Source organism: Chenopodium album, chromosome 9, assembly GCF_948465745.1.
Source record: "Chenopodium album chromosome 9, dcCheAlbu1.1, whole genome shotgun sequence".
NCBI lineage: Eukaryota > Viridiplantae > Streptophyta > Magnoliopsida > Caryophyllales > Amaranthaceae > Chenopodium > Chenopodium album.
Window position 1 is genome coordinate 15,331,518 of NC_137842.1, and position 72,089 is coordinate 15,403,606.

Consider the following 72,089-nt stretch of genomic DNA (forward strand, 5'->3'; position numbering starts at 1 on the left):
TATTTTATTTTAAAAATATTCCAAGATAAATATGATTTATTTTGGATGAGATAAAATATTTTGAAAATATGATCTTTTATTTTGAAAGATAAAATCGATTTTATTTGGATAAAATCTTTTATTTTAGGATAAAATCAAATATTCAAAAGTTGTTATATTTGATATTATTCATATTTAAAGTTGTTATTTTGGTAATTATCCATAATTAAAGTGGTTAATTTTGGATAAGATTGATTAGGATATTCTGAGCATATTCCAAAAGGATAATAATTGATTTAAATAATGTGATTATCCCATAATTAATTTTGGATATAATTGATTTAAAATTTTGTGATTGGCTAGTAATTAGGATAGAATTTCCTAACATTGTTAGGATAATCTTTGAGGATAAATATGATTTATTTTTAAAGATTTCAAGATTTGGTTCTATCTCATGACTAATTTAAAATATATGATATTTTATTGATGGTCATGAATAATATATGATATTATCTAATTGCATTAATTAAAATATGAGATATTTAGATGTCATGTTTCCTTAATTGTGAACATTCGATGTTGTAGTTTAGGAAAGCATGATGAGTGATTTATTATGTGGCAATTTTATAATATATGATGTTGTTTATTGCTATATAATGACTAGTATGGCCCAGTAGATTACTAAATACGATCTGCGCATCGTGATGTATGTTTGTAATCTTAGTACGGTTTACGTACCAATAAAGTATTTTTGTAATTTTATTTCATTTTATTTAAGTAGTAGATAGAATAAAGTAAAATTACAGGTTGTAGTTAATCCAAGAAGCACATGAAATGAAGGCCCAAAGGAGCAAGGTAGATGAGATCCATGATGATTCAAGTGGGAGCATTTACTTTATTAGTTTTCTTAGAATTAGGGGCCATGCTATGTCTTGTTTATGCATTTAGTTTATTATGCATGTTAGATTTTATTGATGTTTTGTGATGATGCGTTAGAGTTCACTAAATAATCACAACATAATAAATCTAGGTCCCAGTAATATTGAGGTTGATTTTCCAATTAAAAACCCGATGAAACCTTTGATATTTATGATGGGTCATGCCAAAGCTGGGTGTCATATTATATCTTTGGGGAGTGGGGGTAAATCAAAATTTTCAATTTTAATTGGTTATACTCAACAAGGTTACCTGAAGAGTTTAGAACCTTGAAGCAAAGGGTAATAATTAAACATGTGATGGATAATTATTCATCCAAGAATTACAAAGAGTTGTAATCAGTAAAGAGTTTACTCACCTTGAAAATATAATGGTTGATGGTAGGGCCAAAGTCCGGTCAATCATTGCACAAATAAAAGATCTTGGAATCACTTAATTCAAGTTGGGATCATTTAAATTGAATAAAGTGTTTTAAATTTACCAATTTAATTCGCTTATGGTACTTTAAATGTTATTAAACATAATTGAATTTTGCGTTTACTTATAAGTAACATGTCGTTCTAATTTTATTTTATATATAATCTCCTCGATTGAAAATAAAGTTGAGAAATGTTCTCAAAAGGTTAAAAGATAATCCATAAACCTATATTCCAATTTTTCTAAGATGATTCTAAAAGGCAAGTTTTAGAAATCCATGTCACATGTCTAAGGTTGGTTTGATTCATAATGTTTGAGTAAAATGCCAACACATCTTCATTTTGAAATGTGTTTCAAGGGATATAATGAGGTGGGAGGTACAAACCCTCTAAAAGACAAGTATAGAAGTCCAATAAAATCTCTTATCTTCAATATGATTGAATATAAGAAAGTGATTGGAAATCTCTATGATCAAAAGTTGATCAAAATGACGCTATTCTTCATCCACTTTATATATATAAGAGTTAAATAGTTGATTAAACTCTAATATGAATAAAGATAGAATAGACTTAGCAAAATCATGAAATGTGCTTAAAGTAATTAAGCAAAGCATCATTTTGAACCTAAGAGAAATGTTCTAAGTGGCTCAAATGGGAAAGGTTTAGGAATATATATGAGGATTGCATTAAAAAGTTATAGGCCAAGAAATGCAAACAAGGTTCTACTTCTGATAGGCCGTCGTCGAGCCTACCAAAGATAAAGTCCTAACTTGGTCTCTCTAATGGGTAGAAAGGGCAAGTAAGGGTCGAACCCAAGAGAGGCGTTGAATCAACCACCGAAATACTACCACATAAATAAGCTAAATGAAGTCGAAATTGGTTTGGTTTTATGTAACAAGTGCTAGTTCAAGTCAACTAGAGCTAGGGGGAGATTAACTATATTTAGAGAGTTCTAGGGCTTAGGATATACCACTCAATTTCGTCACAAATCACAATTAGCAAGTAGCAAACAATGGTAATTAGGGGATGATATAGGGGAAGTCATCTAAAGCACCCAACTACTCTCTCAAGCTAGAGGGATTACTCGAATTATGAATACAAACTACTCTCGTGGTTACAAAGCATAAAACAAGTATTAAAGCATAATCACGATGACAAAAACATTCCCTTGACTGGAAATTCCTATTCTCATGGTATTTCAAGTCAATTAAGCATAAGGGAGCTAACTCAAGTTCATCTCTCGATCCTTCGTTGAGAAAGCTTAGATAATAGTTCTAGCAATGGCCATATACAAGAACTAATAAGCAATTAAACCACTTAAGCTCAACTAATTAACACCTAACAATTACAAAATTAACACATGCAACAAGTAATTAGTGACTACATTGAGGGTTTTACCCAAACCCTAGAAAATTAGACTACTCACAATCCATGGAGATTAAAGCAATTAAGGATTTCAAGTAACTCGTGAACAAGAATTAACCAAGGATTAAGCTAAATAACAATCTAAGCATACAAGAATTAAGCAAGATGATTAACAATCAAAGCAATTAAAATGGAAGAGAAGAGTGAGAAAATGTTACTAGAAGCTTTAACTTGAATATCAATGGTGGAACTTGTCTTCTACAATGATTGAGAATCAAATTTCCAAGCTAATAATTATAATCTAGCTAATGATTTGAGAATATTTGTGTTTCTACAATTGCAAACTAAGAGGAGGCACTAAAAACTTAGATGCCGTACAAATGAGCTTCCAAAGTTATTTATAAAGACCCCCAAATAAAAAGGACGGAGAAAACAAGAGTCGGGTACGGCTACAGGTCAGCACAGACGTGCTGAGGTTGGCACGGACGTGCAGCTATACCTGCACGGACGTGCTGAGATTGGCACGGGCGTGCACCTGGGAGGCAGAAAGTACTGTTTTAGTCAAGGCATCCTGCACGGACATGCCGATATTGGCACGGGCGTGCACCTGGGTGGCAGAAGGTACTGTTTTGTCTGAGCAACCTGCACGGACGTGCAGGATCATGCACGGACGTGCTGAATAACCTGCACGGACGTGCTGAGTTCTGCACGGACGTGCAGGCCTTGAAAGCAGTAGGCAGTAGCTTTTGGTCGTGCTGGAACACTTCTGCACGGACGTGCCATACTTTGCACGTCCGTGCAGACTCTCTAAGGCCTTTATCTTCACTTTTCTTCGGTTTTGCTCCATTGTTTCGGCTTCTAACCTCGGTTTATCATCCAAATGCCTCAAATGGTCGCCTTTGAACCTAAAAACCCAACAAAAACACTAACAACCTGTGAAGCAAGGGATACACAAAAGTTGAACAAGAATAGAGTAAAAGTGAACCAAAATGCCAATATACCAAGTAAACAAGGTTTGAAATCACTCTAAAATCGTATCAAATAACAAGTTATCAAATCTTCTCAAACCTAGAACTACTTACATGCTAAACGTTGTTATGAACAACAAATGTTTCAAAATTAAATGGACCAATTCCAATTGATTAGAAACTGCCTCGTATAGTTGGAAGGTAAAAGAATGGAAATGTTCCAAATTAAGAAGTATACTATAGAAAATGATTTAGCTAAAGGAGGAATTAATCTACAAGTTTAGAAGCAAATGTTGCTACTTCACAAGTAGAATCTACAAGTCTGTAAGCAAAAGTTGCAACTTTACAAGTAGAACCTATATTTCACCTTACCTTGTTATTGGCTAGAATTAAGTAAATGTTATTCATTCTTGCCATTATCAAAACACCATTCAATGTTAGTAATGACTAAGCATCGGAGATTTAAAAACGTGGAATAAATATTATTCTATGCTTCATTGAGTCATAATGTGTTTTGAGATTGCTAAATAGGTTCAAAGTTCTATATGATAGAATTAATTAAACCATTTCTATATATGAATTGTCTCTAAAATGTCAATTAATTCGAATAAAAATGAACATTGCATGCGGAAGATCCAAAGGGATGGACTTTCAATATCATTGGATTATGAATCCATTGATATATGTAAATACCATTCTAATTTGAAAGTATTGACAAAGTCACCATTTAGAGAAATGATGATGCGAACTCGAGGTCAAATACATATCAATGTAAGAAAACCATAAGGTTCAAAGGCTAGAGACGGACAATGAAACTTCATTTGTGATATGATCACTATTTATGCTTAGATGAAGCATGGAAGTGAAAATTTTGAAAAGTTCAAAATGTTCAGTATGAAGTTCAGTATCAACTTGATAAGATAATGTTTACATTACAATATGATTGTAATTGTGAAAATTTAAGTCAGGACATGTACTTGGCAACACATTCAAAGTATTGCGATATGATCGTAATAATGAGAATTTAACCAAGACTTTGATAAACATCCAAGAGTTGTGAAATCGTTTTACAACAAACTCCATTACAAAACCTTGTGAAGTGTCTATGAAGAGAGCTATCAATCTATATAAGATATATTTTGATAATGGATGTAAATTACCTATCTTCCAACCATTGTTCAAGGGATATACTTTTAAGATAAGCTACAAAACTAAACAAACTATATATGTCAAATCAAATGTACAAAGACTTCATATATGATATGGATAAGAAGAGTTCTTATAAAGTCTTTCTGCAAAGCAAGGAATAAAAGTTGTATTAAATCGTTTAATGCATGATCAATTCCTATACGGAGCACAGGGTACTACTACAAATAATCATACTTAGCACAAAATTTTTGTTGCTCAAGTAGGTGCCCTTATGGAAAATTGTTCCAAAAGGTCAAGTGGGAGTAGTATAAATCTCGAAAGAGTTCGAGAAAAGCAACAAACAAACATGGCTCAAACCATGGTTGGTTCACCCTATGAAAAATATGCCTCCTCAAAAACACAAGTGGGAGTATAAGAATCTTGAAAAGTTTGAGAGCCTTGAAAGAGTTCAAGAAAAATGATTTCAAAAATCTTGAAGAAATTTGAGAAGTAATCGAGTCAAAGCAACAATATGAGCATGATTCACCTCATGTTACAAATGACAACGTGTGGTCTCATTTAGTGTAATGGGAATAATAACCATGTGTTGAAGGTAGTACATTCCAAGTGCACATCCTCAAATTGTCGTTTCTCATTGAAAGCTAAACAAAGTTGTTGTATGAGTTTCAATAGTTGCATAAAAAAAAACCCACAATGATGACTAGCATATGTAAAACTTAGTCAAAGAAATATGATTTCATATTGATTAAGAGTTCTAAAACATTTGTTTTGGAACATGATGATTATTCAAGTAATAAAGATGATTTGACAAGTTCCTAACTCCAAGTGGTTTTAAAACCAGGAAATCTGAAATAGATTCTAAGTCTGTAAGCAAGTGTATGACACTTGAATAAATTGCCTAATTGAGTGAGACTCATTGTAAGCAAAGCAGACAATAAAGAAAAGTTTTTTCTAACTAAAGAAAAGACTTGTTAATGGATTCAACAAATTCATAGTATGACTGTGATTACAATGAAACCTTTACATTAGTCACGTTGCAAAGATCTATTAGAGATATTTGAGTGATTTCTACCTTATGAGATTTGGTAGATGGATTTCAAAACACTTTCTTGAAATTGTTCATGAAATAAGATTTGTATATGATACAATCAAAAGTTTGAAAAACAATAATCCTAGGGATGCATAAAAGATCCTTAATGGATTGAAGTTAGCATCAGGGAGTTAATGTCTTATTTTTGTGAGTTAATCAAATCATCCGATGTTCTCGTAAAATGAAGAAAAGGTCTTGTGTGTACAAGATGTTTAGTGGGAGCTATGAAGTCTTCTTGGTCTAGTATAAAGAGCAAATTATTCATTGCTTGAAGAGTCAAGTTGTGGGTAGTGCATTTTGTATGAAAAACCTTAAAGAGGATGATGAGTACATTTGGGATTCAAGATCTATAGAGATAGGTCTCGAAGGATGTTTGAGTTTGGTTAAGAAGCTTATATTGATAAGATTCTTATAAGGTTCAACATTATATTGAAAGGAGTTTCAATCTCATGTAACATGACACGTTGCTTAATGATTCAATGCTTTGAGATTGGTTAATGAAATTAAGGTGTTGAGTGATGATCCTCATGCAATATTCAAAGGATGCATCATGCATGTCATGGACTATACTCGTCTATTTGATTCACGCGTTTTAAGAACAAGCGATGATAGATTTCAATCGAAATCCAATGTGATGGTGGAATACAAATTAGAAATTCCTAAGTTCCTTGTATAAGGACGAAGGAAAATCCTTAGTGAATGGAGATGAATATGATTATAAAATTTAGAAATTGCAAAAATTTATGTTTATGAGAATGTCTCATGAACTCTACTTACTAAACCCCTTCCATGACCAAGGTATGAGAGTCATACTAAGATTCTTGGATTGTAGCAAGTTATGTAATTTGAGTTGTGTATGTTTTGAGAAAACATGTCACAAAAGTAATACATTAAATGCAGAATTATGTTTATCAATTGAAACAAAGTTTCAATCTTGTTTAATTATGGTTTTTTGATATTAAATAAAATGTCCAAAATAGTTATGGATTGATGGGCTCATCAGGTTGATGACCTGGTGAATAAACCCCACAGGTGAACAAAACCCATATATTATTTAAGTTCCTAGTTCGAAATCATTAAAATGGACATAAATGATTTCAATAAATGGACTAGCATGTTAAGATTGATTGGATAGCGCAGTTTCATGGGCTATAGGAGCGTAGCGAAGCTCGGTCAATCACATGGGTATGCATGAATGATGCATGACCGAACTATAGACCCACTTTGAAGTTCAAGTATAGAGCTCTCGGATATATTAGTGGATTCCTTTGACATGAGTGGAACACTGTTCCATTCAATGATTGATTTAGCTGTGGTACACTCAAACGTCTAGCCGTAACTGGAGATTATAAAGGGTGTTTCCCGACTGCTTCATGAGTTGAGTGGGAGCTTTGGTTGCCACAAGATTGGATAGAGTCTACCTATTAATTAGGAATGTGTCTTGACCCCTTGAAGAGGGAGAATTCAGAAAATGCATGACCGTGCTCAAATGCATTACATAGTAATCATTTGTTATGTGAATCTAACTCAGTTTTTTCAAGAAAAGATTTGTAGACTAATATGATCACGACATGAGATGCAATCATATTATCAAATCGACACACATTGACTTAAGGAATTTGAATATTATGCACTTGTCTCAGACATGTGGGAGATTGAAGGAGTTATGTCTTCGATAAGTGCAATTACTAGATATATCAAGGATCACTATTATGGAGAAAATAAGTTCATTCTTTTGGGTCGTCATTGTTTGTTGCTAGATATGACAAATGATCTTTGTGCTAGTTAAATAGTCCAAAGCCCAATAGAATGGATCCTATGAGGTCACACAACAAGGGTATTGGGTTAAACAAGTAAGAGGCCCATTAATGGGCCTCATGAGATTATGATATACCATGTAGAGTGTTGGGCTAGAGTAGTGTGTTTAGGATAATGTGTTTGGGCTCGACATGGACTCTTATTTAGAGATATGATCTATAAATAAGATCCATGCCTAGGGTTGTAGTAAGTCATAATTAACTTACAGTAAATTTGACATCAAGGCAACCATGTTCCAAAACCCTAAACACTCTCCTCACCTCATGGCCCTCCCCTCTCCCCACACATCCGTACGGCCGGCGCCCATGGGTGGTGGTTTGTGGTGGTTCTTGGTTAGTTTGTCTCTTTTCTCCGTTGAAGGTTGATTGAAGCGTTCAATCACGACTAACAAGCATTAGTGGAGGTTTAATTTGTGCTCGTGGAGGTTTAATTCTTGCTCGATCTCACGTGGAATCACGCTTCAAAGGTACAATTATATGTTCTTTATGTGTTATGCATTAGATCTTGGGATTAGGTACTCTATGAATATGATTCATGTTTTTCCGCAATTAGTACCTATAAACTCCTACACTTAGAGAGGGACAAGCAATAAGGCGGTGAGTTTGGATGGAAAGGACTTGACCATGAGCGAATGCTTTAAATATCTTTGGTCAATCATCCAGAAAAATTGTGACATTAATCAAGACGTGGCCCACATTTATGATTAAGTCGGGGTGACTTAAGTGAAGAGAGACCACGGGAGTGTTATGTGACCGAAGAATTCCCTTATAGTTGAAGGCAAAATTCTACACGACTGCCATAAGACCAGTGTTGCTTTATGGCAGAATGTTGGGTTTCTAAGAATGAGCACATTAAAAAGATGGAGGTACGAAAATGTGGATGTACGGGAACCTTCTTAAGAGATGGAATCAGAAACGAGGTTATTCGCAAGAAGGTAGGTGTGGAAAGTAAGAGAAAAATTTGTATGCGTTGGTTTGGGCATGTAAGACGGAGACTCGAGTGTGCACCGGTATGAAGAGTGGAAGGGGGGGGGGGGGGGACCATGGAGGGGTTAAATGAGAGAGAAGGAGACCGAAAATGACTTGGTTGGAAGGGGTTAGGAAGGATATGAAATATTTGGATTTGTATGAGGATGAGGAATTAGATAGTAAGGGATGGAGAAGGAGGATCTTTGTCGATGTTACACGGAATAATCAAATTTGGTTTGTGTAGCCGACCTCACTTATGGGCCGGGATTAAGGCTTTGATTGATTGTGCATCGCACGAGACTAGTAAATGTCCCATAAATCGATTCACTTGCTATTAAAACACATGAAATATATTAAACACAATAAAAACATGTAAGAGAAAATATTTAAATAAGTACTTTTTTTTAAAAAATAAATATTTAAATAAGTAATCCGTGATAGTTATAATATGCAAGTAATTTTTTTTTAAAATAATGTGCAAGTTAATTGTTGATAAAAAAAAATGTGCAAATTGGTATTTTAGGAAGTATGAAGTATAAGTTAGATTTTATTTATATATTAATTTAAATTTATAATGTAAATAAAATATGGACCTTATTTTTATATAACAATGAATTTCTCTTAAGAAAGTAATTTTGAATGAAAAATATTTAATGATATGTTGTCAAATCTCCTCTTAGTTTCGCTTTTAGTAGTATGTAATAGATAGATGAAAAAAAATAGCTTATACAAATGTATTGCGTAATATCTACAATGAATGTATTTAGGTAAGAGAAGATGACTATATTACATAATTACTCGTTTGTTATTTTTATTATTTATCACCTTTTAGTCTCTCTTTTTTGTTTTGAGTGCTTATTTTTTATTTTAGGCCCTTCTTTTTTGTTCTACTCACTTTGCTTTATAATTTATCTTAGTGTATCCCTTATCATTTTACCCCTTCAGCCCCTTTAGGTTACAGTTGAGCACTTGAGCGCACTTCCAACTTGTGTTGGATCACATTGAATTTAGAGGAAAAAAATGTCCAACTCTAACTCACAAGGAAGGGCAGGATTTAAATGCTAATGTATTATCCAATGTCCATGCTCATCTTGTACCCATTTCTAAACAACTTATACATGTATAGATAAATAGAGAAAAACTAGTTATTGACCCGGGCGATGCCCCGGATCATCATAAATTATAAGTTTGATTAAATTAATTTAGAAGAGTTAATGTTCAACAATATTAATAACTAAATGAAAATGTAATAAGAGGTCAATATGAAAAGTTTTTCAATTAAATTAAACACTATTGTATTATACGAAGTATATCATCACAGTTAGACCAATGAAGATTTTTTCTAAAGAAACTAAAGATTAATACAATTCAATATGGTGAGAGAAGAGAGATGACACATAGGATAATATGTAGTGCATATGAGTAACACATGTCGTTAGCATATTATCCCCATGAGTTTTAATTTTAATAATATTATACTCCCTCCGTCCCAAAAAGAACGACCCATTTGGGTTGATTACGCGGGTATTAAGGAAGTTAAGTAAAAAGAAGTAAAAGTATATTGGAAAGATAAATTTACATGGGGTTTGTAAAAAAATAGAGAGATAAAGTAATAAAATAACATGGAAAATGAAATTTTTATATAGGGAAACTAATTTTGCACAAATATTGTTGCAAATTGGTGGTGTTTTAATGCAAATGGGTCATTCTTTTTGGGACAAAGTTTTGGCCAAATGGGTCGTTCTTTTTGGAACGGAGGGAGTTGATATTTACTTTGTAATACTTGCAACCTCTTTGGCATGCTATCTCATGGACTGATTAGAGAAGATTAACAGACAAATTAATCTAATAATAATTTAAACCACAGTAAACGAAGCCTTTCCTCTTATTGTTGATAAAACTTAATTTTCCCGTTTATTTTTTCTAATCACTGTCTCGAATAGCATGCCAAAGAGGTACGAGTAGTAGTTTATGGTAATTTTGATAGGGTAATCCGTCAAGTAGCTATCATATATTTACAGTTTACTTGTCAAGCTGTTATTTCTACTGCTCTACACATAGTATACCATGCCAACTTCAAGCAGAGAAGTATGAGGAACGTTTAAGGCAACATCTGGTCCCCTGCAGTTCTTGCTTAGAAAAGCATACAGGATATTGATAGCAAATTTCTTGAAGATCGAAGATGATTTCTTCGCTTTTGCATAAGAATGACTGAAAATGTACGCAACACCTGATTCCCTTGCTCTCAAGATTTTGATCGACTCATCTCTGTGGATAAAAGTATCCAAGTTACCAAGGTTGAGATCCATTAACTTCGAATCCAGTGCACCAGCTTCATGATTTTGGTATTCTATCATATGTGTAGATGTATCAGCTTCTTGCATAATACCTTTTCCAGGGTCATGTTCTTCTGTTTCTACGAACCTAATGAGCTCGGAAACCACTCTGTTTTCAAAATCATAGTTCTCCTGCAGTAAATCCTTGTAACCATACTGAACAACACAACGGAACATGCCATATTCTTTGGGGCCAATTCTCCCAACAATAAATCTCTCATCTTCCGTAACATAGGGGGCATGCACAGACTTTACACAAACGATAACCAGGATTTGGTGAAATGCTGGTAGATTTGTCACAAAATGTCCAAAGACAGCTGGTACTCCTGTGCCAAGGTTAGTGTATAGAAAACCAATACCTGGTACCCGAACCATGCCCAAACTAGGGCCTAAAGCAACTATCCGGTCTACAGAAACCTTGTTCTCCATGTCGAATTGGTGTTTCTTTGATGTACCATAGTTCCAAACGTACATTACCACCATCAGGATTGAAGATAAAGCTAGAGGAATCCAACCACTCTCGGGAACCTTGAAAAGGCAAGCTGAGAAATAAAGGAGCTCTATGGATCCAAAAAACAATAAAAATGATACTGCAATCACTATCCTCTTTCTCCACACTACAACTATAACCAATGCCATCAAGCATGTAGTCACGAACATCACTGTGGTGACAGCTAGACCTGTACTTCAGCACACCAGGCACTAGTATTTAGTCATAATCAAGCAAATGTCAATTTTCATAGAAGCTGTATCATAGTTTAGAAAGAATCCGACTCTTACCATAAGCATGACCTATCATATTTGTATCTCTCAACCCAATTGTTACAGCCAGACATAGGCACATTAGCATCCAATTCACTTCTGGAATGTAGATCTGCCCATATATTTCACTTGAAGTATGAATGATTTTGACTCGAGGAAAACAGTTTAAAGCACAACACTGGCTTATGATAGAGAACGTTGCTGTTATTACAGCTTGGCTTCCTACTACTGCTGCAAATGTGGCCACTATGAAAACTGGCCAGAAAACGGGTTCTTGGCAAAACAAGGAGGAAAAAAAAAGTAAGATAACAAAATTCAATAATGTGAGGTATTAAGAGAAGGATTTTTATATTTACCTGGAATGGCTTTGTAGAAGCTCCTCTGGATATCTTCATGGTGGCGAGAGAGGAAGGCAGCCTCACCCATATAAGCCAAAACCAAACAAGGGTACACCAAAAAAGTAAAAGCTATCTAGAAAAAGTGAATTACCAAAGTATTAATAAGCATGCCCAAGATATGGAGGAAAAGAAGAGGAAAATGCAAGAGATACCTTAATTGAACAAGCAGAAAAGTGACCCAAATCAGCAAACATAGTCTCCACACCTGTTATAAAACTACCAGAATATCATGTTTTCAGTGATTCTTATATAAGCAAAAACGAAACCATGAGTGAAAATACCTGTAATAGAGAGAACAACTCCGCCTAGGGACATCCATCCTGCCATGCCTGTGTTTCTAAGTAGCTTAAACATATAAACAGGAGATAGTGCATTAACAACACTTGGATTCCATCTTACTATATTATAAACCCCGATGCTGCTGATACAAAGAAGCCATGCTGTGACAATTGGTGCAAACATGAAAGAAACTCTGTGTGTTCCATGGTGTTGGAGAGAAAATAGGACTATCAAAATGATGCATGAAATCACAACAACATAATCTGCGAAAAGAAGAATTTTGTAAGAAATGAAAGCATTTCAAACCACAATGGAGTTGAATTGCATATTTCTAAAACACTTTTTGGTACTGCTTTTTTTCTCCCTATCTTTTCCTTTGCCTTCTGAAAGAAGTTGAACTTACTTTCATGAAGTCCAGTGAATTTCAGACGAACTCCTGACACTGCTGAAAGAACTGAAAGAATATATGATATTCTTAGATGACTAGTAAACGAGTTTACATAAAGTAAAATAATCACAGAGAAGGAACAAGTAAACAGGTCAAACAATTGTAAGGCCTTCTAATGTGTAAGCTCCAAAAGATACGTCGGTAAAACGTCGGATTAGAAGATAGTAAATTACTGTGGCACTTTAAATTTTGCTCTGCTGATGATTAGTGGTTGGCTGGTTGCCTCCATTGAATATGTTGTCAGATAAAAATGAGAAGTTTTTTGTTTCGCATACATAATCACTCGTCAATATGCATTGTAAAAATATAATATAAGAAACTTAACCAAATAGCATGATAAACTGCCAATACCAGGTAGGCTACACAGTTACACAGGTTTCAGCAAAAAGAAAGTGACTGTTACCTGAGATTGCAGGTGTGAGTACACCATCCCCGATAGCCATACATGTCCCCAGAAGAACAAAGATCAGCAAAGCTTTATGAAATCGTTCGTGCTTCTCAATTGGTAGCTTGAAACTCCTTGCTGTGTGCTCTGAATTCTCAATGGCATATGCAGATAACTTCTCATCGTTTGGTTGAATACCAAGGTTTGCATGCCGACATAACAATGAGTACAATGCAAAAGTGCCGCCTAGGTACAAGTAAAAAACTGGCATTAATAATCATTTTATGGTCCACTTAATATCAATTTTGCAAAGGTCCATTTTCAGACAGTGATTCATAAACTCATAAAAAGAAATACCGAAATAAATTAAAAATTGATATAGGATCATAAAAGATGTTGATCATTGACAATGATAATCCGATGAATGCTCACCTTCACCATTATCATTAGCTGACATAACAACAAAAATATATTTGAAAAGGGCAACCAGCGTAAATGTCCAGAATATGAAGGAAAGCACCCCATAAATGTCTTCATCATCTTCACGAAGGCTTAATTTCTCCGAGAATGTGGTTTTGTACACATACAAAGGTGAGGTACTAAGATCACCATAAACTACTCCAAGACTCTGATATGCCAAAGTAAGCACAGCTGAACACGAAACACGCTTAAAGTTCTGAATCAAAACACCATCATATCAGGAAAGTTAAGGCAACAATCATGCTAATTTAGTGCCATAATTCAAAGATTTCCAATGAAAGTATACTATGAAATACAGAGTATAATATACAAACAATTCAATTAAAACAACACCAAACAATAAAATTGCTTTAACATAAAATTCCATTTCAAAAAATTAACTTTAACATCAAATTCAATTTCAATCACCTTAAATTAACTTAAAATCAACTAAAAGTCAGGTGAATAAAAATAAGTCATTATGACATAAATTATTTTCTAAGCTAGTATGGAAAAGTTGGTATGAATGTATGATCATCGTGTACATGTGTCCATAATCTAATTTGCGAGTCTATAACTACATCTAACTTCTTAATTTTCACCATATTTTGACCAAAACAAAACATTTTTCTTCATTATCTATAATCTATTCCACTGTATGAACAGTAGCATGTTAGTTCATTCCTTAACCATGAATCAAAATTTTCAGACTATACCCACGTACTAAAAACAGAAAAAAAAAAAAAAAAAAAAAACAAAACAAAAAAACAAAAAAAAAACACTTAATTTGGAAAAATTTATACGAAGTATATCTATTTAAGAACTTCATATCACCAAACACCCATTTACAATTGATCCCACAACAAAGAAATCCAAATACTCTCATCATAGTTACCAAACACTAATAAACTATCGCCCCGTTCAAATTTAATTGTCACGTTACTAGTTCAAAGTATGCCCGCTTATAGTTATAACTTATAATGCTGTTACGACTATTAATTCCGGACAAAGGGAGCAAATAAACTACATTGTAGAATGACCCAAAAGGCAAAAACGCAAAAACCAAAGAAAACAATCAAAAAAGGCTATTAAAAATTTCTAAAAAAAGAAAATTATACAATGTAGATTGGCAAGAAAAGAAAAGGAAACAAACCTGATGTGATACTCCCTCTTCAACTGATTCTACAGAAGACCTCTGATTCATTGTAAATGAGGCAGAATTTTTATTAATTAATTATAAATAATAAATACTTATAATTTTGATAGGAAAATATATAGAGAAGAAAAAAAAAAAGGGAAAAGAGGAGAGAGAAAAAGGGGAATAAAGGAGGGAATGTGGAGTGTATGAAGGAATAAGGCAGTGGGTAATAAACAATACAAGGGCTGCAAAATGATGTGTCTTTAAGGGAGTTGGGCAACGCATTCAATGCTCTTTCTTTCACTCTTTGTCATATCTTTCTTTGTCATTTCTTTAACAAATTTATATTTTGCCTTATGAATGAAGTGGGGTAGCAGTGTAGTTCTCGACTCAACCCGACCCGATTCGATCCAACTCGAATTAATCAGATCGATTGTAGTTCTAATCAAATGATATACTTCCTCCGTTTTCTTTTAGATGCAACATACACTTTTTCACGGTATTTAAGAAATGTGGGGTTCACATGATATAATACGCTTTAAAATGGGATGAGTGGTTGTTAGGAGTGTAATTTAGTTTGGGCCATGTGCTTTAAATAAGGGAAATAGTATAATTTGTGGTTGGTGCACCCGGACGCATGGTGCACCCAAAAGAACATTTAGTATATTTAAAAGAACATGGGTAAAAAATGAACATGTTTTTATTTTCTTGCAACTGCAAATCCATCACTCTCTTCTCCTGCAATTTCTCACTCCTCTTTCCCTTCCTATCACTCTCTTTCTTGCTGCCAATTTTTACTCTCCTTTACACCATCGTTTTCATTTAAGAATTTCAATGAATTTGGGTAAAAATCATTTCCAAAGTACTCATTTTCTCTCTCCATAACTTTTCTCTCTATCTTTTTCTATTTTTCAAAAAAAATTCAAAATAGCAAAATTGTTCATCTTCAAAGTGAAACCCAAGAAAAAAATTGAACTTATTTCAACAATTCAACCTTCAAACTTAAACAAATGGTGGATTCAAGTAAAATGTAAGTATAAATTTTGTACATGCAAATTGTTTTTCTTCAATAATTTTATAGTTAAAGTGTTTAATTTTGTGAATTTGGGGTTTTTTTTAAAAAAAATAAAATAATTAAAGCTATAAAGTACAAGTTGTTCAAAAAAGAACAATTAGAGGAGAAAGAAGAATAGTAATGAATTGAAGCCAACTGGAAGATAACCAAGCAAGGTTAATTTTTCAAACACTAGCTTGTTCTTTTTCAAACACTAACATGTTCTTTTTATTCCATGATCTTTAAAAAATGCCTAATGTTCTTTTCGGAGGTCATGTTCTTTGTCAAACACAAACATGATATTTTGTTGAACACTATTATGCATGTTCTTTTTCAAATACTAGCATGTTCTTTTTCAAACATTGGCTTGTTCTTTTTCAAACACTAACATGTTCTTTTTATTCCATGTTCTTTAAAATATGTCTAATGTTCTTTTCGGAGGTCATGTTCTTTGTCAAACACAAATATATTCTTGTGTTGAACACTATTATGCATGTTCTTTTTCAAATACTAGCATGTTCTTTTTCAAACACTCGTATGTTCTTTTTTTTTTTTTTTTCTCATGTTCTTTAAAATAAGCCTAATGTTCTTTCTGGGTGCACCATGCGCATGGTGCACCCGGGTGCACTATACTATTTTCAGAAATAGTATAGTTTTTCCCTAAAGTAACTTTCCTTTTATAGTGTGTTGCAAGTATTGTGACATTTCCTTTTTAGGGAAGTGTTGCAAGTAAAAGAAAACGGAGGAAGTATCATTTAAATGATCTTTTTATTATTTATTTCATACTACGTATATATTTTTTATGTTTCATAATATAGAGCTAACGTTCTTAAATTATAATTTATAATCACAATTTTTTAATTTTTTAAGAATTTTCTTGATAACTTTGATATTAAATTATCCACTTAAAAAATTAAATTAAATTTTTTTTCAAGAATTAATCATTTTTTTTTAACCATAAGAAACGGAGGGATTCCCCTAGCTCCTATCACAGGATGTCACACGTGGGGGAGATGGAGCCTGGAGAGACTAATCACCCCTCCTTTCCTCACTTCTATAAAGTTGATTTAGGTTTGATGCTATATCTTTATGGAACCAATGGAGTACATACATAATTGTTTATTAATTTGTCTAGTCATATAGTAATATATTATAGTTTTTTTTAAGGTAAAAAGACATCGGTTAAAACCTCTCACAAATCAATTAGACCTAGAAAATAAAAAAGAAATTCCCAAAATACCCTTAGCGAGTTGTGATCCTACATTTCCACGATGTTGAGGCTCTGAGGTGCAAACTGTATCACTAGATCAATTTTTACTTGACGACTTGTATAGCATAATGGCCAAATTCCGTCCCCCCCCCCCCCCCCCCCCCCCCCCAACACACACCCAAAAAAAAAAAAGGTCTAATAAAATACTTCGACTATGGAGTACATCACTTCACACTGTTGACAGTATTAGTTAAGTACGGATAATCATCATAATTACTTACGAATTATGTAGTAATCAGTACTTGACATTCAACGCAGTAATTGACATAGGAAGTTCAAAGCTGTCAATTCACCACCAGTTGTTCGTGTGCACGCACCTTTTTTACTAGTCCAAGTACACACAGCTGTGATGTTTTAAAGTACAACCAATCAAGTTCATCCCCTTTTTTTCTTACTTGTTACTGTGCTGTGGCGGCTGTGCAAATATCTCACTTATCAAATCCAGTCACATAATTAACCAACCTTATATTATTAAGTATACCCAATGGTTAACCACAATCATTGTGGTTATTTTGTATTTTATTCATTTCTCTATCTTCCACCTTATTTGTAACCAATTTGACAACCATTTTATAACCAATGCATGTCAATGGTTACCCATAAATTTTATTCGATAAGTAGAGAATCTTACAAAAGTAGGTAAATATTTTACTCATTAACCGTGTTACAATAACTTGGTTAAAGGTTTAACCAGGTTATTGTTTTATCTCTCCTTTTTTTTCTCTCTCTACGATTATTTATAATATTTTTACACTCTCTCACCTAATAACCACCCTAAATGGTTAATGACTGGCTATGCTCATAGCGTAGAGGTAGCCTACGTTACTCGGACTAGGCTATTCATGTCCAACACGGGTATGTATATAAGTGTCTGATTTAGCTATTTTGTGAAAAAATTCTGTAATTTTGAACTAAAATGAAGTGTCTAAGTGTCATATCTATGCCTGAGTGTTGAGGATCCGACACGGGTACTTGAGGTAAAATAAAGAGCCTGAATAACATAGGAGGTAGCAAATGAGTCATTTATATAATCATATTGATTTTTATTTTTATCAAATCATTTTGGTTCAAGTTGGATTAATTATTAGATTATGGTCAACTTTAGTAGTATAATTTCAAATCGAATTAGTTTTGAATTATTAAGGGTTCGTTTGGCATCGCTGTGGTTTTCTGTTTTTTGGTTTTTTGTTTTTTAAAAGTGTATTATATATGTCACATAATGACTCAAAAAATATATGGACTTATTAAAATCATGAAAATTTTGAAAACTGACAACAGAAAAGTGGAAACACCTTTTTCTTGTTTCCTGTTTTTGGTTTTTGGTTTTCAAAAAAACAGAAAACTGAAAACAAAAAATGATGCCAAACAAGCTAATTACAATTTGGTTTTAAGTGTGTTGGATTCTATCAAATCAGGTCAATTTTGCATTGGACCATGTAATTTTAAGCTGCTCAAATCACATCAAACACAGTGATCAAATTGTCTGGCATTGCATGTATTCCATCACAGTAATGAACAAGGGGCCATATGTTGGGCTAACTAACATTGGAGTAGGTTGGACCATCACCCTCACATATAAGTATATAACCAAATAGTCCAAATATCAAGGATGATAGTAATGAAATCCTGGATATGTTAATCTCAACTAGAAAGAAATATCTAATGCAAACGCCAAACTAATCAGAAGAGACTCGTCTAATTACGAAAAATAACTCTTGATATAATTAGGAATGATAATAGAACGGACTAAGCTTGCATACCTCTGGGATCAGGTAGCTAATTACCTAAGTCAAGCTCAAGTAATGAGCTATGACCGATCAAGCACAGATCAATGTACGAGATGGTGTTGATATCGATATGATTTCCTGATTGCATCCACTCAGCTTATTAGTTTTGCGTTAAGATTCAAAGCATTATCCTTTTTTTCCCTTTTTTTTTTTTTTTTTTTTTTTTTTTTTTTTGTCTGTCGCGGGTGGGTGGTGAAGAGGGGGAAAGGCCATCGAGCAGATAATAGAAGGTCTCGCCACCATGAAGTTCCTGCATCAATGTATCAGATAGAAGCTGCATATATAATTTCATCACCATTCTCCATTGTAATTTGTAAATATGTAATTGTTACTATAATCAAACCTAGTGATATCTGACCAACGAAGCAGAGAAAAGCCAGCAGTAAACCTCGAAACTTCTGTTCTGAAAACATACTACACTGAAGTAAACCTCGAAACTCATGATCTGACAACATACTACACTATATATTCAGATCAAATTGAAGTATAACTGAAGCTCTAATACAAATTTACTCACTGTTGTATATAGCTCTAATACAAAATTACTCACTGTTGTATTTGTATATAGGTATAATGTATGTACCAAGATTTCACAACTAATTCTGCAAAGAAAACCTAAGACTTTTCATTTTATTAACAAAGCAGACAATATTTTCAGCACATGAACTTTGAAATGATGATATACAGGCTTGGTTCACAATTTGATCCGAGAGTTCCACTGTCTCAGGAAAGATAAGTGCAGAGTGCAAACAATAAGCCTTAGACCAAAATTGTAGTAGTATGGCAAGATGTAAACCGGGGATTACATCCACAGTGATGCTGTCAACTTTTATCAGTCCAGTTCCCACCTTCCTTACTGCAAAATGGAAATCGGATTGCAAAACATAATCATCCACCTTCTGCTGCTTATGCCATATTTCTAGTAATAGTTAGGATTTAAACAAGCACTGCTTTATTCCTAAATAATTACTAACACTAGTGTTTCCTTGTAGTCCTAAGAGAGCTAGTGGAAAATGAAATCAGCACAATTTTATGGAAGACATTGGTTAACTTCAAGCCTGCAAGTACAAATTCAAATGTTCGAGATCTATGAAGCCATTGAGGCTATTTACCATTTAAGTTATTCTAACATAGTAACATACAGAGCAGATCACAGATATGGGAAATGTAGGAGTGGAATAAAAATCCTCAAACTATACGGATGTGGTACTAAATGTGAAGGTACTTGGATAACAACACGCACAGAATTTCTTGTAATATCTTAGCATGCATGCTACGAAGTATGAAAGAATAGGTTATATTACTGTAATAGACAACATTACACTTTTTTTTATCTATCTAAACATGTAAAAGTTACAGAGTTCCAAAGAGAAGGTCCATATCAGATTATTATCACATATTCACAATTCGAATATATCATTGAATCTCTCCATCCACGGGAGGAAAAAATGCATGTACTTTGTAGTGTTTACTGAAGACAATATTGTACAAGACTAACAGTAAAATCACAAGGAAAAAGAGGTAATTTATAATGGGTGGTTTAAAAGTCTAAAGCATCAACGGGTAGTGAAGTTGTTCTTTGAAGAGAATGTGGAAGCATGGCTGCTCCCGTATAATAGTTGTTAGCAGCCCCCATATTATCTGGGCTGCAACACTCACTTTGAAGCATTCGAGTGCGCAAATTGGGGATCTTCCTCTTACCATAGGCTGAAGGAAATTGAGGCGTAAAATGCTGTTCCAATGCTTTCTTCAGATCTTTCACATCTAATCCTCTTTCCAATGGATGAAAGGATATCTTCATGCTCCTTTTCAAATTGTAGTCCTTTTCTGCAGCTAAGTAACGTGTCTTCATATCTGCACCGGAGTTTTCATCATTCAGTTCTCTTAGCTGTATCTCATACTTGGTTTTCAGCCATCTAAGCTCCTTCATTGCCTCATTCTCATACTCCCTCTCGTCTAAAATGGAGCTTGTGGGGGAGTTATAAGGCGTTTGAGTTTGAATATAAGTAATTGTGGCCCTCTTATCTTTCTCTAAACTTGATTGATCTTGTGATTCAAAGGTTTCACCAAAATGGAAGTTTAAGCTGGGCCGTCGATGATGATGACCCACTGTCTCTGTTTTCAGTTTCACACCAGAATCTGTTGGATCAGCTTCGGATGGATAAGTTATCTCCTCAAAACGTCCACGCATAGATGTTGACCCATGACTAGCACAACGAAGGAGTTGGAGATTGCGGGGCCTGGGGCTGCCAAAGGAAAGATAATCTGCTAAAGAAAAATGCTCAGTCACACGATCATTGTCCTCATTTACGCTTTCACACTCGGCGGCCTCGTCTATGCTTTTACATTCAACAGCCTCGTTTACACTTTCACACTCGGCAGCTTCTTCTACATATGAACTCTTCCTCCAGTCAGGGACTAAGGAAGCAATCTCGCAATCAATCATATCTGCTATTCTCTTCATGTCATCTTCCTTTATACTCAGCTCAGAAACCATTTCCGTCATAACACTCATAGCAGTATCCGTCTCAACATCGAAAGGGAAGTAGATATTTCGCACTCGCCCTGTAAGAAAATAAGTAATCATATAAGCTTCCTAAAGCAGCTATTTGACAAAACAGAAAATAAAAGTCAAAACCCTTACCTTCTTTATCAGTGATTCTGAGTCTTAAGAATATATCACCATTTGCTCTTTTCTTCCCCTTGATGCTGATGTCCATATCTTTCAGATCATCATCTTCAAGAAAAGTAAATAGCTCAATTTCATTGGCTGCCAACTCTAGTGTTTGGTACTCATGTTCATGGTCAGGTTCGTAGCCAGCATAGTCACAGCCACTACTACTATTCCTGTCATTTTGGTAAGGTATTTGAACAATTGGACTTATTTTGTCAAAATCAATTGGCCTAAAATCATATCCGTCATCATCACATCGCAAAAATGGGTCTTCTAGTAGCTCCTTTGCAGATAATCTAGTTGAAACAGTTGCTAAACATTTATCAACAAAGAGCCGCACTTCCAGGTTCTTCACTTTGTAAAGAGCATCTGGCTTTTTACCCTATAACAAAAAAATACACTAATTAATTAAATTAATTCAAAATACAAACTAGTCCGGAAGTAAACATAAGAGGGTGTTCCTGGGTTCTTACAGAAACTACTTTCTTGTAGATTTGAGCAGGGTGTGTGCATTCACTATAAGGATAATCAAAGGTAACCATTTCGAGTACACACATCCCAAAGGAGTAGATGTCAACTAGTTCATTGTATTCCTCGGCATAAACCTCTGGGGCCATGAATTCAGGCGTACCTGAAATAATAGATGTAGCATTTGCATAATTTGGTAGCATTAGTAAAGAGACAACTAATCGCCTTCCATCAATCATCATGTGAATTATTAATTGAGACTCCGGAATCACCCAATAGCAAGAACAATGATCAGCACTATTTGAATAAGGTAGTATGTGAAATCTGCTATAAACAAATGTATGAATAATAGCAGTCGCTATTATTTTTGAGAAATAATGAAGCCATTATTAGACAAAAAGGGCAATCATTGCATTGACAATACTATATACCATAATTAAAAAATTATAATTACCATCCAAGACAATTTCAATAATTAAGAGTACAGCTCAAACTTACCAACACAACGGGCCGCATGGGATTTCCTGAGTATGGCAGCTAGGCCAAGATCTCCAATCTTGACTTCACCTTGATTCCCATTAATGAAAATGTTATCGCATTTGAGATCTCTATGTATCACCGGCGGGTTATGACTATGAAGATACAATAACCCTTCTAGGATCTGCCTACACCAATGTTTTACTGCTCTAATATTAACCTTCTTATGCTTCACCCTATACCTATCATCAAACATATCCACCAACAACAATTAAAAATTTACCACATAGGTAAAAACAGCACATATGAAGCAAAAAATCGAAAGACTAGAATTAATAGTCCCGCCGATAGTGTAATTTGAATTCATGACGACATCCATCCAAATGAAAAGACTAGTAGATAAGCATTGGAATATGATATGATTTGATATAATTGACTAAATAAAATTGAATCCGTAGAAGTAAGAAACTTACTGTCTGAGAGTACCAGAGGTGAACATTTCAGTGACAAAATTGATGTTCCTGTTGTTAATGTCAACCCAAGAAGTATAAAACTTCATAATATTTTTATGTTTTAAGGTTTTGAGTAAATGGATTTCACTGTAAAGCCTTTCAAGATCTTCAGGTCTTTGCAGAAAATCTGTAAGCTTAACTTGATTCCATGCCACTTCAGTTCCATTATATTCATCAAACCCTTTGTACCTGCAAAAAATCAACGCAAAAGGAAACATTCTTTTTAGGAAAATGCAGAGAATAATTATTAAATATCTTGAATTGGATTTATTTTAAATGTTTTTGCAAATTAAATACAAAATCTTGACCAAAACAACTTACCCAATTAAATAAAATTGTAGATAAGCTCAAGTTAATGCAAGAAACCCCAATTTCCAGAATGATTTTTATTTATTTTTTTTTTTTTGGCTGATTAAGCTCAATTATTAACAAATGAGAAATACCCAATGAAATAAAATGCAAATTAAGCTCAATATCTGGACAATTAAAATTACCCAAATTCCAAAATTGAGTTTTTTTTACAAAAATTGGCAAATTAAAGCTACAATTCTTGACAATCGAAAAAGACCCAGATTAGAACATATGCAAATCAAGCTCAAATTCTTGAAAAAAAAATTGTTTTTTTTTGCATAACTAAGATTAAAATAAAACAATCCCAGAAAAAAGAAAAAAAAAAAAAAAAAAGTTGATTGCTTACACTATCTTTGAAGACCCTTTGCCCAGAATTTCATTATACTGCAGGAAAAAAAAATACAGAAAAATCAATTAATTAATTAATTAAAATGGCATTAATTAATCAAAAAAATGAAAAAAAATCATCAAATTAGGGGGACATACTCTTCCATATCTTCCAGTGGGATCACGCTCAACATAATCAGAGGAATCTTCAGAATCATCATCATGATCAATTACAGCATTCATTCCCTCTAATTTTTCAACCATAAACATTCATCAGCTTTAATTGACAGACATGAGGCTGTAAGTAATCAAATAATTTATTTTTTTTTTTAAAAAAAAACACTTTTTTTTAATTGAAAAATAATTGATTAATATAGTAGTATAATTATAGAAGGACAATAAAAAGGATGGTGGGATGAGAGGAGAGAGATGATAGAAAGAAAGGAGGGAATGTGGAATGTGGAGTGTATGAAGGGAAGGGAGTACAAAACCAAGGGTTGCAAATGATGTGTCCCCTATGGACTTGGGCATCGTATTCATTGTTTGTTCTTTCTTTCTTTGTCATTTCCTTCCTTTTTTTATTTTTTTAATTTTGATTTGGATTATTTTTATCGGGGTGGATAGGGACATTCGGACATAAGGTAATATCAACCTGACTCAAGTTAGCCTGACTTAGTCATCAGTCATAACTGAAGTTAGATGATGATACTGTACATCTCTTCGAAATGAATTGTTTTCCACGAAGTCTTGCAAAAATGATAATGAAAGATCTTGACTTTCAAATATAAGAGTGAATGATCTTAGAATGGATAAGGTTACTTATCTAGTTAACAAGTATTCATTTAAGGTACTTAAGGCATTACCACGATTGAAAAAATGCATTTAAAGTAACTTTTGGCATCTCTGTCTCATTACCATTTTTTTTAGCTCATACGGTAAAATAAAGGTTATTTTGACGAGATTCCATTCGTACCCTTATATCTTCCACTAAACTTACCAAAGAAAAAAAAAAGTTATAGAAGTTGATGAGCAATAATTTGAAAAATAGAAGAACAAAATTTTGTCTTTGCAAAAGTATGGTCCAAATTACTTTTTATTTGTTCCCAATTCCACTCTTTTATTGGTATCTTCACTATCTATTATGGCTTGTTTGGAAACGAACATTTCATTTGAAATGCTAGAATTGGGGCAAATATAATATTTGGCTAGCCCAAGAATTTGGATTTAGAATCTGTCCAATTTCATGCATTTTTAAAAAATTAGTCAATCTTTCAAAATTTTAAATCCAACCCAAAATTTTGTCATTTCAAATTCGCTCTCCTCTCTCACATACTGTCTTCTCCTTCTCTCTCCTCAACCCAACAAATTCTCCTCTCTTATGTACTCTCTTCTCCTGCTCTCCTCCTCTCTCTTGAACCACCGATAGACTGAACCAACCATCAAAACTCTACCTTTGTTACCATCGTCGCTTTGCCACTGCGATAATCCTTATCCATAATCATTGATCGTAATTGTTAAGGTAGTGTTTCGTCACTTAATTTCCGCAAAAACCCATAATTTTGATGATTATTAAAAACAAGCCTTGATGTTTATAAGGTATTAGTTCGATCTGATGTACATTTCAAGTTTAAGCTTTTGATTTCATCTGAATTATTATTTTCTATCCAAGTATTAATTTTGGGGCAAAATTTAGGGTTTGTAATTTTAATTAGAATTTTAAATATTATCCACTTTATATAAACAGGGAGATTCATTTCAAAAATCATTTTTTATTAGAAAATATCACATTATCTCCCGAAAATTTAATTCGAACAATTTGAATGCTCGAAGAACATGGTGATATTGTGCTACACATACAAACATCACTCCCAAAGTCTCCATCATTGAAAGACTAAATTTAGGGGACTTTATCTATTTTAAAATTTTTTGGTAATTTTTTGGTTTGGGGCTTTATTTCCTTCTAAATCAAATATAATCAGAGGATATTACTAGTTTAATTTGATTTTTTTTCCCTTTATTAATTTGCTTTAATAAATTATCCATTACAAGTCTAATAAGTGATACTATGGACATTAAAATTTTTTATTCCATCCTTACAAATTCTACTTACCTCCAAACATCATTTCTAATTTCAAATTGAATTATGAAATTTCAAATTTTGAATTTGAAACCAGTTATTTGAAATGAATTATGTGTATCCAAATGCAACCTTACGGATTTTCAAGGGAACATACATCTCGAATACTTTTGTCACCACGTAAGCGAGTATATATTTTAATTGTGATAATTTTTCCTAAAACTCTGATAAGGAAATTATGCAAAGAGTTCTTAAGTGTTTCAGTAAATCTATCTCAACAATCAAGGGCTAATGAAAGAAATTTCTACTACATTTAGTGCTTTAGTTTAGCTTAATGTGTGATTATTGTAATTGGTTAACCTTGTTTTTATTTACAGTATTTCTATGAAACGCCATTGAATTTTTCATTAATTATGAAATACCCTCAATAATTTTGAAATTCATCAAAGGTTCCTTAGTTATGCATAAATTCACGAACGCCCTTACTGACTAATGGCTGTGTAGGGAATATTTCAAGCGTTAATCCCCTAGCTTGAACCCCACTGTGTGAAGGAATTATGTCTTCGATAAGTGCAATTACTAGATATATCAAGGATCACTATTATGGAGATAATAAGTTCATTCTATAGGGTCGTCAATGTTTGGTGCTAGATATGACAATTGATCTTTGGGCTAGCTTAATGGCCCAAAGCCTTATAGAATGGATCCTACAAGGTCACACATAAGAGTATTGGGTTAAACAAGTTAGAGGACCATTATTGGGCCTCATAAGTTCATGACATACCACATTGATATTTGGGCTTGGAGAATTAGAAGAGTCTAATGGGTTTTGGACAGGACATGGTTTTATTTCTAGATATGATCTATAAATATAAACCATGCCTAGGGTTGCAAGATAGAACAATTGACATACAGTAAATTGTCACACAAGAAACCAAGCATCCCAAAACCCTAATTCTCTCTCTCCCTATTCGACCCTCACTCTCTCTCCTCCCTGTCCGTACGGCTCTCCCTTGTGGGCGGCGCGTGTGGTGGCGCGTGGGTGGTGGTGTGGTGTGTTCGTGACTCGGATCTCCGTTGAAGGTTGATTGAAGCGTTCAGTCACAACTAACTAGCATTAGTGGAGGTTTAATCCGTGCTCGTGGACTAAGTAGAGGAATCACACGTGGGGTTCTTGTTCTCCTTATTGTTCTTGCTCGATCACTTGTGGAATCACGCTTCAAAGGTATTATTCAATTCTTACTCTTTATGTGTTATGCATGAGATCCTTGGTTAGGTGCTATATGAATATGATTCATGTTTATTTCCGCTGCGTAGTACCTATAATCCCCTATAGTGGTATCAGTTAGCCTCTTGCAATTACATATATTGAGTATTAAACCTTTGTTGATCCACAATTTTAATTCAATTAGGAGGGAGAATAATTTAATTATGGGTCAATTATTATATTAAATGTGATTTAACAATATAGAATCATTAAAGGTGTTTAATTTGATCCATATTAGCCCTAAAAAGATCCGAAAATTGCCCTATCAAGTTCAAAAAAATTCGAACCCCCCCCCCCTCTTTAATATTTCGAAAATTTCGAAATCAAGAATCCTAATTTATGAAATTTGTGTTTTGATTTTGATTTAATTCGAAAATTTTATGTTTAAAGAATTTAATCTAATTGATTTCATGATAAATTATGAATTTTTCATGATCAACCTATTTAATTTAAAAGTTAAATTGAATTGGGATTAAATTCATGAAGAACCCTAATTTTAAAATTGAATATGATTTAATTTTAAAATTGGATGGACCACACTAATTTTAATTTTAATAAATTTGTTTTGTTTTAAATTAAAAAAAAATCAAAAAAAAAAAAAGAATTGAGGTATGGCAGCCGCGGCTGGGTGGCGCAGCCACGGCGACTGCCGCACCGGTGGTGGTCCAGGAGGGAGGGCGGGCTGGGCACGGGTCAGTCAAGGGGGCAGCGCAGCAGTGCACCACCCCGATGTGTGTGTTGCTGCTGCTGTCCGGGCGTCGCTGCAGGGGCAGCGTACACCGCAAGGTGTGCGGCCACCGTGGTCGGCTTCGGCTGGCCACACCACGGTGGCTGACGCGGGTTTTCAAAATAAAAAAAAAAATTATTTTATTTTATTTTATTTTATTTTGAATAAAATCAGTTTTCAAAATTAAAAATTAAAAGATAAGTTTTGATTTTGAAAAGATAATTAACAAAATTAAAGTTGTTAATTTTGTTAAGATAGGATAATTATGGAGCAAAAGATTCTATTTGGATAGTAATTGATTAAATAATATGATTATCCCATAATTATTTTAGGATATTAATTGATTTAAAATATGTGATTGGCAAGTAATTAGGATAGAATCTCCTAAAAGTTAGGATAATCATGGAAGATAAATATGATTTATCTTCCATAATTAAAAATAAGATTTGATTCTATCTCATACCTAACTTGAAATATATGATATTTTATAATTGGTCATGAATAATATATGATATTATCTAATTACAGTAATTAGTTAAAATATGAGATATTTTAGGAGCCATGTTTCCTTTACTGTGAACATTCGATGTTGTAGTTTAGGAAAGCATGATGAGTGATTTATTATATGGCATTTTATAATATATGATGTTATATATTGCTATATAGACTAGTATGGCCCATAGATTCTAAATACGATCTGCGCATCGTTTCGTATTTTTGTAATCTAAATACGGTCTGCGTACCGTTAAGTATTTTTGTAATTTATTTCATTTTATTTAAGTAGTAGATAGAATAGAATAGAATTACAGGTTGCAGTTAATCCAAGAATCAATGGAGTGGAGGCCCAAAGGAGCAAGATGGATGAGATCCATGAAGGTTCAAGTGGGAGCTTTTGCTTTATTAGTTTTCTTAGGATTAAGGGGCCATACTATGTCATGTTTTATTTATGCATTAGTAGATTATGCATGTTAGATTTTATTTATGTTGTTTGATGATGCGCTAGAGTTCACTAAATAATCACAACATAATGAATCTAGGTCCCAGCAATATTGAGGTAATTTTTCCAATCAAAAACCCGATGAAACCTTTGATATTTATGATGGGTCATGCCAAAGCAGGGTGTCATATTATATCTTAGGGGAGTGGGGGTAAAACAAATTTTACACTTTTGATTGGTTACACTCAACAAGGTTACCTAAAGAGTTTAGAACCTTGAAGCTAAGGGTAATAATTAAACATGTGATGGTTAATTATTTAACCAAGAATTACAAAGAGTTGTAATCAGTAAAGAGTTTACTCACCTTGAAAATGTAATAGTTGATGGTAGGGCCAAAGTTCGGTCAATTATTGCACAAATAAAGGATCTTGGAATCATTTTATTCAATAGGGATCAATTAAATTGAATGAATGTTTTAAAGTTACCAGTATTATAATCGCTTATGGTACTTTAAAAGTTTATTAAACATAATTATTGAATTTTGCCTCGTTTTGTTTTTGTTTGTAGATGAATAACTTATACGACAACACAATTTTACCAATGAAACTTAACTTAAGGCTGAATCTCAGAAACTTCAGGGAATGGGAAAAGGAGTTGAGAAATGTTCTCACAAGCCATGGGCTTGAATCTCGTTTATGCATTCCTGTTGAGAGCAAATACACAGAAAAGTATGGAGCTGAAAGGCATGCTGAAATTGTTTCAGCTGCAGAGAAAATCAGAGAGCTCATTTGATGAATCACATTTATATAGGATTTATAGGCACGTTTATGCTAAGTTTATAGTTGCTTTTTACGTCTTTTAGTCGCTTTTTAGGTCGTAAATACATAAATTGTTTGTTTTGTACTCTATTACGCTCCGTTTGTGTTTTTCTTAATGTTTCAGGTAATTTGATAGACATTTGGACGCTTTCATAGTGTTTGGAGTTGATTCGGATGATATTTGGATGGAAGCCGATGAATTGAGTTTATTAATTGGAGATCCCATGTTCATGGATGTTGATTTTGAGATTTATATGCATGAGGAATGGATATATCATTCACAAGGGTTGATATGTACTTTACTGAAATGAATTTGAGTTAGAAACGAAGTTAAACGATGTTTTACAAAGTGGCAAAACTGACCTTTGTCCACTCTTTTGATCATAACTCGAGTTCTACTGATCGGATTGAAGTGATTCAAGTTTTATTAGAAACTAGACTTGAAGAGCTTTCTAATGATAGGTCACACGCCCCGAGAAGCTTCCTAGAAGAGAAGTTATGAGCATTTGAATCCAGACGTTGCAGTCAGCCACCCGCGGGATCTTGCCGCGGGTCTGTCCCGCGCCCACTCGAAGGCTGCTGCCGCCACTGCCAGGGCGCGGGAACCACCCTGCGGCCGCGGGTTCTGACGAGCAGCCAAAGCAGCCACGTGTAGCTCGTGTTCTCGACTTCTCTTGCGGTTTTATACCACGTCATCTTCTATCATCCAATAATAATTCAACTTATATATTTATTATTTTCTTATTTCTTTTCTTTATTTATTTTTAGATTAGTTTTAGGATAATATAAATACTCAAGGGATATTATTTTTCCCTTATGCCTTTTATTACTTTTTATTTTACGTTCTTTTGAGTTTTCTCTTGAACCCTAGTTTCTCATGGCATCTCCATGGATTCTTCCATGGATGATTCTTGGGTTTACTATTTTAATTCATTGAGGTATTTTATTTCTATTTTCTTGCTTTTAATTATGTTTTATTCCTTAGATCTAGTTTTTATTATTTCTTCCATGTTTGAGTAGTTTTATTTCTAGGGTTTGGGAATCCATGTTTATACTATGAATCTTGATTGATATTATTAATATTTTGATTATTGATTTCTCTAATTGATAGTGTTTTATTGTTAATCTTGCAACCTGATCAATTGTATGATTAATTCATGTTAATAAGAGTTTAAATCGAAAGATCTTACTTTTAGAGGCTTACCTACAATTAGCAATTCTGATTATGTTAGCGACCGAACTACATATGTTGAATTGAGAGCATTAAGACCCGACCGTAGGCTTAACAATTGCTCTAGATAATTGATTGATTGAATTGTTATTGATGCTTGATAGATTTAGAAATATAAACATGGTGAACCATAACCCTAGGTCTTTTTATTAATTGTTTTATTTCTTTTTTTTTAATTTAGACTACTTTTCTATCTGAATTTCGTGACATAGGTTAGTTTCTCCAATTTCTTAGAGGTTAGATTAATATCATCTCCCTGTGGATTCGACCCTACTTACCCTACTACATTGTTAGTTGGTTTTGTTAGGAATTTATTTTTGACAGGTGTACGACAACCTATCATCATTTTAGAATCTATTCCAACTTGTTGGAAAAGAAGATTCAGGCACTATGAGCTAACCATATTGTACAAATGTCTTCGTGCTATCTGTCGAGGTGGCATAGGAGCACTAGGCAGTGGAGGCATAAATGATCAAAATGTAAGAGAGGTCGTTAACTCGATCCCTCATATTTACTCATTTACTATTCCTGGACTGACAGTGTAAGGTATGAGGCTTACAATGTCCATTGTAAAATAATGGCTAAAAGACTCATGCCTGGTCAGTCAGTAAGGGCCCATGTAAGGGAATTTATTGAAATGTTCAATCAAATGGATGTCCTTGGGAAACCGATCGATGATGACTCTGCTCATGATATTATTTTGTTCTCACTCCATGATGGTTTTGACATTGTCAAGCTCACTCATAATGATGAGGGATCTTCGGTGACATTGATCAATCTGTTGCTTAACCATGCTGAGGAGTTTCTGAAGAGGAGAGGAAGCGAATGCTTCTTTTGCGGTAGTTGGCCATGCCATACACCAGGGTGTCCCCACTATACACCAGTGAAAACTGAAGGTAAAGAGTTACTTGATGTTTTCGTTGTAGAAATTAATCTTACTTCATCTTTCACTTGGGTATTTGATACCGGATGTGGTGCTCATATCATTCATAACGTGCAGGGCTTGAAAGAAAGTAAGAAGTTGGCAAAAGGGGAAGTAACGCTTCGAGTAGGAAATGGAGCAAAAGTTGCTGCACTTGCTATTGGAAGCTATCATTTAAGACTTCCCTCTGGACTTATTTTGGTGCTTAATAATTGTTATTATGTACCAACAATAACTAAAAACATTATTTCAGTTCCTGTTTTAGATTCTGAAGGATTTTCATTTGAAATAAGAGACAAGTGTTGTTTTATTTCGAAAGAAAATATGTTATATGCCAACGCCAAATTAATTAATGGTTTGTATGTATTAGAATATACAACCCATGTCTACAATATTGATCATAAAAGGCAGAAAACAGATGGTTCAAACCCAACTTACCTATGGCATTGTAGGCTTGGTCACATCAACCAAAAGCGCATCCAGAAATTACACAAGGATGGACTTCTTTCTTCATTTGATTATGAATCATTTGAAAATTGTGAGTCATGCTTGCTTGGGAAAATGACTAAGTCACCCTTCATGGGTATAGGTGAAAGAGCTAGTGATCTTTTGGGACTCATACATACGGATGTGTGTGGACCGACGAGTTCAAAAGCAAGGGGTGGGTTTAACTACTTCATCACTTTTACTGATGATTTAAGTAGATATGGTTATGTCTACTTAATGAAGAACAAATCGGAATCCTTTGAAAAGTTCAAAGAATTCCAGAATGAGGTACAAAACCAACTTGGGAAAACAATTAAAGCGTTACGATCAGATCGTGGTGGTGAATATTTAACCCAAGAATTTGATGAACATCTGATTAATTGTGGAATAATTTCACAATTAACTCCTCCAGGAACGCCACAGTTGAATGGTGTGTCAGAAAGGAGGAACAGGACTTTACTTGATATGGTGAGGTCCATGATGAGCTTTACTGATCTTCACATATCATTTTGGGGATATGCATTAGAAACAGCTGCCACAGTACTAAACAGAAGCCCGTCCAAAGCAGTTGAGAAGACACCATATGAGATATGGACCGGAAAAGTTCCAAAGTTGTCTTATCTCAAGATTTGGGGTTGTGAAGCCTATGTAAAACGTTTACAAGGTGATAAACTACAACCTAAATCAGACAAGTGTTTCTTTGTGGGCTATCCAAAAGAAACAAAAGGGTATTACTTCTACAATCGCGAAGATAACAAAGTGTTTGTTGCTCGCGATGGTGTCTTTCTAGAAAAGGAATTCCTATCTAGAAAGCCAAGTGGGATTAAAGTGGTTCTCGAAGAAATTCGAGACGAGCAACAAATGGATGTGGATAACACCACATCAGAGGCGAGGGCGCATGAGTCGATTAATCATGCGTCGGAGCAAGCTAAATCGACTAGCGAGACTCCTATCGTCCCACTTGAACCTAGTTCTTGCGAAAATCTTCAAAGAGTTGGAGAGAATATTTCTATTGTTGCTCCTACCCCACGTAGGTCTGCCAGGATCAGAAACAAACAGTTTGTTGAGGTTCTGATAACTGAGGATTCTAAAATCTTCTTATTGGAGAATGAAGAACCCACAACCTACAAGCAAGCTTTGGCGAGCCCCAACTCAGATAAATGGCTTGAGGCCATGAAATCCGAAATGGAATCAATGTCTGAAAATGAAGTGTGGACCCTAGTTGACTTGCCTGATGGGGTAAAACCTATTGGTTGCAAATGGGTTTACAAAATTAAAACAGACAAGGATGGAAATGCCTACATCCATAAAGCAAGACTGGTTGCGAAAGGATACAGACAGGTTCATGGTATTGACTATGATGAGAACTTTTCCCAAGTAGCCATGCTTAAGTCCGTTCGGATACTTCTAGCGATTGCTGCATTTTTCGATTACGAAATTTGGCAGATGGATGTCAAAACCGCCTTCTTGAATGGGTTCTTGACGGAGGAAGTGTATATGATACAACCTGAGGGTTTTGAAGATCCAGAAAATCCTAGAAAGGTATGAAAACTTCAGAAATCAATTTATGGATTGAAGCAAGCATCCAGGAGTTGGAATCTTCGTTTTGATAAAGCAATCAAATAGTTTGATTTTATCAAAAGTGAAGAGGAACCTTGTGTATACAAGAAGTCTAGTGGGAGCAGCATTGTCTTCCTAGTCTTGTATGTAGATGACATACTACTCATGGGAAATGACATACCAATGCTTGAGTTAGTCAAGGAATGGTTGAAGAGTTGTTTTTCCATGAAGGACTTAGGAGAGGCTGAATACATATTGGGGATCAAGATACATTGAGATAGATCTCGAAGGATGATTGGATTAAGTCAAGAAACTTATATTGATAAGGTTCTTGATAGGTATTCCATGAAAGACTCTAAGAGAGGATTTCTCCCCATGTCTCATGGCATTACGCTCAGTAAATCTCAATGCCCTAACACGCTAGAAGAGATGAGACGTATTGTTGATAAACCTTATGCTTCGGCAATAGGGTCAATCATGTATGCCATGATATGTACGAGGCCGGATCTTGCATATGCTCTGAGTATGTGTAGCAGGTTTCAGGCAAATCTAGGAGAAGCACACTGGAAAGCTGCCAAGAACATCCTTAAGTACTTGAGAAGGGCTAAAGGAATGTTTCTAGTATATGGTGGCGAAAATGAGTTGGTTGTCAAAGGTTATACTGATGCGAATTTCCAAACAGATAGAGATGATTTCAGATCACAATCTGGATACATTTTCTGTCTGAATGGAGGAGCAGTGAGCTGGAAGAGTTCGAAGCAAAGCACTGTCGCAGACTCTACAACAGAATCAGAATATTTAGCTGCTGTTGAAGCAGCTAAGGAAGCAGTTTGGATTAAGAAGTTCCTAACTGAGCTGGATATTATACCAAGTGCTCAAAAGGGAATCGAGTTGTATTGTGATAATAATGGCGCCATTGCTCAGTCAAAGGAGCCTAGGTCACACTTCAAATCAAAACATGTAGAGAGGAAATATTACCTCATTCGAGAGATCGTTGACAGAGGAGATGTCAAGATGTGCAAAATTCATACGGATGAGAACATTGCTGATCCACTTACTAAACCCCTTCCACTTCCAAAGCATGAGAAACATGCTAGTGAATCTGGATTGAGGCAAATGATGTAATTAGAAGTTGTATTTATTTTTGGAGAAAAATAAGTTACATATGTAATACATTCATTTGCAGAATTATGTTTAATTAGAAATTTTATTATTTCTCTTATTTAATGATGGTTTTCAATATTAAATAAAATGTCCAAAATGATTATGGATTGATGGGCTCATCAGGTTGATGACCTGGTGAATGAAACCCCACAGGTGAACAAAATCCATATATTATTTAAAGTTCCTAGTTTAGAATCATTAAATTGGACATAAATGATTTCTAATAATGGACTAGCATGTAAGATTGATTGGATATCGCAGTTTCATGGGCTATAGGAGCATAGTGAGGCTCGGTCAATCACATGGATATGCATGAATGATGCATGATCGAACTATAGACCTACTTTGAAGTTCAAGTATAGAACTTCCGGATATATTAGTGGATTCCTTTGACATGAGTGGAACATTGAATTCATTCAATGGATGTTATAGCTGTGGTACACTCAAACGTCTGCCCGTAACTGGAGATTATAAAGGGTGTTTCCCGGTTATTTCAGAAATTGAGTGGGAGCCTTGGTTGCCACAAGATTGAATTGAGTCTACCTATTTAATTAGGAATGTGTCTTGGCCTCTTGAAGAGGGAGAATTCAGAAAAATGCATGGCCGTGCTCAAATGGATTACATAGTAATCATTTGTTTTGTAATTCTCACTCAGTTTTCAAGAAAATATTTGTGGACTGATATGATCACGGCATGAGATGTAATCATATTATCAAATCGACACACATTGACTTAAGGAATTTGAATATTGCACACTTGTCTCAGACAAGTGGGAGATTGAAGGAATTATGTCTTCGATATATAAGTGCAATTACTAGATATATCAAGGATCACTATTATGGAGATAATAAGTTCATTCTATAGGGTCGTCAATGTTTGGTGCTAGATATGACAATTGATCTTTGGGCTAGCTTAATGGCCCAAAGCCTTATAGAATGGATCCTACAAGGTCACACATAAGAGTATTGGGTTAAACAAGTTAGAGGCCCATTATTGGGCCTCATGAGTTCATGACATACCACATTGATATTTGGGCTTGGAGAATTAGAAGAGTCTAATGGGTTTTGGACAGGACATGGTTTTATTTCTAGATATGATCTATAAATATAAACCATGCCTAGAGTTGCAAGATAGAACAATTGACATACAGTAAATTGTCACACAAGCAACCAAGCATCCCAAAACCCTAATTCTCTCTCTCCCTATTCGGCCCTCACTCTCTCTCCTCCCTGTCCGTACGGCTCTCCCTTGTGGGCGGCGCGTGTGGTGGCGTGTGGGTGGTGGTGTGGTGTGTTCGTGACTCGGATCTCCGTTGAAGGTTGATTGAAGCGTTCAGTCACAACTAACTAGCATTAGTGGAGGTTTAATCCGTGCTCGTGGACTAAGTAGAGGAATCACACGTGGGGTTCTTGTTCTCCTTATTGTTCTTGCTCGATCACTTGTGGAATCACGCTTCAAAGGTATTATTCTTACTCTTTATGTGTTATGCATGAGATCCTTGGTTAGGTGCTATATGAATATGATTCATGTTTATTTCCGCTGCGTAGTACCTATAATCCCCTACACTGTGATCATACACTAAAGTACGGTGGCGTCCAAAGGGAAAGAAGATAGAGCAAAAGAGTCGCCAACAAGTTTTTTAGGAACTTGTAAACCGTTCACGAGGTGAAGGTTACACCCCTTAACGATCCAAGAGATCGTCAACTCCATAAGGTCTTGAACCAAATAGGGTTCGGGGATGAAGGTACAAATCCAACCTAAAAGAGATTGAACTAGCCATAATAATAGGCCTCTACTTTATTCTGATCGTATTCATGTGCGCTTTCTGACTAACATGCAATCAATAGGATTACCCTAAACCTGTTTATCTATGGTGGTTGAATATTAATGCACAAATAAATCTATTATTGACGATCACTTGAATTATAATCAAATTAACCCTAAACAAGATTATTAATTATCTTATATAAGCGTGATTACAAGTACCAAATTCCCTTTAAGCATGCATAAAAGGTGTGATCAAGCAATAAGAATAAATATCAAGCAACATAATAAATAATCATCATAATAATAATTATAACAATCATAAAATTATAATCATAATCAAAACAATTATAAAAATAATCATGAATCATGTTAAAGCACAATAATAGCAAGATCCTAGGCATGATACTAACAAGATTAATAACAAATCCTAGAATGTCACTAAACATCAAAGATCAAAACTTTAACCCTAACATGATACTAATATCATAAATATTAGGAAGAACATAAAAGGCATCATAACAATCGTACTTGGTATTAAAGTTACCCTAGTCATGATACTAGGAATATCATAATAACAACCTAAACATGAACTCTATATCATAATATCAATTAAAACCATTAAAATACTTACTTTGATGCCTCGTACCTCTTTCTAATAACAAAATACACACGTTAGTAACTTCAAGGAAAATAAACAAAACAATTAAATTAAATAATAATTGAAATAGAGATTTGGGACCAAACCCTCAGAAATTAAACCTTTCACGTCTAGGGCAAAGGCAACTTCAAATATGGCTAGGTGTGTCTAGTGCTAATGAATGCGGAATGTTTATATTTGAGAAAAAACTAGTTTCGAAAAGAGAAAGAGAGAGTAATCAAGAGAATCTTGATGAGAGTTGGTGATTGTAGATGAAAATTGATTGTAGATGAATGAAAACGGAGTTTTTACGAGACTATTTATAAAGAAAATCAGCCCAAAGATAAAATATCAAAAACAGAGTTCTGACGCAAATAAAATTGGATTAGCGCCAACGCTGGCTAGCTATTGGCGCCAGACGCCAATATTAGCGCCAGGCGTCAATGCTAGCGCCAGGCGCTACAGCTGGCGTTTGGCGCTGATTCAGAAATTCACGCGTTTTCTCAAAATCAGATAGAAATTTCCGTACAGGAGGATAAAATCGTATTTTTCCTCAAAAATGTTCTTTGATTCTAATTAAAACTCTAAAAAGTCAACAAAAGTCAATTTATCAATGCTAATTGAATTAGGAATGAAAAGAACCTTCTAGAAGACTAAAACCATTCCTAATTGCATTAGGAATGATAAATCCATATTAGGCCCTCCTCTAGATCATTGGGCCGCACATAAGGCTCAAACCGGGCCCAGTTCAGTAATTTGGCCATAACTTCCTCAATATTCATCGGAATTGGGCTTATAATATATTGTTGGAAAGGTCTTTTCAAACCCCATCCAACTACACTACTATTGGAACCATATCATGGACCAAACAAACTGGATTGGATGTTTTATTAAAATAAGTTTTCAAAAATAGAGAGAAGAGAAAAGAAATTAAAACTTTCTACAACAATAAACTTTCCAAACTTTCACTTCATTCGATTATGATTCGACGTGAAAGGTACTCATCACTGGGTTTGGTTTTAGGGAGACACAAATGGGTGTCTACAGAAGCCCCCACTTTGACTGAGTTTGGAGAAACGCAAGTTTCGAAAACAAAAGTCAAAGTATCAATAGGGACGGAGAATGATTCAGAACGTTCTACGATCCTAAATCACTCTTGTAACGCCGATACCTGCAAAACTAGATTTAGTTAAACAGATAAAAGAGTTGAGAAACGCGTATCTTGCACCGTCGAGCACACGTCTCTGAAAGTAACCGATTTGCTGCTGCTTCCTTGTTGTTTTGATGACCTCCTGCCAAGAGAGTGTCATCACGCTTGAAAACCGCTACGCTTGTAACTGCTTCCAATATAGAAGATTGCTTCGCTTGAAACGATCCTCTTCCGCTTTGATAATATTCCACGTCTAAGGGAACACTATCGAAGATTGCTTCACTTGAAACAATCCTCTTCCGCTTTATGACCATCCTCCATGTCTAAGGGAACATGATTGAAGACAACTTCGCTTGAAATTACCTTCAGTTGTTTGTGACAACTCTCCACAATCTAGGGAACGCCATCTTGTTGTTTCGATGTTCACTCGTCTCTGAACAAAGAGCTTTTTTTCTGATATGTTCACGCGCCTCTGAACAAAGAGCTTCTTTTTCTGGATATGTTCACGCGCCTCTGAACAAAGAGCTTCTTCTTTTTTAATATAAAATTCTGAATGATGTGTCCACGCGTCTCTGAACAAAAAAGCTTGATAATAGGATGATATGTCCACGCGTCTCTGAACAATAGAGCTTTGATGATATGTCCACGCGTCTCTGAACAAAGAGCTTGAATGATATGTCCACGCGTCTCTGAACAAAAGAGCTTGATGAATGTCCACGCGTCTCTGAACAAAGAGCTTGAATGATATGTCCACGCGTCTCTAAACAAAAGAGCTTGATGAAATGTCCACGAGTCTCTGAACAAAGAGGTTGAAATAATATGCCCACGCGTCTCTGAGCAAAAGAGCTTGATAAAATGTCCACGCGTCTCTGAACAAAAGAGCTTGAAAGAAATGTCCACGCGTCTCTGAAAAAAAGAGCTTTGAAAGGATTGCCCACGCGTCTCTGAACAATAGAGCTTTTGAATGATATGTCCACGCGTCTCTGAACAAAGAGCTTGAATGTTTATTGCGATAATATTCCGAAGAAAAATTTCCGAAGACCAACGCTTGTCGATCTCTAAAACTCGCTTAAACTTTGCTTCCGCTAAAACCAGTATGTCGGTGTCTCCGTGATGAGCCAAATCTTAGGCGCTTTAAGCTAAGTGAAACGATCTTTCATTAGGTTGACCACTTATTGCGATTGTAATCAAACTGACTACTTAATCATGTCAAATTGCTTATAGGGGCTAACTAGCGTACCAAGGAACCCGAAATTGATGTATGAGGTCGAAATCACCTTTCTGAGAGGCTTCGAGCTCTGTCGCTGTTGTAATATCTCTGGCGCCAAGAATTGACTCTACCGCCAGACGCTGTGATCTAGCGCCAGGCGCTAAAAACTATTGCCAGACGCTAGATGTTTTCGTCTGGCGCTGGAGTAGGGTCTTCCCTATTCTGCTGCACCTGTATTTATTTTTTACTATAGAACTTTTCTTATCTATTAAATTATATTAGGGTTGACCTTAGGCTTAGCGTCGCTTGACTCATTGACTTGACACGGCTCAAGGTACAAACTTGACTCGCTGTGATTGACTTGAGGTTGACTCGACTCGAAGAGTTTGACATAATGTGTTAGACTCAAATCAAGGTGACATGACTCAATGTGTACATGACTCGTGTGTGCATTGTAATGTGATCGTGCGACTCGAAAATGCAAAAAAGCAAAAATTTTCCGTTATTTTGGGAGGGTACCGACTTTCTCCTAAAAAAGAAAGACGCGAAAAAAGAAAGAAGCAAAGTTTTTGAAGGTGCATGTTGAACGAGCTTAGTCAAATGTTGTTTGGTACTATCTCTCAAGGTGCACGGGTTAATCCATCCTAGGCTATCTCAATTGACTCAATGATGAAAGTATTTGGGTAACTTAGGCACGGAGGCTAAGCACTTCATACTTTGTGATGCAATGACAATTATGATTGATGAGTGATGTTGATATGACAAGGTATGCTTCAAATTTGCGTTAAAATTCCATGACAAAGGGTTCCTAAAGGGAAAGTATATTTGGTCATGTATCTGTGCGGTGTGTGAAAGTGATACTAAAGTTAGGCCGCAAGGGCTAAGTGTGTAGAAAGATATTATTTTTAGAAGAGTCAAATGATGGTGACTCTTAGGCTAGGCAAGCTAATGATGTAAGGATCAAGCCCCCAAGTCTAGCTCTAAGTGAATAGGGATGAGCACAGAAAATTCCTAGATATGATCACAGGAAATTTTTTTTACGGCCGCACCTCGATGTGAGGTTGCCTACGTATCCGTTAGGAATCAGGCCGAACGTAGCTCTAGCCAAACCTCGCACAAGTATGTGTATACCTCAAAAAGGTATTTTAAGGGTTGTAACGTGGTTAGGCTAAAGGTTGAAGAAGAAAGTGATAAAGGCTCAAGACCCTAGATAAGCCCCCAAGGTGTGCAACCTTGCTTTTGAATCTTTATATTTTTATGCTTGAGGTTTAGCTCTCTTTGCTCTTTTTTGCTTTAGCATTTATCTTATTTTTATAAGTGTGGGCAATCTCGATCATGCGGTCTATCACTCACTTGGCATTCATGTTTCTCAGGCACGGTACCGAGCACTCGATAAGAGACGCAATCTGAGACGTGTTCTTATCGAAGATATTTCATATCAAAGACATTGGAACACTTACCCTTTTGTACACTTTATCTATTTATTGCTTTTGCTTATTTTTGCTATTTTAATCTTTTGAATCACTCAAGCTTTTTATGAAATTGAAAATTGCATAAGTTACACACCATCCCATCCCAAGGTTAGGTAGATGTGGGTTGAAGAATGAAAGGTCTATCATTAGACGAGGCTCAAAGTGGTTTATGAAGAAAAGATTGTAAATTAGAAAGATGAAAGGTAATATGATGTGGCTACAAGGGGTGCCTCAAATCATTGGTATACCTTGTGCTTAGTTTGACAAGGTTTTTTTTTTTTTTTTGAATGCAATATAATGACATGATCATATGTAAGAGAATGAATGCCCATTTTATTAAAAAGGGGAAAAGAAAGAATCTACAAAATTAATCTAAGGGAAAAGAAAGGTGCCTATGCTAGACTTATTGGGGAAAGGGTGAATAAAGAAAAAGAAAAAAGATGTCATGAAATCTCGTCGTTGAAGCTCGCCTTTGTTGTTTGCTTTATCCTCACTCGCTCTTCTTGTTAACTGGAGGTATAGGAATCTTGTTATTATCAATCAAATGTTGGATAGCCTCCTTTAGCTTCCAACAGCTCTCCGTGGCATGACCCCTACCTTGATGGTACTTGTAGCGCACATTTGGATTCCAACTAGGCAATCTCTTCTCAAGCGGGGGATCTTGAAGAGGTCCAATAGGAGTAATGATTCCCTTGGCATGGAGTCGATTGAAAGCATCATCGTAGCTAATTCGAATAGGGGTAAAATCCTTTTTTTGTTGCTTTCTAAATCCTCGATTATCCATGGCTAGGATCTCACTAAGGTCGAAAGTACCAACACTGTTGCTAGAGTAGGTGTTTTCGGAAGAAGAAGGATAATCGTTCTTCTTCCCTTTACAGCCACTGTTTTTATTGTTACCGATGGCCTTCTTGTCGCGCGGAGGAACATGAAGGAGATTTGAATCAATGAAGTCTAGAACACGATCCTTGAGGGCTAGATACTTTTCAGTAGTGTGACCGCAATCTTTATGGTATCGACAATAGGAATTTAGATCCCAATTGGGAAGACGTTTTCCAGGTGGAGAGTCTTGACTGGAACCAATGGAGTGAATAAGACCTTGATCGTGAAGACAATCAAAAGCTTCATTATAAGTCATTCCTATTGGTGTGTATTCTTCAATGGTCTGTTTTGCCCGTGGCTTAGGAGCATTGAGTTCTTCATTAAACCCTTGGCGAGAATTTTGTTCGATGACCATCACCCGATGTAGGCGTCGCTCAAAGTGCGCCTACGTTAAAAGCATGTTGTGAATACGCTTGGCACTCATAGAAAGTGGGAATTGACATATACGATTAGGGACAAGGAAAGTAGGGAGCTGCCAACAAGTTTTTAAGGAACTTGTAAACCGTTCACGGATCATAAAAGGCAACCACGATAAAGGGACAACGATAGGCAACAACGATTGACCCGTGAAGGTTACACCCCATTCATAATCCATGAGATTACTAACTCCATATGGTTTGGAACCACGAAAGGAGAATCCGGGATGATGGTACGAAGTGAGTCATGGAGTCATATTTTCCCGTATTGGCCTCTACTCGATTCTTATAGTTAAAAGTGATTCCTGCGATCTCAAAGGCATGCAAATAAAAATTCAATTTGCTCCAAACTATTATTATGCTAAATTGGTTTAATATTAATGCAACATATAATTCTAAAATATCTTGATCACTTGATTAAACAACAAGATTAAAAAGGAACCTAAACCGGTCGTCCAAATTATCTTATTAGGCGTGATTTTCAATTACATATTCCCTTTAACATGCAATATAATGATCAATAAATAATAATAATAGAATTAACATTAATATTGGAAGCAATTTAACAATAATAGTGTGAGTCAAGTCAAATATAAAATAACCTAATCATGATACTAGCAATATAAAAATAAAATAAGAGTAATTAAATTAATTAATTACTCACATTCCGCGCGTTCCTTTAAATTGCTACATCATGAATAAATTGTTAGTAACTTCAATAAAAATATAAAGTAAATGGAAATTAAATTAAATTAAAAGTAGACTTGATTTGGTCCAAACCCTCAGTTATTTATACCTTTCACGCCTTGGTTTAAGTATAGAAATTTGGGTATTGTATGGACTCCTTGGAGTGTTTAAGGAAGAATGAAAGAATTAGGAATATAGGTTTAAGGCTTAGAATATGTGAGAGAGAGAATAGAATGATTTTTGGTGTAAAAGAGAGGAAGAGAGAATGATTTGATGATCAAGCTTTTTTGATCCTTGAAAAAGGGGAGATATGACCTCTATTTATAGAGAAAAAAGAAGGTCGAAGAATCAAGAAAAGATAAGAATTCGAATCGGATAAAACTCTTGCGATAGACAGCAGTTTTTGCGGTTTTTATTTTTATCATATCTTTTGATATAGAAATCGGAATAAGATGAATAAGATATAGTTAGAAAGATATTGAAGTCTACTTTCTAAACCAATTAGAATCAGATTAAAATATTTTGTATAACAAAAGATATAGCCGAAATAGTGAGACAGTGTCAATTTTGGATAAAGTTTGACATTTTATTCATATCTTTTCCGTTATAGCTCCGAATCGATATTATAATATATCATTGGAAAGATAATTTCAAGGGCTATCCAACCATATAAAATTTGGATAAAAACTATGAGGCACGAAAATAATATCTGTCTATATTTGAACGTCTTTCAATTCGGATAGAAATAGGATTTTCAAAAAGAAAAGTTTTATTCAATTTCAAACTCTTTAATCTTATCTTTTCAAAAAGGATAATTAAGATCTTTTAAAAACTTTTAGAAGCTTCCAATTAATCCTTATTGGTTTAGGAATGGGATTAAATAATTTGGACCCTCCACATGATCATTGGGTCGTAGGTAAGGTGGGCTTAGGTTCGGTTTGGGCTCAATTTAATATTTTGGCCATAACTTATTCGTTATAACTCGGATTTGGGCTTATAATATATCGTTGGAAAGATCTTTTCAAACCCCATCCAACTAATCAATCATTTGACCCAGAGTATGGACCTAAATAAACTAGATTAAACATTTTTATAAAAAGGACACGAAATGAATGATTTTAAAGGACACGAAATGAATTATTTTGGGTTTAAAGGCACGAAAAGAGGAAAATAAGTTATGGATTGGGAAAATGGGCTAGGAATTGGGTTGGTTTATGAAATGGAAATATGGATTTAAGCACTCTAAAAATTAAATACTCAACCCGACCAATAATGGCGGTGAAAGGTTGTTCATCATCGGGCTTGGTTTTGGGGAGACTTTTTTAGGTGTCTACAGAAGCCCCCACTTTGACTGAGTTTGTAAAAACGTCGGTTTCGAAAACGATAGTCAAAGTAGTCGATAGGAACGGAGAATGATTTAAGACGTTCTGCGATCCTAAATCACTCTATATACGTCGATACATGCAAAAAATGTTAATTCCACAGATAAAAGAGTAAAAGGATAGAATACGTATCTGGCACCAGTGTATCGGTGACAAATGAATTTGGCAGCTTCCTATGCTTGAAGGAATCCACCGGATGACGTTTGTTGAAATGCTTTCCATGCTTGAGGAAAGCCGACAGATGAGTTTGGTAGCTTTCTAAGCCTGAAGAAACCTACCGGATGACACTTTCCATGCTTGAAGAAAGTCGACGTATGAATTTGGTGTCATTCTATGCTTAAAGAATTCCACCGATAATGCCTTCCATGCTTGAGGAAAGCCGACTACTTGGCAGTTTTCTATACTTGAAGAAAAATTCACCGATAACGCTTTCCATGCTTGAGGAAAGCCAACTTGGCGGTTTTCTATACTTGAAGAAAAATCCACCGATAACGCTTTCCATGCTTGAGGAAAGCCGACTTGGCGGTTTTCTATGCTTGAAGAAATCCACCGGATAATACTTTCCATGCTTGAGGAAAGTCGACAGATGATGAGATTGCAAGTCTCTATGTATCGAGAACCTTGCGTCATGAAATGATGGTGGTTCGATTGTCCCCGAACGTGGGCTGTAGATGGTTCGCTTGTCCCCGGACATGGGCTGTAGATGAGACCTGTAAAAATAAATTTGCCAATGGACTTGTATATATTGTGATTGACTTAACCACTGACTTGACTAAGTTTGGCTTGATGTGACATTACATGTGTATGACTTTTGAGTGTGTGTGTGTATATGTGTGTGTGCAGACACAAGAAAATGAAGATGCAAAAGCAAAAATTTTCCGTCATGAGTGGAGGGTACCGACTTTCTAAACCAATTGGAATCAGATTAAAATATTTTGTAGAACATATACACACACATTTTTAGGTGTCTACACCCGATTTGCTAATCCTTCTACCACATTCAAGAGCATGGCAACGACATCTTGCAGTTTTCGAACGTCCTCTTTTAGACCTGACGAGTCTTCCCTGGTATTATCTAAGAAGAGAGTTTCATCCTCCTCAATTATGGCCACTTCATCGAGAGAGGTTATATAAGTTGTCTCGATCATGGGCTCTCCTACAGGTGTGATAAGAAGTGATGGATCGAAGGATGCTTGATCTTCTTTGATGGCTAGAACCTCGGAAGTTTCGTTGCTATCGATCAGATCTTGAATAGCTTCTTTGAGTTTCCAACACTCCTCAGTGTCGTGACCCTTTCCTTGGTGATATTTGTAGTGCTTATTAGGGTCCCACTTGGGTGGCCTGGCTTCTGGAACTGAATCTTTGATAGGCCCTCTGGGCACGACTAGTCCTTTGTTGTGTAGCTTCTCGAAAGCTTTTTCATAACTCATACCAAGTGGAGTGAACACCCTTTTTGACCTTTGAATTCGTGATTTAGAAGCGTTCGTGGCATGTACCTCATTAATGGGAGAGGAAGAAGAAGGATGGTCGTTCTTCTTTCCTCTCGCACTATTATCTTTCAAAAGGTCATCTTCAATGTCAATGCCTATGTTATACACAACCTTGAAAGTATTCAAATTGTGTTGTTACTTTAAGTTCCTTGAATACTTCCCTTGGATATTCTTGATAAACATCCTCACAGATTCTTTTTCGGTAGGATCCTTGACCATATTTGCGGAAGTTTCCCTCCATTTGTTGAAGAAAGAAGTGAACCCTTCGTTTTCTTTTTGTTTTAACATCTCGAGTTGTCTATGGTCTGTTTCGTCTTGGATGTTACACTTATATCTATCTATGAAAGCGTTTGCTAAGGACTCCTAGGTGGAGGTTTTTTCTTTCTCGAGAGAAAAGAACCATTGCTGGCAAACGGTCTCAAGAGATAGTGAGAACAGAGAGGGGAAAACCTTCTTATCGATACCCTTAATGTTCATTATAGTTTCAAAAGCTCTTAGATGAAAGTAAGGGTTATCTGTCGCCTTGAATTTAGGGATGTCAGTGGCGTTGAACTTATGCGGAAGAAGTTCCTTGTCCATTGAGACCCCTTGTGAACTAATGGCCTGAATTTTATAGTCACTAGATAGCTTGCTCAAACTTTCTTGCATGAGGTTCATTTGTTGTTGCTTCACAGGGTCATCAATTTTGAGGAGTAAAGCCTTTAACACCTCGGTCACGTCATTCAATTGATTCCTAAGTTCATTGACCTCTTCTTGACTTGCCATTATCTTTTTAGCCTTCCTCTTTTAACGAATTGGTTTATCAAAAAGTGAGACTTGAATAAAGAGGTTGTCCTTGATTAATCACCCTTCTATCCTCGACCAAGTACAGTGGAAAAGGAATTTGGGGATATTTATTGTTAATTATTTGACTCAAACTTTATTCAACATGCAATGGATGGAGGAAGTGAAGAAAGATTGGAATAGAATGTGAAGAAAAATAATGTAGATGGAGGGATAAGAAGAATTAGGAATAGAATGTACCCCCAACGCAAATGACGGAAAAAACTGACTCGTGCATGAACCTAAGACATGGTCATGGTGGTGTGTATTCAAAGTGTGTGCTAAGACTAGTGAGTGTAGGTGACATACTTGGACTCGTGTCACGACCATGTGGCTAGACTATGTGACTAGACTCAGTTAATGACTTAACAAGGTATTATTGACAATAATATTTAACCGAATTAATTAGCAAACTGGTTAATTAGACACTAGGTGATGACTCGATCAATAATCCGAATGGCGCCTCTCTTTGTAGTGTAGCCCTAGACGACAGAGCTGTCGCCAGGCGCCACACTCCATAGAGTGGCGCTACAGTTCAGATTTTGGCGCTAATGCTGGAGCTTCAAACTGAGACTGTTTTCGGTGTTATTAATCAACAGGAGTATGCCTAAAGTCGTACTAGGTCAATTCTGATTAAAATATTACTTTATTTATTCAAATTAATTAATTAATTAATTAATTAGGAAAAGTTCTTTAAGTCATTAATTTATTTTAGTCTTAACACAAGTCAAACAAACGGTTAAGAAAACATATATCATATGCACAACAAATATTGCACAATTAGTCAAGTAGGCACAATATGATGTAATGAGTTTGCAACCTAACCATGTCTCTAGTTTTCTAAAGTTCGGGATATGGTTTAGTCAATAGAGGGTCCATGGTTAATTGTCCGGATGCACCGCGCGGAAGCCTAACCGTGAAGGGTTGGCGCGAGTGGATGGGACACAGCGAGTTTTAGAAAAAACGCGCTTCCATGGTTTGGTGAATTCAACATTCTCGGATGAACCCTTTGTTGCTTAGAGCGTTCAATCAGGTAGATGAAGCATGAATTCCCAGAGGGTTATGTCCATATGTAGAACACATATGGGTTTCAAAAAAGTGAGAAAAACTCAATCAGGAAGTAGGATCGAACAAACAATGTGAAAAACTGGTCGACATTAGAACGCATATTTCTAGCTCGCTATTGGAAGAATTTGGCGTCAGCAAACAGAGTTTGGCGCCAGGATTTAGCTGTAGCGCCTGGCAACAAAGCTGTCGTCTGGAGTTACAGTTAAATGTCTGGCGCCAGCTTCTGTTCGCTGACGCTAATTCCTACATGCCTCAACAGCTTTCTGTGCTCGATAAAATTTTCCAGTTTCGCGCAGTGTTATTTCGGTCCTAGTTGTGAAAGATATTTCTTAAATTTCCTACGTGTAATATCCTATGTTTTAACTCATTACGGATGGTCTTTCCAATGAGATCTTTTTATGCATATGACAATAATGTTAATTAAAATTACGCACATGAAATACTTAGAACGTTTCGAGTCTCATCCACTCATTCTAAATCATTGCCGAAAAAAATTCAGGAATTAAAATAGAAATCCTCCCCAGTGGAGTTGCCAAAAACTGTAGGGAATATTTTAAGTGTTAATCCCCTAGCTTGAACCCCACTTTGATCATGCACTAAAGTACGGTGGCATCCAAAGGGAAAGAAGATAGAGCAAAAGAGTCGCCAACAAGTTTTTTAGGAACTTGTAAACCGTTCACGAGGTGAAGGTTACACCCCTTAATGATCCAAGAGATCGTCAACTCCATAAGGTCTTGAACCAAATAGGGTTCGGGGATGAAGGTACAAATCCAACCTAAAAGAGATTGAACCTGCCCTAATAATAGGCCTCTACTTTATTCTGATTGTATTCATGTGCGCTTTCTGACTAACATGCAATCAATAGGATTACCCTAAACCTGTTTATCTATGGTGGTTGAATATTAATGCACAAATAAATCTATTATTGGCGATCACTTGAATTATAATCAAATTAACCCTAAACAAGATTATTAATTATCTTATATTAGCGTGATTACAAGTACCAAATTCCCTTTAAGCATGCATAAAAGGTGTGATCAAGCAATAAGAATAAATATCAAGCAACATAATAAATAATCATCATAATAATAATTATAACAATCATAAAATTATAATCATAATCAAAACAATTATAAAAATAATCATGAATCATGTTAAAGCACAATAATAGCAAGATCCTAGGCATGATACTAACAAGTTTAATAACAAACCCTAGCATGTCACTAAACATTAAAGATCAAAACTTTAACCCTAACATGATACTAACTGTAGACACCCATTTGTGTCTCCCCAAAACCAAACCCAGTGATGAGTACCTTTCATGTCGAATCATAATCGAATGAAGCGAAAGTGTGCAAAGTTTAGTGTTGCGGATAGTTTTAATTCTTTTCCCTTCTCTCTGTTTTTGAAAACTTATTTTAAGAAAACAGCCAATCCAGTTTTGATGGTCCATGATATGGGTCCAATAATAGTGTATTTGGATGGGGCTTGAAAAGACCTTTCTAACGATATATTATAAGCCCAATTCCGATGAATATCGAGGAAGTTATGGCCAAAATTTTAAACTGGGCCCGATTTGGTTTTTATATGCGGCCCAATGATCTAGAGGAGGGCCTATTATTAATTATCATTCCTAAAGCTATTAGGATTGATTATAGTCTTTTAGAATACTCTAGAAGGTTATTTTAAATCCTAATGGAGTTAGGATTGATAATTATGTTTTAAAGAGTTTTAAATTGAATAAAACTACTCCTTTTAAGAATCCTTGTTTTGTACGAAGTGGAATATATTCATATTTTATTTTCGTGCCTCATAATATTTATCCAAATTTTATATGGTTGGATAGATACTGAAATTAACTTTCCAATGATATATTATAATATTAAATCCGAGTTATAACGAAAAAGATATGAATGAGACATGAAACTCTATCCAAAACTAACACCCTTCCACTATTTTGGCCATATATATTTATCTACAAAATATTTTAATCTGATTCTAATTGGGTTGGAAATTAGACTTTAAGAGCTTTACAACGACATATTATATGTCTTATTTGGACTTCCGGATCAAAAGATATGATAAAAACAAAAATACGTGAATTTCTGAAATCAGCGCCTGGAACCAGGCCTGGCGCCTGGCGCCAGCCATTGGCGCCTGGTGCTAGCCATTGGTGCCTGGCGCCAATAAGCTGGTGCTGGCCCCAGCTCTGTTTTAGGTGCGCCAAGCTCGTTTTGCGTGCGCCAAGTGCTCTGTTTTGATATTTTATCTTTTTGGCTGATTTCTCTATAAATAACGTATAAAAAACCCCGTTTTTCATTCACCTACAATCAGTTTTCATTCATCATCAATTCTCTCTGATTCTCTCTTAATTCTTTCTTTCTTTTTCTCAAATACAAAAGTCCGCATTGGCAAGACTTAGATACACCTAGCCATATTCGAAGTTGCCTTCGCCCTAGACGTGAAAGGTTTAATTTATGAGGGTTTGGTCCCAAATCTCTCTTTCAATTATTTAATTTAATTGTTTTTTAATATTTTCCTTAAAGTTACTAACGTGTGTATTTTGTTATTAGAAAGAGGTACGAAGCATCAAAGTAAGTGCTTTAATGGTTTTAATTGATGTTATGATGTAGAAATCATGTTTACATTGTTATTATGATATTCCTAGTATCATGTCTAGGGTAATTTTAATATTAAATATGATTGTTATGATGCTTCCTATGTTTTTCCTAATATTTATGATTGTTAGTATCATGTTAGGGATAAAGATTTGATTTTTATTGCTTAGTGACATGCTAGGGTTTGTTATTAATCTTGTTAGTATCATGCCTAGGATCTCGCTATTTTTATTATGCTTTAATATTAACATGAACATGATTATGATTATAATTGTTATAATTTATGATTATTATTATTTTGATGATGATTATTTTATTATGATTATAATTTTGTTATCGCTATAATAATTATTATTATGATTAATATGGGTGTTATCATGATGATTATTCTTAATTATATTTGTGATGATTATAATTATTATTTTTTATTATTTATTGTGTTGCTTTATTATTTATTATTTATTGCTTGATCACGCCTTTTATGCATGTTTAAAGGGAATTGGTACTTGTAATCACGTTTAATAAGATAATTAATAATCTTGTTAGGGTTATTATGATTATAATTCAAGTGATCGCCAATAATAGTTTTATTTGTGCATTAATATTCAACTAACATAGATAAACAGGTTTAGGTTAATCTATTGATTGCATGTTAATTAAGAAACGCACATGAATACGATCAGAATAAAGTAGAGGCCTATTATTAGGGCAGGTTCAATCTCTTTTAGGTTGGATTTTTATCTTCATCCCCGAACCCTTATTTGGTTCTAGACCTTATGGAGTTGACGATCTCTTGGATCGTTAAGGGGTGTAACCTTCACCTCGTGAACGGTTTACAAGTTCCTAAAAATCTTGTTGGCGACTCTTTTGCTCTATCTTCTTCCCTTTTGGACGCCACCGTACTTTAGTGTATGATCACAGTGGGGTTCAAGCATGGGGTTATTGCTTGAAATTTATTCCCTACAGTTTTTGGCGACTCCACTGGGGAGGATTTCTATTTTAATTCCTGAATTTGTTTCGGCAATGATTTAGAACGAGTGGATGAGACTTGAAACGTTTTAAGTATTTCATGTGCGTAATTTTGATTAACATTATTGTCATATGCATAAAAAAAGATCTCATTGGAAAGACCATCCGTAATGAGTTAAAAACATAGGATTTTACACGTAGGAAATTTGAGAAATATCTTTCACAACTAGGACTGAAATCACACCGCGCGAAACTGGAAAATTTTATCGAGCACAGAAAGCTGCTGAGGCATGTGGGAAGTAGCGTCAAGGGCCAGAGCTTGGCGCCAGCATTTTAGTCGTAGCGCCAGACGCCAATATTGGCGCCAGGCGCTACAGTTAAAAGCTAGCGCCAGTCTCTGTTTGCTGGCGCCAATTTCCCCCAATACCGAGCCAGAAATATGCGTTCTAATTTCGACCGGTTTTTTCGTATTGTTTGCTCGATCCTACTTCCTGATTGAATTTTTTTCTCACTTTTCTGAAACCCATATGTGTTCTACATATGGACATAACCCTCTAGGAATTCATGCTCCATCTACCCGATTGAACGCTCCGTGCAACAAAGGGTACATCCAAGATGTTGAATTCACCAAACCATGGAAGCGAGTTTTTTCTAAGGCTCGCGGTGTCCCATCCACTCGCCCCAACCCTTCACGGTTAGGCTTCCGCGCGGTGCATCCGGACAATTAACCATGGAACCTCTATTGACTAAACCATATCCCGAACTTTAGAGAACTAGAGCCATGGTTAGGTTGCAAACTCATTGCATCATATTGTGCCTACTTGACTAATTGTGCATTATTTGTTGCGCATACTCTATGTGATTTTTACTAACCGTTTGTTTGACTTGTGTTAAGATAAACATAAAATGGAGTCATAGTTCCTTTAAGTCAACTCGGAATTTTATTCCCGTATACTGCACAAACGTCAACTTGTTTTGGTCATAGCTGGAGTTCTAGGAAGAACTAAGAGTCTTACAACCTATGGATCTGTAGCCCCGAGTTTTATCTTTAATTTGGCATTGGTTTCATCCAAATCAGAGTCACAGATAAAAAGTTATGACTAAAATACCACAGTCTGTCCAGTTTAATGCATATACGTGAGGTCTTAACTTAGTCTTTGCTTGAGTCTAGTCACATAGTCTAGCCACATGGTCATGACACGAGTCTTAACATGTCACCTACACTCACTAGTCTTAGCACACACTTTGTACATACTCTTTTCACACCATGACCATGTCTTAGGTTCATGCATGAGTCGGTTTCTTTTTCCGTCATTTGAGTTGGGGGGGGGTACATTCTATTCCTAATTCTTCATATCCCTCCACCTCCATCATCTTTTTATTTTTTCACATTCTATTCCAATCTTTCTTCACTTCCTCCATCCATTGCATGTTGAATAAACTTTGAGTCAAATAATTATCAATGAATATCCCCAAATTCCTTTTCCACAGTACTTGGTCGAGGAGAGAAGGGCGATTAATCAAGGACAACACCTTTATTCAAGTCTCGCTTTTTGATAAACCTATTCGTCAAAAGAGGAAGGCTAAAAAGATAATGGCAAGTCAAGAAAAAGTCAATGAGCTTAGGAACCAATTGGTTACCGTGACTGAGACACTGAAGCTACTCACACTCAAGATCGATGATCCCGTGAAGCTACAACAGATGAACCTCATGCAAGAGAGTCTAAGCAAGCTATCTAGTGACTATAAATTTCAGGGCATGAGTTCACAAGGGGTCTCGCTGGACAAGGAACTTCTTCCACATAAGTTCAACGCCACTAACATCCCTAAATTCAAGGCAACAGATAACCCTTACTTCCATCTAAGAGCTTTCGAAACCATAATGAACATTAAGGGTATCGATAAGAAGGTTTTCCCCTCTCTGTTCCCGCTATCTCTTGAAACCGTTTTCCAACAATGGTTCTTCTCCCTTGACAAGGAGAAAACCTCTACCTGGGAATCGATAGTAAACGCTTCGTTGATAGGTACAAGTGCAATATTCAAGTTGAAACCGACCATAGACAACTTGAGATGCTAAGACAAAAAGAGAATGAAGGTTTTACTTCTTTCTTTAATAAGTGGAGGGAAACTTCCGCCAAGATGATTGAGGTCCCCACCGAAAAGGAGTCTGTGAGGATGTTTATCAAGAATCTTCAAGAAAAGTATTCAAAACACTTAAAATATCAACACAACTTGAATACTTTCAGAGCCGTCTATGACATAGGTATCGAGATCGAAGACGACCTCGCAAAGCAAAAAGCTACTAACAATAGTAACCACGGTGGCTGGAAAGGAAAGAAGAACGACAATCCTTCTTCTTCTGAAAACGCCCACTCTAGTAATAATGTTAGTACCTTTGACCATAATGGTGTCTTAGCCATGGACAATCAAGGATCTAAAAGGAAACCCAGGCGAAAGTTCACACCCATTGGAATGACCTACGATGCTGCTTTCAATCGTCTCTATGATCGAGGATTAATCAAACCTATTGGCCCTACCGAGGATCCAACACCAGAAAATCGGTCTTTAAGATGAAATCCAAACTCCTATTGCAAGTACCATCGAGGGCGCGGTCATACTACTGATGAATGCTACAAGTTTCAAAACCTCATTCAAGATCTCATAGAGGCAAATAAGATCCCATTGCCTCTAGCTAGCGAGAAGACTGGATGATGTCGGAACAAACAACACAAGACAGAGGCGAGCTTCAACGACAAGATTTCATGACCTCTTTTTCTATCTCTTTTTCATTTTTTCCTTTCCCCCCAATAAGTCTAGCATAGGCACCTTTTCTTTTCCTTTAGATTAATTTCGTAGTTATTTTTTTCTTTTCTCCCTTTTTAATAAAATGAGCATTTGTTTCCTTATATATGATCATTTCATTATATTGCATTAAATAAACACAAAAAAAATAAATAAATAAAAATCCTTGTCGAATCAAGCACAAGGTATACCAATGATTTGAGGCACCCCTTGTAGCCACATCATATCTCCTTTCACCTTTCAAATTTACAATCCTTTCTTCATAAACCACTTTGAGCCTCGTCTAACGATAAACCCTTTCTTTTTTTCAACCATATCTATCTAACCTTGGGATGGGATGGTGTGCAACTTTTGCAATTCTAAAGAAGGCTTGAGTGAATTCAAAAGATTAAAATAGCAAAAATAAGCAAAAATAAATAAATAAAAGTGTACAAAAGGGCAAGTGTTCCAATGTCTTTGATATGAAAATATCTTCGATAAGAACATGTCTCAGATTGCGTCTTTTATCGAGTGCTCGGTACCGTGCCTGAGAAACATGAATGCCAAGTGAGTGATAGACCGCATGATTGGGATTGACCACACTTCCAAAAATAAAATAAATGCTAAAGAAAAAAGAGCTAAAAAAGAGTAGAAACTCAAGCATAAATATAAAGATTCAAAAGCAAAATTGCACACCTTGGGGGGCTTACCTAGGGTCTTGAGCCTTTATCCCCTTCTTCTTCAACCTTTAGCCTAACCACGTTACAACCCTTAAAAAAGACATTTTTGAGGTATACACACTTGTGCGAGGTTCGGCTAGAGCTACGTTCGGCTTGATTCCTAACGGATACGTAGGTAACCTCACATCGAGGTGCGGCCGTAATAAACATGCATTCATATTCACATTCACACACTTACACCATGATCATATCAAGGGATCTCCAATGCTCATCCCTATTCACTTAGAGCTAGACTTGGGGGCTTGATCCCTACATCATTAGCTTACCTAGCCTAAGAGTCACCACCATTTGACTCTTTTCAATATATCTTTCTACACACTTAGCCCTTGCGGCCTAACTTTAGTGTCACTATCACACACATTACACATACATGACCAAATATACTTCCCTTAGGAACCCTTTGTCATGAAATCTTAATACACCGTTGAAGCATGCCTTGTCATATCAACATCACTCATCATTGCATCACGAAGTATGAAGTGCTTAGCCTCCGTGCCTAAGTTATCTAAATACTTTCATCATTGAGTCAACAGTAGAGATAGCCTAGGATGGATTAATCCTTGCACCTTGAGAGACAGTATCAAACAACATTTGACTAAGCTCATTCAACATGCATCTTCAAAACTTCGATTCTTTTTCGCGTCTTTCTTTTTCGGGAGAAAGTCGGTACCCTCCACAAAAATGACGGAAATTTTTTGCTTTCTGCATTTTCGAGTCGCACGATCACATTACAAATGCACACACGGGTCATGAGTCACACGTGTCATTTCACTTCGAGTCGAGTCAACCTCGAGTCAGTTGATCACAGCGAGTCAAGTTTATGCCTTGAGTCGTGTCAAGTCAATGAGTCAAGCAATGTTAAACCTTAGGTCAACCCTAAGAAAATTGAAGAAATTGGCAAAGTTCTATAGTCAAAAATAAATACAGGTGTAGCAGAATAGGGAAGACCCTATCACAGCGTTCGGCGACAGAGTCAATTCTTGGCACCAGAGATATTTCAGCAGCGACAGAGATCGAAGCCTCTCAGAAAGGTGATTTCGACCTCATATAGCAATTTCGGGTTCCTTAGTACGCCAGTTAGCCCCTATAAGCAATTTGAAATGATTAAGTAGTCAGTTTGATTACAATCACAATAAGTGGTCGACCTGATGAAATATCGTCTCACTTAGCTTAAAGCGCCTAAGAATTGGCTCATCACGGAAACACCGACATACTGGTTTTAGCGGAAGCAAAGTTCAGGCGAGCTTTAGAGATCGACAAACGTTGGTCTTCGGAAATTTTTCTTCAGAATATTATCGCAACAAACGTTCAAGTACCGAAGCTCTATTGTTCAGAGACACGTGAACATTTTCATTCAAGCTCTATTGTCCAGAGACGCTTGGGCATATCAATAAAGCTCTTTTGTTTAGAGACGCGTGGACAATCCTTTTCAAGCTCTTTTGTTCAGAGACGCGTGGACATTTCCTAGAAGCTCTTTTGCTCAGAGACGCGTGGGCATCCTAATATCAAGCTCTTTGTTCAGAGACGCGTGGACATACTAAAAAAAAGAAGCTCTTTGTTTAGAGACGCGTGAACATATCCAAAAAGAAGCTCTTTGTTCAGAGACGAGTGAACATCGAAACAGCAAGGTGGCGTTCCCTAAATTGTGGAGAGTTGTCACAAACAACTGAAGATTGTTTCAAGAGAAATAATCTTCGATAGTATTCCCTTGGACGTGGAATATTATCAATGCGGAGGAGGATCGTTTTAGGCGAAGCAATCTTCCAATTTGGAAGCAGTTACAGGCGTAGCGGTTTTCAAGCGGGATGGCATTCTCTAGCTTGCAGGAGGTCATAAAAACAACAATAAAGCGACAACAATCGGTTACTTTCAGAGACGTGTGCTCGACGGTGCAAGATACGCGTTTCTTAACTCTTTTATCTGTTTAACTAACGCTAGTTTTGCAGATATCGGCGTTACAAGAGTGATTTAGGATCGCAGAACGTTCTGAATCATTCTCCGTCCCTATCGCTACTTTGGCTTTTGTTTTTTGAAACTTGCGTTTCTCCAAACTCAGTCAAAGTGGGGGCTTCTATAGACACCCATTTGTGTCTCCCCAAAACCAAACCCAGTGATGAGTACCTTCCATGTCGAATCATAATCGAATGAAGCGAAAGTGTGCAAAGTTTAGTGTTGCGGATAGTTTTAATTCTTTTCCCTTCTCTCTGTTTTTGAAAACTTATTTTCAGAAAACATCCAATCCAGTTTGGATGGTCCATGATATGGGTCCAATAATAGTGTATTTGGATGGGGCTTGAAAAGACCTTTCTAACGATATATTATAAGCCCAATTCCGATGAATATCGAGGAAGTCATGGCCAAAATTTTAAACTGGGCCCGATTTGGCTTTTATATGCGGCCTAATGATCTAGAGGAGGGCCTATTATTAATTATCATTCCTAAAGCTATTAGGATTGATTATAGTCTTTTAGAATACTCTAGAAGGTTTTTTTTAATCCTAATGGAGTTAGGATTGATAATTATGTTTTAAAGAGTTTTAAATTGAATAAAACTACTCCTTTTAAGAATCCTTGTTTTGTACGAAGTGGAATATATTCAGATTTTGTTTTTGTGCCTCATAATATTTATCCAAATTTTATATGGTTGGATATATCTTTAAATTATCTTTCCAATGATATATTATAGTATTAAATCCGAGTTATAACGAAAAAGATATGAATGAGACATGAAACTTTATCCAAAACTGACACCTTTCCACTATTTTGGACATATATTTTTATCTACAAAGTATTTTAATCTGATTCTAATTGGGTTGAAAAGTAGACTTTAAGAGCTTTACAACGACATATTATATGCCTTATTTGGACTTCCAGATCAAAAGATATGATAAAAAAACGCGTGAATTTCTGAAATCAGCGCCTGGAACAAGGCCTGGCGCCTAGTGCTAGCCATTGGCGCCTGGCGCCAATAAGATGGTGCTGGCGCTAACTCTGTTTTAGGTGCGCCAATCTCGTTTTGCGTGCGTCAAGTGCTCTGTTTTGATATTTTATCTTTTTGGCTGATTTCTCTATAAATAACGTATTAAAAACTCCGTTTTTCATTCACCTACAATCAGTTTTCATTCATCATCAATTCTCTCTAATTCTCTCTTAATTCTTTCTTTCTTTTTCTCAAATACAAAATTCCGCATTTGCAAGACTTAGATACACCTAGCCATATTCGAAGTTGCCTTCGCCCTAGACGTGAAAGGTTTAATTTCTAAAGGTTTGGTCCTGTGGGGAATAGTTTCAAGCCTTTAAAATCCCACTAGCTTGAACCCCACTGTGATCATACACTAAAGTACGGTGGCGTCCAAAAGGGAAGAAGATAGAGAAAAAGAGTCGCCAACAAGTTTTTTAAGGAACTTGTAAACCGTTCACGAGGTGAAGGTTACACCCCTTAACGATCCAAGAGATTGTCAACTCCATAAGGTCATGAACCAAATAAGGGTTCGGGGATGATGGTACAAATCCAACCTAAAAGAGATTGAACCTGCCCTAATAATAGACCTCTACTTTATTCTGATCGTATTCATGTGCGCTTTTTAATTAACATGCAATCAATAGGATTAACCCTAAACCTGTTTATCTATGTTGGTTGAATATTAATGCACAAATAAACTATTATTGGCGATCACTTGAATCATAATCACATTAACCCTAAACAAGATTATTAATTATCTTATTAAGCGCGATTACAAGTACCAAATTCCTTTTAAACATGCATAAAAGTGTGATCAAGCAATAAAGAATAAATAATGTATCAAGCAACATAATCAATAACAATCAATATCATGAATAAAATAATCATGACAATCATAAATCATAATTAAAATAATAATAACAACAATATTCATAATCATGTTAAAGCATAATAAAAATAGCAAGATCCTAGGCATGATACTAACAAGATTAATAACAAACCCTAGCATGTCACTAAGCAATAAAAATCAAATCTTTAACCCTAACATGATACTAACAATCATAAATATTAGGAAGAACATAGGAAGCATCGTAACAATCATATTTAATATTAAAAATACCCTAGACATGATACTAGGAATCATAATAACAATATAAACATGATATCTACATCATAAATCAATTAAAACCAATAAAGTACTTACTTGGATGCCTCGTACCTCTTTCTAATTACAAAATACACACGTTAGTAACTTCAAGGAAAATAATAATCAAAACAATTAAATTAAATAATCGAAATAGAGATTTGGGACCAAACCCTCATAAATTAAACCTTTCACGCCTAGGGCGAAGGCAACTTCGAATATGGCTAGGTGTTTCTAGATCTTGTGAATGCAGAATTTTGTAAGAAAAAGCAAGAAAGAATTGAATGCTAAAAGAATTAATGTTTATTGAGAATTGATGAAAGATGATGAATGAATTGTAGAATGAGGAGAATTGGTGAAAATTGGTGAATGAAAGATTGTAGATGAAGAGAGTTGGTGAATGAAAACGGAGTTTTTGATACGATATTTATAGAGAAAATCAGCCAAAAAAGATAATTTAACAAAACAGAGTTTGACGATCGCAAAACAGCATTGGCGCTAACCCTGGCTAGCTGGCGCCAGGCACCAGTGGCTAGTGTCAGGCGCCAATGGCTAGCGTCTGGCGCCAAGCCTGGTTCCAGGCGCCAAGGCTTGGGGTTGGACGCAAGTCTTAATTCCAACGCGTTTTCGAAAATCTGATAAGTTTACCGTACTGGAAGATAAAATAATATAATTTCTTCGAAAATGCTATTTGATCTTGATTAAAACTCTGAAAAGTCCTAATCGAATTAGGAATGAAAAGAACCTTCTAGAAGACTCTAGAAGACTAAAACCATTCCTAATTGCATTAGGAATGATAAATCATATTAGGCCCTCCCCTAGATCATTGGGCCGTACATAAAGCTCAAACCGGGCCCAGTTTAGTAAATTGGCCATAACTTCCTCAATATTCATCGGAATTGGGCTTATAATATATCGTTGGAAAGGTCTTTGCAAACCCCATCCAACTACACCACTATTGGACCCATATCATGAACCAACCAAACTGGATTGGCTGTTTTCTTAAAATAAAGTTTTCCAAAACAGGGAGAAGAGAAAAGAAATAAAACTTTCCGCAACACTAGACCTTTCCACACTTTCGTTTCATTCGATTATGACTCGACGTGAAAGGTACTCATCACCGGGTTTTGTTTTGGGGAGACACAAATGGGTGTCTACAGGTCCCAAATCTCTCTTTCAATTATTTAATTTAATTGTTGTTTATTATTTTCCTTGAAATTACTAACGTGTGTATTTTGTTATTAGAAAGAGGTACGAAGCATCAAAGTAAGTGCTTTAATGGTTTTAATTGATGTTATGATGTAGAAATCATGTTTACATTGTTATTATGATATTCCTAGTATCATGTCTAGGGTAATTTTAATATTAAATATGATTGTTATGATGCTTCCTATGTTCTTCCTAATATTTATGATTGTTAGTATCATGTTAGGACTAAAGATTTGATTTTTATTGCTTAGTGACATGCTAGGGTTTGTTATTAATCTTGTTAGTATCATGCCTAGGATCTCGCTTTTTTTATTATGCTTTAATATTAACATGAACGTGATTATGATTATAATTGTTATAATTTATGATTATTATTATTTTGATGATGATTATTTTATTATGATTATAATTTTGTTATCGCTATAATAATTATTATTATGATTAATATGGGTGTTATCATGATGATTATTCTTAATTATATTTGTGGTGATTATAATTATTATTTTTTATTATTTATTGTGTTGCTTTATTATTTATTATTTATTGCTTGATCACGCCTTTTATGCATGTTTAAAGGGAATTGGTACTTGTAATCACGCTTAATAAGATAATTAATAATCTTGTTAGGGTTATTATGATTATAATTCAAGTGATCGCCAATAATAGTTTTATTTGTGCATTAATATTCAACTAACATAGATAAACAGGTTTAGGTTAATCTATTGATTGCATGTTAATTAAGAAACGCACATGAATACGATCAGAATAAAGTAGAGGCCTATTATTAGGGCAGGTTCAATCTCTTTTAGGTTGGATTTGTACCTTCATCCCCGAACCCTTATTTGGTTCTAGACCTTATGGAGTTGACGATCTCTTGGATCGTTAAGGGGTGTAACCTTCACCTCGTGAACGGTTTACAAGTTCCTAAAAAACTTGTTGGCGACTCTTTTGCTCTATCTTCTTCCCTTTTGGACGCCACCGTACTTTAGTGTATGATCACAGGGGGGTTCAAGCATGGGGTTACTCTTGAAATTTATTCCCTACAATTTTTGGCGACTCCACTGGGGAGGCCCTCCTCTAGATCATTAGGCCGCACATAAGGCTCAAACCGGGCCCAGTTCAGTAATTTGGCCATAACTTCCTCAATATTCATCGGAATTGGGCTTATAATATATCGTTGGAAAGGTCTTTTCAAACCCCATCCAACTACACTACTATTGGACCCATATAATGGGCCAACAAAACTGAATTGGCTGTTTTTTTAAAATAAGTTTTCAAAAACAGAGAGAAGAGAAAAGAAATTAAAACTTTCCGCAATAATAAACTTTCCACACTTTCACTTCATTCGATTATGATTCGACGTGAAAGGTACTCATCACTGGGTTTGGTTTTGGGGAGACACAAATGGGTGTCTACAGGCTGCTACCTTCTTATTCATTATTACTTAACTAAACGTTAAACCTTAATTAAATTAACCATAGTGTATCCATTAAGATTTGTTTTGGGTGGGTGTGCTTTATGTCGATAAAGATTTTACAAACAAAGCTGTCGCAGTCTAAGCTTAAAACGTCAAAGCCGAGCGTCGTAAGTCGAATCAAATTTAGGAATCAGCGAGATGGAAAAATCAGTCAAACAACAAGTCAACACTTGTGAAAATCCTAGCCTTGGAATGGCCTAAAAATCGAGGGCTAGGTGCGCAAGCACTTCTAGCCAAAGCCCTTGTCGAAGGGCAAGACTCGGCCACAAGCTTAGCATGCACTGCATGGCTGAGCGTACTGGTCGAGAAAGCCTTGCGAGTAAGGCAAGCCAGCAAGGGCCAAGCAAGCATGGCACAGCATCGAGGTTTGCGAGCCATGCGCGCACAGCGCACCAGCAAGGCCAGCAACTAGCCATGGCGTGTTGAGCCTCGCAGGCGCATAGCAGCGCCTAGCAGCAGCATACTTTGGTGCATGGCATGCTAGCTGGGCCACGCGCACAAGCGAGCCACACTGGAAGGCCTAGTCGAGCACTAGGTCGCTAGCTAGGCGCGCCTTGGTGCCCAAGGTCGGGCGCCAACTGGCGCGTGTTGGTTGGTGCATGTTGGAGCTGGTTTTGTGGGTTTGCTTGGGGAGCAAGGGGAAGGTGGTCTCCCCCTTGTGGTCCTCACCTAACCCCTTGCTTTCCATGTGACACATGTTGCTTGGTGATTGTTTTGGCCTTTTAATTTAATTTGAAATTAAATTAAATCTTATTTTGCCTGTTTACCAACTATCCCACATTAAAAGATGATGGGAATTCTTGGGCACTATTCCCTATAAATACTAATCATTTGGCATTGGGATTTGACACTTGAGTTGGTGAACTTTGAGGGATCTCCAAAGAGAGAAAACCTTTGTTCGTAAACTCTAAGTTATTTTGGTCTAGCCTCAACTAAGCTTCGGGGTAGGGGCTGGTTTGGTTCGGTATTGAGGGTGTGAGTCGTTGGAGATTCTCGCACTTGCAAAACTTGAAACTTTCAAGTCCAAGCTCGTCAGTTGATCGAATTGAAGCACACTTCTAGGGTGAGTATTCTTTCTTTATTCCCTCTCTTCTCTTGTGTTTTGTTTATTTGCATGCTTTTGTTTATGTTGTAATTATTATGCATGCGATCTGATTATCAAGTTTTGTTTCCGTGCGGTATCGGACATCGCAAAGCCTAACATGTAGTATTATATATCATAATTAAACAAAAACATTATGATATAAATTTGAATTATATGATATGATATTTCAATTATAACTAAAGTGAAGGGAGCAACACTAATTAAAGTGGATGCATAGGGCATCATATGATATAGTGTTGGTTGATGCCTAATAATATACTGCCATAATTTTGGTCGAATTTCAATAAATATTTGGATCTTAAAAAAATCGATAGATGCCATATCTTCATTATAAACTATCAAGGGGTCCCTCACCCACTGCACGCCTGTGAAGAGTATTCTAAATAATTAAGGTGGGAATAATTCTAATGTAAAAATTAAAAAAAAAAAAAAAAATTAAAAAAAGGTGAGAAATGGCATGAGCTAGTTAATTAGACTATTTATAATAAGTGAGCAAAACTATATATTTTAACAACTTAAATTAGCAAGCTTAAAAAATTTGACAAGTAATAATAACTAGTAGTATTACGCAAAAAAGAACTATCATTCTTTATCTCTTAATTTACAAAATAATCTCTCAACAATAACTAACTTGAAAGAAATGGTGTCTTTCGAACAAGTGTATTATTCTGATAGCGGGTTTAGAATTATTAGAAAGCTAATATATTCAGTAAGGTCAAGTGATCGGAATGCCTGAGTGGAGGCCGCTTCCGATCAGTAATATTAATATAATTAATATTACAGATTAATCTTGACTGAACCCTTCGGGTCACACCCAAGCAAAATATACGAACCGACTCGACGAATTAATTCGGAAGAAATTAATTCGTCGCCCGAGTGTTAAATATTTAGACGTCGGTAATTCGAGCTTGGAGCGTCGAAACCAATCGTCGGAAGTCGAGTCAAAAATAATAAAAAAACGAGACGCGCAAAATAATAATAAATCGACCATATTCCCAAAATACCCCTAGCATCGGAATGCCCCGAGCATCCGAATGCTAGGGGCAAAAATGTCCAAGCATAGGTGGCTAGCAAGCGCACCAAGCCGAGCCTAGCATGGCTGGCTAGGTGCGTGCTAGCGCACCGTGCTAGCAGCCACGCACAACATCAGCTAGCAGCCGCGTGCACGTGGTGCGTGCAGCAGCTAGCTGCCGCAAGCTAGGCGTGCTAGCAGCGCACGCACTAGCAGCCACGCACAGCAACAAGCCCGCACCAAGTGCGTGGCTTGCGCGCACAGCAGCAGCCCGCATCTTGGTGCGGGGCTGGGCTCGGGCTGGGCTCGTGGCTGGGCCATAGGGTCGGTCACTATGGGGAAGCTTGAGGAATATGGGAGCAAGTGGGTAAGGACATGTGGCACAAGGAGAGTATTGAGTGCGGAGCAAGTATGGTCCCCTACTCTCCATGTGGTCCTCACCAACCCATTTCACATGGTAATGCCACTTGTAGATTTATTATTAGTTTGCAATTTTAATTTAATTTAGCTTTAAATTAATTTGTGGAATTTCATGATCCCACATTGATGGGATAAAAATTCCCACTCATACTTTCCTCTATAAATACCAACCTTGGGATTTGGAGTAAAGTGCTTGAGTGGGAGTTAGAAAGAGCATTCCATATTTTGGGAAAAACTCTTAAACTCCATTAACACTTGGGTTTTGGTCGGACCTTGCTAACTCCAAGGTAGCGGACCTAAAAAGTCGTGTTCGTCCTTTGTGGGTGGATATCGTTGGAGGCACGGCATTTGTGGTGCTCAAGGCTTTCAAGTAAGAGCCCGTTTTGAGAGGGCGAAGCTCGCTTCAAGGGTATGATTCGTTCTTCCTTTTCTTGTGTTTATTTATTTATGCTTTATGGTTTTATTAATTACGAGTGGTTCCTTGGGTCAGGGTTGTTTCCGCGGTGAGTCGGACTCACCAAACCCCAACATGATTGTACGCCTTACTGCAACACCTTTGATACAGCTTACATTATATTTGAGACATCTACCATAACATTGACCCTATGTGATCCCACACCAACAAATATATGCCCACACTCGCTTCGTCACAAACACTGTCCATCTACACTGACATACATTAATGGAACTAGCTCTTAAAATACATGAGATTAAGCTAATGGAATTGTAACATTGCTCCCTACCTCGTTCAATCTCTTTGTGACTGTGTGTAAGGATCAAATCTTATGGGACTTATATGCATATACTACAAGAAAACAGTCTTGGCTTTGGTAGTCTCGGAAACATAAAAAGACCGCGCCCATGATTTTTTTTTCAAATTTATAAGTGATCAAAATGGTTGGTTTTGGGTTTGAGCTAGCTTGACCAAATTTTTTCGAATTTATATAAGATTTAGTCAGCCGAAAAATTACTTTTTAATTCAAAATATGACCTAAGAATAACAGAGCACAACTTTTTCGGCCCGAAGATTCAACCCGAAATGTCCAACAGTTTTTAATCTAAGACTGGCCTGCCATGGCCCATGATCAACCCCACAATGACCAAAACCACTATAGCAGCCTTCTTTACAACTAGCTCATCTTCCCCGTGAATTGTTGTCTCGAAAAAATCATTACAATTTCGCCAAGCAATAACATAACAAATCTGTCCTCATCTCCATTCAAAGCTCCAAAAGATCAATCTAAGCAATTACTTTACCTTCACTACACTAAAACTTCATTATTTTTATTCTAGTTATGCATATTTTCCTTTTTTATTTTACTTATCAAACAATATTATTGTCCTTTATATCCCTTTATACTTGGGTTTTTTTTTCATCTTTTAGGTTTCTTTTTGTTTTGTTTTTCTTCTCTTTAGACTTTTAAGTTTTTCAAAGCTATTCAGGATACTTTAAGAACTTAAGGAGTAGAGTTTAAAACACAAAACTAAGGAATAAAGACTTGCACTAGACATCTCACTCAAATTTAGAGAATCGAAAAAGACTTAATTGGTAGCACAATTTTCTAATCAACCACATCACTTGCACCATGACAATTACACTTTTTTTTTTAACCCAAAGCACTATACAATTAGGAAATCGACTTTATAAGAGAAATGACAAATTAATGCTCATGGGTAAAAAAAAAAAAAAAAGTGTTTTAAGTGTCAATTTGGTGGAAAATTAAGAAAAAATAGGTCACAAAATTCACAATGGTGGGCAAGGCAAAATTCCCCATGGGAATTGGGAAAGGAGGAAATGCCCAGAATACAAGGATATGGTCTAAAAAGACCCCACAAAAGGATAATTTCTTTTAGTTGTCTATAGACTAAAACGACATTATTGTTTTGGGATTTAGATAATGTGTCATTTTGCTTGCTTGAAAAAATAAAATATACTCCATCCGTTTTTATTTAAGTGCCTTAGTTTGACTTTGGCACTATTCACATGCACCGCTTTGGCTAAAATTTTTGCTTTATAAATACTCTCCTTATCCCTTTTTTTGCCCCATTGCAAATTATTGGGTCAACCTTTATAAACACTAGCATAGTGTCTGTGCGATGCACGGTTTATAAATCAAATTATTAACTATCAATCCCGTGAAAAAAAAAAAAGACAATTCAATTAGTAATAAAAGGGCTCATTTACTAATGGTCAATACAAAAATAAAGGAATGTAATTTGAATAGTATTTTAAGTTATTACTATTTTTTATAATTTCGTTTTATTAATTGAAAAATAAATGAATATTGCTCCACATTTTTTTTTTGAACGGTGCTCCACATATTATATAAGAGAAGTAGATTCATTCATTTTCCATCTCCCTTAGAAAAAATAATTAAAATTTTCTTGTCATACCTTTTGTTTCAGTAGCTACATTCTAATACGAAGTCTATTTTTTACCCATCGTATTAACCAAAATCTTTAATTATTATTATTGTTATTGTTATTGTTATTGCTATTGCTATTGCTATTGCTATTGCTATTGCTATTATTATTATTATTATTATTATTATTATTATTATTATTATTATTATTATTATTATTATTATTATTATTATTATTATTATTATTATTATTATTATCATTATTATTATTATTATTATTATTATTATAGCATAAATTTTACTTGCCATTTTTTTTGAACATTTAGATGTATATTTTTAATCTAAGTTAATTTAGTTTTACTACAGGTTTTTACATTAAACATTTAGAAACTCTATATTTAATTAAAATTACATTAGATAGTAGTCAAAAATTACATACCTACAATAGAAAATATTAATTACATAAATGAAAAGTATATGAATCAAAATAATCACAATTATATTATATGAATTGGTGAATTTTTTGTGTATAACTTATAATAGGTAATTAATGGAATTGCCTTAAAAAAAAGGAAGGGATTTGGAGAGAAAAAAAAGCACTAGGATATGACATGTGTCATACCTGATGTCTGTTTTAAAACTATGTAATTGATTGTAATTCTCATTAATCTAAAGAAAATTTTGCAATATAATGCAACAAAAAGATGAAAAATGGACTAAAACACCACAAAAAAATTATTATAACACCATAAAAAAACAACTTCATGGATGGAATCCGTTAGTGGGGCCCACAATTGACGTGTCATAAATCTATTGGTTTAAAAAATTGACAAATTAAAACAAAAAAAGGAAAAAAAAAACTAAAACCTAACCTAGCCACCACCCCCACTACCGGCTTCCCTACATGTCACCGCCGACAAGCCCACTGTCGCTAGCCCAACCAAGCCGCCAGAACCCTTTATCCTCCTACAAACCCATCACCAGCCCCACCACCACGAGCCCTAACATGGTCGCCACCACCACATACCACAACAACATCACCACCACCCTACCCAAGTCACCGAACTCTTTTTCCCTACCCACAATCGTCACCAAAACCCAACCCACACCAAAAACCAAAAACCACCCTACTCCTCTCACCCTCACCCTTACCTGAGCCTAAACTCGCACCAAAACCAAATCGGGGTTGAGGTTCGTTAGAGTTTAGTTGGTTTGGTTTCGACGATCAAGGATCGATTGGGCTGGTTTCGACGGTTGAAGATAAGGCAGAGAGCTGCCTGCGAGGGTTAGGGTGACGACAGTGGAGTAAATATAATTTAAAATTAAAGTTAGGTACTAAAGTATGGGCATTGTTGCAAATAGGGTACCCAACTTTGGGAAGTTGCAAATTGGGTACTATTACCTGCCCGAGCTCCGTTTTCCGGCCATTTACCTGCTACAACCTGTTTATTACAAGTAATTGAAATAATTATTAAAAAAAAAAAAAAAAAAAAAAAAAAAAAAAAAAAAACTTAAATGCAAAAGTCTGCCAAATTGTAATGATGATTATTTTTGGGGAACAACAGTTAGGCTTCACACCTCCCTAAGAAGCAGATCAAAAGGGCGAGAAATTAGACGATCTAGATTAATAGTTAAGAAGATTCTTTGAGAAGCTTGTTGGAGAAGCTTCAGCATACCTCCACGTCTATATAATGCCTTGTGTACTTCGTGAATGTACTTCGAAATTTACTACAACTTAAAAAAAAAAGGATGAGAGAAAACAGAGCTCGACATTAATATTAATGTGGCCAAACTGTAGGTTAGCTGAAGGTTACGCAAGCAAGGCAGCTAAATTGACTTCTGCAGAAGGTATATTCTCCAAATTTGTTTTTTTTAGTACGTTCTTGTTGGTACATGGTTGGAAAGTTGATTTTTGTTGTTTGTTCTTAAAGTTATGGTTGAAAATGGAAAGTATTTTTTGTTTGTTTTCATGCCTTTGTGAAAGTTGATTCCTTTTTTATAATTTTCTATAATGATGTTAACAGTTGATTTTGTTATTTTATTATCAAATGGCATCTGTTGATTGAATATAAATATGGTTATAGCATGTTTTTGTTGTTTAATATATTATTAGTTGTAGGGAAAACCTATAAGTAGATGTCAAACCATTTTTGAACCATGTCTAATGGTGTTGTTGACCTTATACCTAGGTATGGAAGCAGACCCACTGATGAGCCAACACGAGGTTCTAGTGACCCACATTTTCCCTAAGCTGGACTAGCAGGGAAAGGTGGTCGTCGAGCAGATGTGCAAGAGGTGGAAGATGATGTGGTGGCATCTTCGCCACCTACCTGCACTTTGAGTACCCATTTCACAAGCCTGGGGCAGCAATTCAAGAGTGGGTCCTCAGGGATTTTCTCTACAACAATGGTCGTGATCTCCACGCATAGATGAACAAGGATATGAATGTCTACTTTGATGGTTTTCCCTTGCTTTATGGAGAGGAGATGCCATAGGGGGGTCGTAGGTGCAGGGTGCAGTAGGGTTAGGCTTGTTTTTAGGTGTATCTGCTGCTAGTTTAAGCTAATTATGTTTAAGTTTTTAGTTGTTTAAAGTTGTATTTAGTAGTTGCCTTTCCATTGTCATGGGATAGGTGGTGGTGACAAGGTTTGCGGAGTAGATTTTTGGACTTGTCACTCCCATGACAGTGAGTAGATTTGAGGGGTTTTTGGTAAGCTATTAGGTTGAAGCTTATCCTTTTGAACATGGTTCTAGTGATTGAAAAGGTATATACATATACTGATATGTCCATTTTATATAGTAATTTACCCCTGTCCCTTGGTCATAATTAGTAGTGTTTTTGGCTCTTTCGAGCCACTTTTATTACTAATTGGTGTTTTCTAGTGTTTTCGTAGTCTTTGTTGAGTTTTGTAGGGAATTGCACCTTTGGAGCATTTTCTCGGGTTTTTCATGGAGCGACTACGGGAATTAGAAGAGCACGACCATCTTTGAAGCCCAAGGCCGGTTAGAGTCATCGAGCCGGTGATTAAGGGCTCGGTAATCGGGATACCGAGGTACTTGGACCGAGTATTCAAGACCCGAAGAGGAAATCCGGATTGGGCCGAGGAATCAAGCCCAATCGAAGCCCAAACCTCGAAGAGAAGCAAGGGCCCGATCGGGCCAGCTAGCACGATCGGGCGCGGCGTGCAATGCTGGTGCGTGGCCTATAGCGCGCCCGATCGTGCGAGCATCTAGCTCGATCGGGCGACGGTGCTGAGAAGAAGCGCAAGGAAAAAGGCGTGCCCGATCGGGCGGCCTCTAGCCCGATCGGGCGCGTGTTTTTCTCAGACCTGATTAGTTTAGTTTAATTTTTGTTTTGAGGAATGTTTAAGTACGAATTATGTACGTAATTTTATTTTTACCTTCTTTTTTAGATTTTCTCTCTCTACTTAGGATATTTATCTCTCTTAAATTTTCTCTCAACTCTTGTTCTTATTTACTTCCATTAATTCAGATTTCCTTTGGTAACAATTTCTTCTTTTTTAATTCCAACTATTTCATTTACTTCTTTGATTATGTTTTGTTTTATTTATTTGATTAGTTTAGTTATGATTATGTGTGAGTAGTTTCATTCTAGGGTTTATGGGGATCCATAATTAATATGAAGGGATAATTTGTTATTCTTGATTATTGGTATTGCATGATAATTTCTTATTGAATTGTTTTAATTCTTTGCAATTAGATGAATCGAGTAGATGTAATTTGATTGTGAATGTTTAGCAATATTGATTTGATGAATTGAGCAGATGTAATTTAATATTAAAGGCTATTTTTAATAGGAACTTAGATCTAGTAAATTGCGAGAGCCTATTAGATATATGTTGATTAATAAATTGCGAGAGCCTGTTAATCATGTTATTTGTGCAATGTTAATTATTAATTATTATGTTTTATCCCGGAATATTAATTATTGGTGAACCTGTGACCCTAGGCATTCTTATTATTGTTTTTTTCTCCCTAAACTTATTCTTCGTAGTATAGAATTTATTCCCAAAAATATTGGTTACTTAGATAATTTAGATTATAATAATTAATTAGGAGTAAAAAGACTTGTTTCCCTGTGGAGTTCGACCCTACTTCCCTATCTACTTTAGTTAGAGGATTTAGGTATTTACTTTTGATTAGGGGATATGACTTTACCCTTTCATATACATACAAAAAAAAAAAATTATCCTCATTGTAATTGATCAAAAAAAAAAATTGTTCAATTCTTATACATCTTATTACTCCCTTTCCCAAACTGTGAATGATTTACAAGTCAACATGATGTAATTATTATATTCATGGATGGTTGTGATACACAATTATGCTACAAATAAAACAAAATTGTTGAATATAGTTAATATTAATTTTGACATAAATGGATTTAAAACCATGTTTGATTGTCCACCATGGAGAGAATGGGTTGTGGCTTATGAAATGATATACACTGGGGGTAGAGTTAATATATTTGAACACATCCCAGATTATGTTGATACACAATATGTGAAACAAATTATAGACAGTTTGGGGCACATTAACATTGTGAAGGTGCATTTCTTAGACCCAAGAAAGGACTTCAAAACTGAGATAAGGTACTTGGAGTTTGATAACAAGAGTTGTATCCATTTTTGTCTTTGTTATTGGAGTTTAAAGCAATTCACCTGTACACAAAACATGAAATAGGGCAGATGAATAATGAATATGACTTTGATTTAGGGCAAGGATCCTTTACTAAACTGTTAAATAGAGGTGTACCAAGGGCTACCGATCCACTTATTGACTATAACAATGAGGGATAAGAATCCAAAAGCGCCTTTTCGGGGCTCTCCAATTTTATTACAGGTAGAAAAATAATATTTTTAATTACAGAATTCAAAAATATATTTTTGTATAGTAATAATAATTTATTTGCATTGCAATTTTTACAGATGTGGCTAATGGAAAGACTGGAATTAGTTATCCCTCCATACAACATTGAGAAGTATACTCCAAATTGCTTCGTGAGAAGGAAGAAACGTTTCTCTAAGATGGGGCGCCACGAATGGAAGAAAGTCTTCGAGTCTTATAATTTTGCCATCAAGTGGGTCATCCCTTGGTGGAAAATAGAAAAGATGGTTGGTTTCAACAAGCAGCCTTTCTTCCGTCTTCCAAGCTTGTCCTAAATGACTTTTTATTATCCGTGCAGGGTAAAGAGACAGTACGGCCTACTTCAGACTATTCCTTCCGGTGATCTTCGTCATCCCTACGAGTTCCCTGTCTCTCAGGAAGTAGACAAATTTGATTCTT

General features: G+C 35.7%; 2 protein-coding genes across 2 annotated transcripts; both read right to left on the bottom strand.

The window, feature by feature from the left end:
- Positions 1-10,171: 10,171 nt before the first annotated feature.
- On the bottom strand, positions 10,172-15,134 carry LOC145558425 (potassium transporter 1-like). Its single transcript, XM_081619666.1, has 9 exons — positions 14,910-15,134; positions 13,730-13,973; positions 13,316-13,543; positions 12,868-12,918; positions 12,467-12,727; positions 12,338-12,390; positions 12,144-12,258; positions 11,806-12,060; positions 10,172-11,705 (listed from the first exon to the last, which is right to left on the bottom strand). Exons 1-9 carry the CDS (start codon positions 14,958-14,960, stop codon positions 10,741-10,743), a joined length of 2,223 nt encoding a protein of 740 aa, XP_081475792.1. The 5' UTR covers positions 14,961-15,134; the 3' UTR covers positions 10,172-10,740.
- A 5,152-nt stretch (positions 15,135-20,286) lies between these two features.
- Positions 20,287-24,298, bottom strand: LOC145558426 (putative serine/threonine-protein kinase WNK9). Its single transcript, XM_081619667.1, has 7 exons — positions 23,974-24,298; positions 23,834-23,871; positions 23,098-23,325; positions 22,646-22,866; positions 22,153-22,310; positions 21,650-22,061; positions 20,287-21,570 (listed from the first exon to the last, which is right to left on the bottom strand). The coding sequence occupies exons 1-7, from the start codon at positions 24,082-24,084 to the stop codon at positions 20,546-20,548; spliced, it is 2,193 nt and encodes a 730-aa protein (XP_081475793.1). The 5' UTR covers positions 24,085-24,298; the 3' UTR covers positions 20,287-20,545.
- Positions 24,299-72,089: the final 47,791 nt, after the last annotated feature.

What these genes read in the sequence shown, in the direction of transcription:
- LOC145558425 (XM_081619666.1), bottom strand. Translation starts at nt 14,960, where the DNA reads ATGAATCAGAGGTCTTCTGTAGAATCAGTTGAAGAGGGAGTATCACAT. An exon ending in AGCTAATGATAATGGTGAAG is followed by an intron (nt 13,544 to 13,729) that starts GTGAGCATTCAT and finishes ACTTGTACCTAG; the next exon opens with GCGGCACTTTTGCATTGTAC. An exon ending in TATGATAGGTCATGCTTATG is followed by an intron (nt 11,706 to 11,805) that starts GTAAGAGTCGGA and finishes GCTGAAGTACAG; the next exon opens with GTCTAGCTGTCACCACAGTG.
- LOC145558426 (XM_081619667.1), bottom strand. Translation starts at nt 24,084, where the DNA reads ATGTTTATGGTTGAAAAATTAGAGGGAATGAATGCTGTAATTGATCAT. An exon ending in CCATGCGGCCCGTTGTGTTG is followed by an intron (nt 22,311 to 22,645) that starts GTAAGTTTGAGC and finishes CTATTATTTCAG; the next exon opens with GTACGCCTGAATTCATGGCC. An exon ending in CAGAATCACTGATAAAGAAG is followed by an intron (nt 21,571 to 21,649) that starts GTAAGGGTTTTG and finishes ATTTTCTTACAG; the next exon opens with GGCGAGTGCGAAATATCTAC.